Source organism: Salvia miltiorrhiza, chromosome 7, assembly GCF_028751815.1.
Source record: "Salvia miltiorrhiza cultivar Shanhuang (shh) chromosome 7, IMPLAD_Smil_shh, whole genome shotgun sequence".
NCBI lineage: Eukaryota > Viridiplantae > Streptophyta > Magnoliopsida > Lamiales > Lamiaceae > Salvia > Salvia miltiorrhiza.
The window spans coordinates 45,738,849-45,810,937 of record NC_080393.1 but is presented as its reverse complement, the minus strand read 5'-3'; the positions used below and the strand labels follow the sequence as shown (position 1 = coordinate 45,810,937).

Sequence of the window (72,089 nt, the reverse complement as noted above, 5' to 3'; positions counted from 1 at the left end):
GACTTGGCAGCCAGAGTTGACCACTCGGCAGAGCTGACCACGACTGAAAATCACTCAGCAGAGCTGACAATCACTTTGCAGAGCTTACTCGGCAGAGCTGAAAATCACTCTGTAGAGCTGACTCGGCAGAGCTGAAACTCACTCGGTAGAGCTGAAAATCACTTTGCAGAGCTGACTCGGCAGAGCTGACCACTCTGTAGAGCTGACTCGGCAGAGCTGACCACTGCTGGGTGGTTCTGAATAGGTCAAAAGAGGACCTATTTATAGTTTTCAGATTTCCTTCGATCACCATGGTAGTTGCCATACAAAGTAGAATTCTAAAGGTAATAGAATCGTGTAAAATAAGGCAACTCTCCAGCTGGATACGCGCTCTGGAAAAATACTCCTACTCTTGCCGAATTCGCAGCTCTCGCCAGAGGAACGGCTGTCGTCAGGGAAATGGCTATCGCCAGATAAATGGGTGATTTCTCTGCTCTGTCTTATTTCTCTGCTCTGCAGCGCTTCTCTTCTCTGGTGAACTTCTCTGCTCTGGCTGCTGAGTTAGAGCTAACTTTTCTCCTCTGCTATGACTTGGTTCCGCTGCTCTGAAGATTGATTTCTCTGACTTTTCACTTCTCTGACTTTTGAGCACTGGGCTTCGCTTCGCTGCTCTGACTTCTCTCCCCTCTGCTCTGACTATCGACTTCTCTGGCGATTGGTTTCTCTGCTCTGGTGAGTTGACTTCGCTGCTCTGGTCTGGCTTCTTGATTTTGCTGCACTGGAGATGTTGATTCCTCTGCTCTGGAGACCAGAGCACCTAGAAAACGCCAAATTCATCCAAAATTCTCCAAAATTGCATTATTCCATCTTGAAAGCCTAAATCTCCTGCAAAGCATAAAATACACCATAAAACACACCAATTTCCAAAAGATTATCTAAAAATACGCACATACAAACCCTTAAAAATAGAGCAATTTAAACATAAATCAACTCCCCCACACTTAGCCTTTTGCTTGTCCTCAAGGAAAATCCATATGAATCCTAGGAAGAGATTGATTTCAACAATGTTAATTTCCATCCAAACATTCACAAAGTCAATTCTACACTTTACAATCAACATACATCTCTCGGTCATGCAAGTAACTCAAAGTTTAAGAAGCAACAAAAGAGTAATGCAAGTAATTCGATCAGACCCAATTCTCCGCTAGAAGTGAATTCCCTAATGTGATCGCCTTTATAATCAATATCACCATTTTTCACACTTTGTGTGCTTAGAATTTTCGACAGTTGAGCCATAATTCATGAAATAAAACCATTTGGATGTAATCTAAAGTCTTTTCACTTGGTTTCCCATGCTCATAGTTAGACTAGAGGAGCAGAGACTCAGAGCTGCCACTTTTTCAGAACAGGCCAGATGTTTCAGAGCTGGCAATTTCAGAGTTGGCAATTCGTCCAACTTTTTCATTTTTCACAGATAAGATATGATCGTAGGCAATCACAATGACAACACTCCTTCTAGCATCTACAGGACAAATCACGTTTTACTAACTTACAAAAGTGTTGCAACAAAACTCATAATTCTTTGCACAATCAAGAAACATATATTAAAAGTAAAATAAGAATAACCACCAAACAAACACAAACCCGAAATGCACATTGAAAACCATCTTCTCTTCCACAAATTCATAAAAAATAGCAAGATTCGAGACCAAAAACTAAGCGTAGAAAGATTGATCTCACCCAATTTTTGAAAAATATAAGCAACAAAACACCCCCCCCACACTTAAAGCATGCCATGTCCTCAGGGCATAAAAGAAATACGAAGAGTGTAGAAAACGTCCCTGATTATCGGTAATGAAAAGATGAACCATCGTGAGAGGTGGCGAAAATGGAGGTTTGTGGCCTTGGGCAGAGTAGAGAGTGGCTGCGCTGAACAAGGCAGCGAAGAGTAGAAAAGGCTGCGCTGGAAACATGAAAACCTCCAGTAACCTGGCAGAGAAACACATGCCCATGGCGGTGGCATGAACAAAGCGCGAGATCTCGCAACTTCCAAGCTCAATACCGCACTAAAAAAAAACCCAAACAAAACAACAAAACAAAAAGAAACAAAATGAAACTGAAAGAAAGAAAAACAAAACAAAAACGGTTGGGTTACCTCCTAACAAGTGCTTAATTTAACGTCTAGAGCTCGACGATACCTCAAAAATTCATGGAGGTCGGAAACAGCACTCTAACCATTGGAAAGCTTTTCTACTCTTGGGTGCCCTCTCCACCTAAACACTTCTCTTAGCTCGAACATCCTCCACAACCATTGCCCCCTTCTCATTCTTGTTCCGAAAAATTTGGAATTTCACTTTCTTCTTATTGGGGGTATGGGTTTTCAAAGACCCCCCATCATGCTCCAAAAACAAACACATCTCAAAAGTCAGAACTTCTTTTGGTTTTGGAGTTTTTTTCCTGGCTTCATACTTGGGCAGTTCATTCTTCTCAACCTCTTCATCCTCCGAATTTGCTAGAAAACTGTCAGCCAAATTAATCACTTCATTCTGGGGAACTTCCTTTGGTGGAGGTTTCTTGAAAATCACAGTTTCACCATAGGCTCCCAATGTCATCGTCCCCCTTTGCATATCTAGCTTTGCTCCACATGTGGCAAGGAAAGGTCTCCCTAAAAGCAAAGTGTTGGGAACCTTGTGGAATATCCTAACCCTTGTTTTGATGATACCAAAATTCATAGGACTTATATGTAATAGACTAGAATCATTTTGAACTCAAGTGTTAGAGTTCGTTTCTAGTTTAGTTGCGGTGTCGAAGACTGAAGATTGAAGACTGAAGAACGAAGACTGAAGACTGAAGACTGCAGATACCAACTGAAGTATCAGTTGAAGACTGATTATTTAATGCGCGCAAAGGACTGATACTAAAGTCAAGTATCAGTTGAACATTCCTCCTAGGACTGATCTTCCAACGTTCAGAGGAAGCCACATACGCAAAAGTACAGCCGCATTAAATGCAGAGATCTCAGAATATCTTATCTCTGCAGAGGTCATTCCTATCTGGTGGTTACTTTTCAGAGATGTCACATCTCCTGTCCATCAAAGAGTGCCGTTTCCACACAGACAAGGAACCTCGAAGATTGAAGCCTCAGTCCAAATTTGAATTGCTCTCCAACAGAAGAAATCTTGAGGACGATTTACGCCAACAGATCTATTCAAGAGTTCTCCTACAAATAGCGCTCGAGGATCACTGCAACCTTCACCGATTCAACGACATAAGCTGAAGCTCTGCCGAAATTGCTACTCAGCCTAAAGCTTAACCGCCCCAAAGCTTGAATCGAAGAAGAGAATTCCAAAGCCAAAATCAGTCATTGCTGATTACATACATTCTCTTAGACCCTAGGCATATATCTGTTTACCCAGAAGCCAAAGGTCAAACTTGCTTCAAAGAACTTGTTCTTTGTAAGTATAGTTGGCACTCGTTCAAACCTCCCCCCATAAGAGTGTTTGAGTGGTTCGGAGTTCAGGAAGGTACTCTGAACTCTGAGTGAAAAGTCTGAGCACGAGGTGTGCTTAGCAGGGAAATCCTACGCGAGGTGTGTAGGTGCTGAAGAAGGGTTTTCTTCAGTTTACGGTTGTGTGCACCAGGCAAGCACACGGGTACGATTTGCAGTGCACCAGTGAAGCACTTGCGGAGTGGATTGTTGGTCTGATCAACCAGCCGTGGATGTAGGAAAGGGTTTTTCCGAACCACGTAAAAGTCTCTGTGTTGTTTACAGCTTTCAGTTTTACATTCTTACTTGTGCTATTTCTATTAATAAAACTGAACACTGACTAACAGCAAAGAGAAACCTTAATCCAACTATCTGCTCCACCGAGGCTATTACAAAACGAAGTTTAATTTCCGCTGCGTATGATATCTATCTGACTGAACTATCCTCTGATAGTAAGGAATAGTGATATCATCTCTATCTTAGCAAACACGACTGAAGCTCTTACTTGGATCAGTTAAGTTCTAGCAACTTAACTGATAACTTATTACTGAAGAGCTTTCAGTATCAGTCGTCAACCCTGTTGGTCAAAACTGAATTCAGTAAAACAAGAGTCCTTGTTTGCGTGTAAAGTTTCGTTTTGATCTCTGACTGAGATCCCTCTGATTGAGGTCAGTAGATTGTTGTAAAAATAGCCTATAGGTGTATTTCCCCCCCCATACACCTATTCGAGACCCCCCGGACCTAACACAAAGGCATATTTGGATCCTCCGGAATATCCAACACCACAAAGTCGACTGGGAAGAAGAAATCACTCACCTTCACAAGCACATCTTCCGCAACTCCTAGAGGTTTAGAGCAAGACTTATCAATAAGCTGAATTGTCTTGTTGGTTGGCTTCAAATCCCCCAGTTGCAACTTCCTATACACTTTGAGAGGCATGATATTTATGCTTACTCCGGTGTCACACATCACTTTCTCAAACAATGACTTTCCAATCTTCACAGGAATATTGAAGCTGCCCGGATCTTCTCTCTTTGGAGGCAACTGACACTCCTTCACTGCGAGTACCTCCTCAAATTCATTGAATGCATTTTTCTTTTCCATCACAGCCTTCACAATTTGCACCTCATTTGGCTTGTTTCTCAAGATCTCCACAGAAGGAATATTCACAGCCAACTTCTTAAATGTCTCCAAAAATTTGGAGCTTTGCTCATCTAATCTTGGCCTCGGGAATGGAAGAGGGGGAGAAACATAAATACCTTCATCCTCAACTGAATTATCAACCACCCGGATAGAATGACATTGCTGATTTTGCTGAGGCTGTTGATGTTGGCTCTTCGGATTGAACTGAGTGTTGCTAGGAAATTGGCCTGGCTTGTGCTGTGCAGCTGCTTGGTTAGCCATCTGACCAACTTGAGTCTCCAACATCTGCACCTGCTTAGACAATGCTGAAAAATTTTGCTCCATGTTGGAGATTTTGGTCCCCATGTTTGCCGAGTTTGCCTCCATCCCGGTCATCTTCACCAACACTTGCTTAATCATCTCCTCTAGTGAATCCTTCTTCGGCTCATTGATGACTCCTCCATTAGACACAGAAAACCCAGGTGAAGGCTGCACAACATTGTTTGGGTTACCATAAGAAAGATTCGGCTGCGATCGTCCTCCTGGTTGGAACTGCTGCTGGCCCTGCTGATATTGCTGACCTCTGCCATACATTCCTGGCTGACCTCGATTCAACTCACTGATCTTAGTAGTCAGCTCTGCCAGCTGCGTAGCCATCGCTGCCTGTTGAGTAACCATTGCTGCCATAGGATCAGAACTGGACGCAGCTGCAACCTTCTTCAATTGTATTCGCTCAGATGGCCATTGGTAGCTCGTAGAAGCCATACTATCAATAATGCTCCATGCTTCAGAACTGCTTTTCTGGAGTAGAGAGCCACCTGCAGCTGTATCCATGTGCATCCTTGTACGCTCCCCGCAGGCATTGTAGAACATTATCACGAGCGTGCCTTCATGAAATCCATGGCCTGGGCACTTTCTGAGCTTCTCCTGATATCGCTCCCAAGTCTCCGCTAGCTTTTCTCCATCGTACTATTGAAACTGCACGATGTCCATCTTCAGTTTCAACGTAAGGCCAGGCGGATGAAACTTGCGTAGGAATGCATGAGCCAAATCCTCCCACATGATATTCTCTCCCAGCTGCAGCATATGATACCACGACTTCGCCTTATCCCGCAGTGAGAAGGAAAAAAGACGAAAACGGATAATGTCATCAGGGACACCATTCATCTTTACCGTGCTACACAGCTCCAGGAAATGCGCCAGGTGCGCATTAGGGTCTTCAATCGCTTGTCCACCATATTGGCTCTGTTGGACCATCGTGATCAAACCCGTTTTCAGCTCAAAGTTGTTAACGTTCACTCGTGGAGGCTCCTGATACACATACTGCGGAATGAACGCTTCATTGATGGCTGGTTGTTTCTGAGCCTCTTTAGCAGCTTGAGCGTCCAACAGCTGTTGCAGCTGCTCCTGTAGAGCACGAATCTGTTCATTAGTAGCCATCGTATGCAGTGCCTGAAAAAAAAAATGAGAATTAGAAAAATAATAATAAAAAGAAACAGTAAACGCCTGAAGTACTACTAAGTCCTATCGGAAATATTAAAGAAACTTCTAATCAATCCCCGACAACGGCGCCAAATAGTTGATCACTATTTTTATTAGCAACAAAAACTGCAACTAACACAGGCAATTGTAGCAAATAATAAGTAACCGAGTATCGTATCCACAGGGACTGACACAACGAAATAACTCTAGCTATCTCCTAAACAGACTATAACAATAGACATCCAACAGAAAGTAGGAAGGTTTGATTAGCACTAAATTCAAATAACAACAAATAAAATAAGGTAAAAACTCAAATAATAAAATACTCTGACCCTAGGGATGTACTTTTACTAATTAATTACATGCATTTAATCTATTGATTCAATTACCAATTTAATCCAACCCTGATGAGAGATTACAGAACTATTCACAAGCTCCTCTAACGAACACCTATGAAAGTAGATTAATTTATCCCCCTTCACATTCAAGACTCCAAGGAATAAATTAACTCCCAAGCGTACACAAAGAATAGCTCCCTACATTTTCACCTATCCCATTCAAGTGTCAAGGCTACTACTATAACATGCATTCCTGAATCGGCTGAACAACTATCGCATTCAAGACTCAAACTGAACACCTAAATATGTAAATTATTGGCCAAATAATTCACAAGAAATTAAGCACCAGGAATCATGAATCACAAGTTGGAAGGCAAATTGATATCAATAAATCATACACACATAATTAATCAGCTATGTACAAACCCTAGGTTCAGATTAAAGAACTAGCTAGACATCGCAAAAGAAAACATAAACATAATAAATAAGAAAGCAATTGTAAAAACTAAATTATATAAAAACTGAATGAAAACGATTGTAGCGGCTTGAATCTTCAATCTTGATCCAAGCCTTGAAAACTGGAAAGCTAAAATATTCTAAAGCTAAAAAACTGAAATATGAATGCTGGGCGGTTCTGAATAGGTCAAAAGAGGACCTATTTATAGTTTTCAGATTTCCTTCGATCACCATGGAAGTTTCCATGCAAAGTAGAATTCTAAAGGTAATAGAATCGTGTAAAATAAGGCAACTCTCCAGCTGGATACGCGCTCTGAAAAAATACTCCTACTCTTGCCGAATTCGCAGCTCTCGCCAGAGGAACGGCTGTCGTCAGAGAAATGGCTATCGCTAGAGAAATGGGTGATTTCTCTGCTCTGTCTTATTTCTCTGCTCTGCAGCGCTTCTCTTCTCTGGTGAACTTCTCTGCTCTGGCTACTGAGTCAGAGCTAACTTTTCTCCTCTGCTATGACTTGGTTCCGCTGCTCTGAAGATTGATTTCTCTGACTTTTCACTTCTCTCACTTTTGAGCACTGGGCTTCGCTTCGCTGCTCTGAATTCTCTCCCCTCTGCCCTGACTATCGACTTCTCCGGCGATTGGTTTCTCTGCTCTGGTGAGTTGACTTCGCTGCTCTGGTCTGGCTTCTTGATTTCGCTGCACTGGAGATGTCGATTCCTCTGGTCTGGAGACGTCGATTCCTCTGCTCTGGAGACCAGAGCACCTAGAAAACGCCAAGTTCATCCAAAATTCTCCAAAATTGCATTCTTCCATCTCGAAAGCCTAAATCTCCTGCAAAGCATAAAATACACCATAAAATGCACCAATTTCCAGAAGATTATCTTAAAATACGCACATACAAACCCTTAAAAATAGAGCAATTTAAACATAAATCAACCACACGCAGAGCTGACTCGGCAGAGCTGACCACTCGCAGAGCTGAACTCAACAGCCAGAGCTGAACTCAACCCGATAGAGCTGAACTTCAATAGTCAGAGCTGAACTCAACAGCACTTCAACTGCCAGAGCTGAACTCAACAGCACTTCAACTGCCAGAGCTGACAAGCTCGACAGAGCTGAAATCCACACGTCAGAGCTGACCAACCCGGCAGAGCTGAGCTCAACCGCCAGAGCTGACCAACCCGACAGAGCTGGATTCCGCCGCCAGAGCTGACTAGCTCGGCAGAGCTGGAATTCACGCACCAACTCAAAAAGTTCAACACTCACCACTCATGCTCAACAAACAAAGGGTTCTCATGCTTCTCTCTATCTAACATTCCTCAAAACTTCAAACTTAATCTATCATGCTCAACTTCCATCTTAGAACACAAAAACATACTAACAAAGCTCATGAAACATTCAAAACTCAAGACACAAATCAGCCATGCACGATAAAACCTACAACTTATCATGCTTGGAAAAATACAATTTTAACATATAACAATCCTAGCATGCTCCTAAACACATATAACAAGTCACAACGATTAAATAAAAATCGAAGGACGAGCTATGACGAAGAGCACGGACGGACTGCCCTCATGGATTTCATAGCTAGGGTTCGAACAGTCCTTAACTCTTTCATTAAACATGCTCAACAATTACTCAAGAACAACATACTAAAAACTCACGACGATCCGACGTCGTTTCAAAATAAAGTCGAGAATCGATGTTTTTCGACGTCGACTAAAAACGAAAAGAAAACCATCAAAACGTAGGTAGAGATGTTACCTACTTATATTGTGCTCGAAAAGGTGCTCGGGGCTCGTCTCCTTGCTCAAATTGGAGCTCAAAAGCTTCACTTATGCTTTAATGGTGGATGCGTGAATGTAGTGTGTGTTCTAGGTGTTGTGCGTGTGAGAGATGAAAGTGATTGGAGTGCTTTGGCTAATACAGCTGCCTTTTTAAAGGGAATGGGGGCTTTTGGGCTGTTGGAGTGCTTTGGCTGTTATTAATCTCACTTAGTCGTTAAATATCTCGTTTCGTCTCGTCTCGTTTTAACGACTAACTACCCGTACTCTTCGTTACTCGCCCTCTCGACTCTCTCTCACTTTCATTACACTCGTAATTCTATATAAATATAGAAAAAAACAAGCTCGTTCTCGAAATTCTGATAAACGAGCTCGGTTCGTTTATTGAGAAATTCTAGTTTACTATTCACTCATCGTCAAAAAATAAAAAACTTTTGTTATTGGACTCATATCGAAAAACTAAAAATATTTCTCGACGACGTGCACGTAAGATTTTGAAAATCGACAAAAAGACGAAATAGTAATATTTTACTATTCATCGTCAAAAGTTAAAAATTTCAAAAACATCTTAACGGACTCAGATCTCACTTCCGAGTTCATCGCTCTCATTCAAATAATTATCTCAAATTATATGCTTAATATAATTTGATGAACATGGGCGTGTTCGTGTTCTCCATTGAACGCGACCATATATATATATATATATATATATATATATATATATATGTTAGGTCCGGGGGGTCTCGAATAGGTGTATGGGGGGGGAATACACCTATAGGCTATTTTTTTGATTATCTACTGACCTCAATCAGAGGGATCTCAGTCAGAGATTAAAACGAAACTTTACACGCAAACAAAGACTCCTGTTTTACTGAAACCAGTTTTGACCAACAGGGTTGACGACTGATACTGAAAGCTCTTCAGTAATGAGTTATCAGTTAAGTTACTGGAACTTAACTGATTCAAATAAGGGCTTCAGTCGTGTTTGCAAAGATAGAGATGATATCGCTCTTCCTTACTATCAGAGGATAGTTCAGTCAGATTGATATCATACGCAGCGGAAATTAAACTCAGTTTCGCAATAGCCTCGGTGGAGCAAGTTGTTGGATTAAGGTTTCTCTTTACTATTAGTCAGTGTTCAGTTTTATCAAATGAAATAGCACAAGTATGAATTTAAAACTGAAAGCTGTAAATAACACAGAGACTTTTACGTGGTTCGGAAAAACCCTTTCCTACATCCACGGTTGGTTGATCAGACCAACAATCCACTCCGCAAGTGCTTCACGGGTGCACTGCAAACCGTACCCGTGTGCTTGCCTGGTGCACACAACCGTGAACTGAAGAAAACCCTTCTTCAGCACCCACACAACCTCGCGTAGGATTTCCCTGCTAAGCACACCTCGTGCTCAGACTTTTCACTCAGAGTTCAGAGTACCTTCCTGAACTCCGAACCACTCAAACACTCTTATGGGGGGAGGTTTGAACGAGTGCCAACTATACTTACAAAGAACAAGTTCTTTGAAGCAAGTTTGACCTTTGGCTTCTGGGTAAACAGATATATGCCTAGGGTCTAAGAGAATGTATGTAATCAGCAGTGACTGATTTTGGCTTTGAAATTCTCTTCTTCGATTCAAGCTTTGGGGCGGTTAAGCTTTAGGCTGAGTAGCAATTTTGGCAGAGCTTCAGCTTATGTCGTTGAATCGGTGAAGGTTGAAGTGATCCTCGAGCGCTATTTGTAGGAGAACTCTTGAATAGATCCGTTGGCATAAATCGTCCTCAAATTTCTTCCGTTGGAGAGCAATTCGAATTTAAGCTGAGGCTTCAATCTTCGAGGTTCCTTGTCTGTGTGGAAACGGCTCTCTTTGATGGACAGGAGATGTGACATCTCTGAAATGTAACCACCAGATAGGAATGACCTCTGCAGAGATAAGATATTGAGATCTCTGCAATTAATGCGGCTGTACTTGTGCGTACGTGGATTCCTCTGAACGTTGGAAGATCAGTCCTAGGAGGAATGTTCAACTGATACTTGACTTTAGTATCAGTCCATTGCGCGCATTAAATAATCAGTCTTCAACTGATTCTTCAACTGATACTTCAGTTGGTATCTGCAGTCTTCAGTCTTCAGTCTTCGTTCTTCAGTCTTCAGCCTTCAGTCTTCGACACCGCAACTAAACTAGAAACGAACTCTAACACTTGAGTTCAAAACGATTCTAGTCTATTACATATAAGTCCTATGAATTTTGGTATCATCAAAACAAGGGTTAGGATATTCCACAAGGTTCCCAACAATTTCCCCATTTTTTATGATGCCAAAACCACACAGCAGTTTTAGACAACAAAAAGACTGAACTCACAGTACAAGTTCTAAACAAGGGGTGAAAACAGTTCCCCCTTAACAATAGAACCTAAACAACTTGTACTTAGAGCAAGAACGAAAACAGTTCTAAAAACAGAACTAAAAAGAAGACAGAAAAACCATAATCAGAGCCTGGACAAAGTGTCATTGTCTTCAGGTTGAGATCAATAAGAAGTTCATTTTATTAATAAAGACTGATAAGCCATCAGTCGAGGTACAGAGCAAGACTTACATTGGAGTAAAAAGAAAAACAAAAACATCATGGGGAAACCCATGGACTCCAGCAGTCTGCTTGGCTGCGCCTTGAACTTCTTGATCTTCATCTTCTGTCTTCGTGTCTTCATGTTCCTAAGCTTGTTCCACTCCCACTTGTGTTCCGTTGAATTGAGGTCTCTTCTGAAACGTCATCCTTCTGGTGATCCATAGCTATCCCATCTACAGTCAAGAAATAAGGACAGGAGTAACCTTCTCAAAAGGTTGCTCACTGACTCTGACTTTCCCAACTTTCCCCCTTTTTGGCAACATCAAAAAGAGAGATGACCATGGAAGCTGAAATCAAATGAGACTTCAACTCCAATTCTCAAGTTGTGGTGAAGACTTGAGAATGGGAGGAGTCCCGAATATGCAGAAGGAGAAGGACGTCAGGAGTGGGTGAAGAAGAATGAAAAAGAAAGGACGGAGAAGGCGGGGAGACAGAGGAATGATGAGAAGCAGTGTGAAGGAAAGGAAAGTATGCATAGCATCGTTAGAGATAATCATGAGATGCAGCTATACATACTATCCGGAGAGCGAGGAGACAGACGAGGAGAGAAGAATTATAGGAGTGCGAGAGGAGGGGAGGAGAAACGAAGGAAATGCATGGCGAGGCGTTGATGAAAGAAAAGGATCAAAACGCGCCTTGTCATACATGGGAGAGAAGAAGATGTGGAGATGGAGAATCGAATCAGTGGTAGTCGTGAGGACTAGCACTGTCGATTTTGCGTCGGATGGCAATGAGCTTCTGCGCATTGCTGTTGCACCACATGGAGGCTTCACCAAAAGGCGAGAAGCTTCCTGAGGAACAGGTGAAGTCTGTCCATATTTTAGACAGGAACTTCCAATCCATGTGCCGGGCATGAGGATGGAAGACGCTTCGCTGGATACAAGTGAGGGTAGAGCAAACTTTGACGCCGGAGAGACGTTGAGATCCAGTGGAAGGGTCCGGTGAAGACCAGGTATGTGAGCGTCATTCTTCCACTCCATGACTTTGAAGTCATAGATTTCTCCTTTAGTCGGAACAATTTTTCTCTGCAACTTTTGAAACAATTGAAACTTTTTCTCACAGTGAAGGCTGTGGAGAGTTGTTAGTTGATGCAGAAAAATCGTGAAGACAACATGGTATAAATAGACAAGATGTGAACCATGTAGAAGATGAAAGGTTTTTCGAAAACTGTGCCTAAAATGCAATTGAAGAGAAAATTCGCGTCCGCCGTCACTGCGAGGGACTGTGTTTTCTAAAAAGTTGAAAGGCATCATTACGTACTGTCATGTCAATGAGCTTTTCAAGAAATTTTATTGCAGAGGCAAAAAGGTTGGAAGGATTTTTGGCAAAAAGATCAGGACAAGTTCAATCAAAACATATTTTCACTTTATAAAAATCTTGTCCTTCTCGGATATTCCATTTTCCAACAAATCCAATAATCAGTTAAAGTTTTTGAAAGAAACTGATCAGTTAGAGAAAAGATTTTGAACTAAAAACTTAAAACTCATAACTGAAATAACTGATTTTGAAAGGTAAGCATTTAAAATACTTACTGATCAACTGAACATCGTAGTCAGTTGATACCACGTGATCCTGGTTGATCAAACAGGATGACTTCTTCTTCAGATGAGCATTCGGACTCATTGCATTCCACGTCGGCGATCGTAGAAGCAGCAGTTGGTTGACCACCAGTCAGTATGACTGTTTGAAAAGATCTTCAAACACAGCATCACTCTTCAGGGTTGATGAGGCCGATCTTTGCACATAGATCATTGAACCTCTCTTCTGGAAGAGCCTTGGTCAGCAGGTCCGCTCTCTGAATAGTAGTGGAAATCCATTCCACAGAGACATTCTTCTTTTCGACATGATCACGAATGAAGTGATGTCGAATTTCGATATGCTTTACTCTGGTGTGGTGAACTGGATTCTGGGAGATTGCAATAGCACTGGAGCTGTCGCAATAGATAGGAACTTCCTTTTCGTCGATCCCATAGTCCTTTAGTTGATGGACTAACCACAGGATTTGTGAGCAGCAGCTTCCGGCAACAACATATTCAGCTTCAGTTGTAGAGGTAGCGACTGAAGTCTGCTTCTTTGAAAACCAAGAGATGAGCTTGTTGCCTAGGAATTGACATGTTCCGGAGGTTAATTTGCGATCAAGCTTGCATCCACCGAAGTCTGAATCTGAATATCCGGTGAGCTTGATGTCGTCGTCTGCTGGATACCACAATCCTAAATTGGGTGTGCCTTTGAGATATCTCAGAATTCGCTTAGCTGCATCCAAATGAGCTTCCTTAGGATCTGATTGATATCTTGCACATACCCCGACTGTAAATGCGATATCTGGTCTGCTCGCAGTCAAATACAGCAAAGATCCAATGATTTCTCTGTACTTCTTCGAAGAGACAGAGCTTCCTTCTGAACCTGGATCAACTTTCCAGTTTGTGTTCATTGGGATCTTGACTGACTTCATGTGCTGAATACCGAACTTAGCTATCAGCTTCTTGGCATACTTGGACTGGCTGATCAGTATTCCTTCGTTGGTCTGCTTGACTTGCAATCCGAGAAAGAAATTCATTTCTCCCATCATGGACATTTGAAACTTGTTGGTCATGATGTCAGCAAACTTCTTGCACATGCGTTCGGATTTGGATCCAAAAATTATGTCATCGACATAAATTTGAACAAGCAAGAGATCTTCTCCTTCTTTGAGAGTGAACAGAGTTCTGTCCACAGATCCCTTTTTGAAGCCTTGTTCAACCAGATACTCTGAGAGAGTATCATACCACGCTCTTGGTGCTTGCTTCAACCCATAGAGCGCTTTCTTCAGCTTGTACACCTTTTCTGGTCCAGCAACCTCAAACCCTGGAGGCTGTTCTACATAGACTTCATCTGTGAGCACTCCATTGAGAAATGCGCACTTGACATCCATTTGGTGTACCTTGAAACCTTTGTGAGCTGCGAAGGCTAAGAAGAGTCTGACTGCTTCCAATCTGGCAACTGGGGCGAACGTCTCGTCGTAGTCGATTCCTTCTTCTTGACTGTATCCTTTAGCCACTAGCCTTGCTTTGTTTCCCACAACGTTTCCTTTTTCGTCTTCCTTGTTCTTGAAAATCCATTTCAAGCCAATCACCTTTGCATCGTCTGGTCGATCCACAAGCTCCCAAACTGAATTCCGGTTGAATTCATTGAGTTCTTCTAGCATTGCGATGACCCACTCAGTGGACTTCAGAGCTTCTTCAATATCCTTGGGCTCTGTAGTTGATAAGAAACAGCTGAAATTCTTATCTTCATTGATGCAGTTATGATTGATGTCGAGGACGAGGTTGCACATTGATCTCCGAGTCTTGACGCCATCTGATGGTTCTCCAATGATGTTCTCCTTTAAGTGGAGTTCAAACCATTTTCGATACTTCTTGATTTCTTCTGGAGATGGTGGGGCTTCTTCGGTCAGAATGGTTCTGAGGTGTTGGGCACCTTCTGGAGCAGGGGAGAGTTGAGCTGGGGTGGCTTCTGCTCGTTCAACTCGAAGTTCAGCAACTGGAGTTCCCCCTTGACTGATGCCATCTGCATTGGCTCCAGTCTGAACTTCAGACCTTTGGTTGATCTTCTGATACTGAAGCATTTCAGTATCTTCATCTTTGCCAGGTCCCCACACCAAGACAGTAGAGGGCTCGATGTTGTGGATTTCAGCTTTGGAACCTTCAGTGATCTGAACATACTTTTCAGCATCTTGTTCCCTGAAACCATCTGTAGACTCATCAAAGATCACATGAGGTGTTTCTTCAACACAAAGAGTTTGAGTATTAAACACTCAATAGGCTTTGCTTGAACGTTCTGTTCCAGAGTATCCAAGGAAGACTCCTGGATCAGCCTTGCTATCGAAAGTGTTTAACCTCTTCTTATCATTGTTGTGTATGAAACACTTAGAACCCAAAGTATGAAAGTAGGCAATCGATGGCTTTCTGTTCTTCCATAACTCGTATGGAGTTCTTCCATGTCTCTGAGTGAGGAAGGAGCGATTCTGCGTGTAGCATGCGTTGTTGACTGCTTCGGCCCAAAACTTCAAGGGGAGTTTTGACTCGGCTAGCATCGTCCTTGCTGCTTCCTTTAGAGACCGGTTTCTTCTTTCTGCAACTCCGTTCTGCTGTGGAGTTCTTGCTGCAGAAGTTTGATGACTGATTCTTTGTTCATCACAATACTTACGAATAACAGTATTGAGGAACTCAGTCCCACGATCTGATCTGATGCTGATGATGTTGACTTCCTTTTCAACGCTCAGTCTTCTCAGCAGCTTTGGCGGTTCCTCCAGTGTCTCTTTCTTCTTGAAGAGAAATATAACCCAAGTATATCGTGAATAATCATCCACAACTACTAACGTGTACTTCCTACCGTTGTAGCTTCTTGGAATGATCGGGCCAAACAGATCCATGTGAAGTAGATGCAGAATCCTTCCAGATGAGTGTCCTGACTTTGACTTGAATGACGTCCGCGTCTGCTTTCCTCTGAGGCATGCTTCACATTCTTGCTTCTTCTGGAACACAATAGAAGGAAGGCCTTCTACCAGTTGATGTTTAGCAAGTTTGTTGATCGTCTTGAAGTTGAGATGGTTGAGTCTCTTGTGCTATAGCCAATTGAGCTCCGAGCTGCACTTGCTGATGAGGCACGTTTCTGGTGGACTGTCTTCCCAAGAAACGACGTAGAGACTCCCTTGTCTGAATCCTTTCAGAACCACCTTCTTTTGATTGTTTCTAACAGTGAATTCATCCTTCTTGATCTTCACTGTGAAACCACTGTCACAAAATTGACTCACAGACAACAGATTATGTTTAAGACCAGAAACAAAGCTAACATTACTGATACTGGCGTTACCCATGTTGAGCACACCGTAGCCTTTTGTTTCTCAAATTGAGTTATCTCCGAATGCAACTTTGGATCCAGCTTTCTCAACATACTGAGATAGATATTCTTTGTAGCCCGTCATGTGCTTCGAACAGCCACTGTCCAGATACCACATTCTGATTGAAGTTTTGGCCTCTTCCTTCTTTTTATGTTTCCTGACATTGACCTGCAAGAAAGAGTTGCTTCAGGCACCCAATCAAGCTTTGGGTCCTTCGATGTTAGCTCGAGTTCCCTTTGGAACCCATATCTGCTTCAGAATTGGTCTGGTTGATCTCTTGCGCTTTGTTGAATGTCTGATCGATGTCGTTGGCGCTTCAGGTGGCACATGAGCATTCTTCTGTTGAGAAATCATTTTGAAGGCCTCACTCTTGTAACAGTTCTGTCTGATGAGTGGTTGAGGTCTTCTTTGCTCGGCAAAGTATCTTCCCTGAGATACTCGAGTCTTTGCAGACTTTTGGAGACTTGGCTAATGTCCAGTAGCTTGTTGTCGAGGATGGCTCTTGGTTCGTCTGAACTCAGCATTGCTTGGTCTCCACGGATGTTGTTCCTTCTGAAACTGGACTGTGGTTGTCAGTTTCTGACTGATGTGGTTTTTCTTCCCCCTGGATTGGTGAGGAAGATTCTTCTTGACTCCTGATGTTCCTTCCCGGATCTTTGACTGAAATCTGCTTTCCAGCCTTTTCAATAGAATGATCTGGTTGGGGGCCTCCTTAGCTCGTCTGTAGCTTCGTGGAGGTGGAACATTTGATCTAGCCATCAGTCTGCGCTTGCGAACTTCATCCATATCATGATCTCTTGATTATTCTGAGGTTGTGATTTCAGAAGGATCGTCCTTTGAGATGATCATGATATCCTTTCCTTTGGCAGCTGCAACCTTTCCTCCGATGCTGTTGACCAGGCCTTTCGATGGAAAGTTGCTCATTATGGGAGACTGCATCATGCAGTTCTTGACTGTTTCTTCCAGTTTGTGATTGAGCCTCTTCATTTAATGAGATGCTCTTTCACATTCTGAGTTGGAGATTCTGAGCTCTTCTTCCAGTCGACTGTTCTCCATGATTAGCTGATCAAGACAAGTTTCATCCGGAAAGTAGATGATTGTCTGATTCTTAGCTCGTTCATCATTGATCTCCTTGTCCATTTTCTGATTCTACTTGAGGAGATCTTCGAACATTTTCCTCAGCTGACAGTGATCAGTCAAGAACTGATCAAACTCGTCAGTTTCATCGGATGAGCTATCTCCAGATTCTGAGTGGTCTCCTGAAAGCATCAGGAAGTTATCAGTATAAGGAGTTTTTTAGTGAGAGATTACCTCTGAGCCATTCATTCCATTGTCATAGCTGTTGTCAGCCACGCTTTCAGATTCATTGGCCATCAGGGCTCGGCTCTCATCGTCTGAGCTGGAACTATCGAAGTCGGATGATTCTGATGTGTCTTTGGAAGAGTCAGCATCGTCAGCAACCATCGTTTTCTTCTTCGAAAAGCTATGATCTTTCTTAGCTTTCAGTTCCCTGCGCTCAGTTGGAGTCAGATCAGGGCATTCATGTCGAAAGTGCCATTTCTTTCTACATCCAAAGCATTCCAAATCTTTGATGTCGTAAGCGGCTGACTTCCTTTCTCCGCTTCGATCTGTGGAATGTCTGGAGTTCCCTTCTCTTTCTTTTCCTTTGTAGTGCTGCTTGTGGAACCTTCTGTACTTCCGGAACTTGGACTCCATCTTGTTGAATCTTTCAGTCAACAAAGCATATTGACTGAAGAAGTCCTCTCGGTTGAGTTCTGTTGGCTCCTTGATTTGCTTCTTGCCTTCTCTGGTTGAGGCCTTCAGTGCAACTCTTCTTGAGGTTGATGGACCATCTTCGTCTGATCCTCCAGCCTTCTTGTTACCAAGATTTCTCAGAAGGTCGAACTCATTTGCCATGAGATCGGAGAAAAGCTTGTTTGTCGGGAGCTGACTGAATCCTGGCTTATGCTGATGAGCGACTGAGTAGATCTGCCATTCTCCACGTGGCAGTGCTCGAAGAATCTTCAGGTTGATTTCTCGTTGAGTGTATTTGTCTTTGGAAATGGATTGAACTTCATTCAAGATGAGATTGAATCTTTGTTCTATTTCCTCGACAGATTCATTCTTGAGCATGAGGAATGAGTCGAACTTCTGGCAAGCTATGGATAGCTTATTCTCCTTGATTTCCTCAGAACCTACGCACATTCTTTCCAGAATGTCCCACATCTCCTTTGTTATTCCGCACTTGATGATCTTCATGACATGCTTATCAGGAACGGTGCCGGAGATGATGCTTTTGGCGAGGTTGTCTAACTCATCTTGCTTCCTTTCTTCTGTGGTGAAGTCTGCCTTTGACTTGGGCTGGACCTCATCGTAAGGATCCTGTCGGAGATCAGCAAGAACCCTTTTGATGGTTTCGGTGATGGTGATCGGTCCGCTGGTGATAACTTCCCACATTCGGCAATGTTGGGCGGTGAGGAAGCTTTCAAGCCGAAACTTCCATATGTCGTATTTTTCAATACTAAACATAGGTATAGAAGATAATCTGCTGTGGTTAGTCTCCATCAAAAAAGAGAGTACAGATAACAGCAGATAGAGCAGTTAGCAAGCACAAAAAGAAAGAGTAAAACTTTTTCGAGACCTTTAAGGAAAAGGATCTAGTTCAAATAGAAACTAGTCAGATGCAGATAGTTCTTGCGAACAACCTGCTCTGATACCAATTGTTAGGTCCGGGGGGTCTCGAATAGGTGTATGGGGGGGAATACACCTATAGGCTATTTTTTTTATTATCTACTGACCTCAATCAGAGGGATCTCAGTCAGAGATTAAAGCAAAACTTTACACGCAAACAAAGACTCCTGTTTTACTGAAATCAGTTTTGACCAACAGGGTTGACGACTGATACTGAAAGTTCTTCAGTAATGAGTTATCAGTTAAGTTACTGGAACTTAACTGATTCAAATAAGGGCTTCAGTCGTGTTTGCAAAGATAGAGATAATATCGCTCTTCCTTACTATCAGAGGATAGTTCAGTCAGATTGATATCATACGCAGCGGAAATTAAACTCAGTTTCGCAATAGCCTCGGTGGAGCAAGTTGTTGGATTAAGGTTTCTCTTTACTGTTAGTCAGTGTTCAGTTTTATCAAATGAAATAGCACAAGTATGAATATAAAACTGAAAGCTGTAAATAACACAGAGACTTTTACGTGGTTCGGAAAAACTTTTTCCTACATCCACGGCTGGTTGATCAGACCAACAATCCACTCCGCAAGTGCTTGCCTGGTGCACTGCAAACCGTACCCGTGTGCTTGCCTGGTGCACACAACCGTAAACTGAAGATAACCCCTCTTCAGCACCCACCCAACTCGCGTAGGATTTCCCTGCTAAGCACACCTCGTGCTCAAACTTTTCACTCAGAGTTCAGAGTACCTTCCTGAACTCCGAATCACTCAAACACTCTTATGGGGGAGAGGTTTAAACGAGTGCCAACTATACTTACAAAGAACAAGTTCTTTGAAGCAAGTTTGACCTTTGGCTTCTGGGTAAACAGATATATGCCTAGGGTCTAAGAGAATGTATGTAATCAGTAGTGACTGATTTTGGCTTTGGAATTCTCTTCTTCGATTCAAGCTTTGGGCGGTTAAGCTTTAGGCTGAGTAGCAATTTCGGCAGAGCTTCAGCTTATGTTGTTGAATCGGTGAAGATTGAAGTGATCCTCGAGCGCTATTTGTAGGAGAACTCTTGAATAGATCCGTTGGCGTAAATCGTCCTCAAGATTTCTTCCGTTGGAGAGCAATTCGAATTTGGGCTGAGGCTTCAATCTTCGAGGTTCCTTGTCTGTGTGGAAACGACTCTCTTTGATGGACAGGAGATGTGACATCTCTGAAAAGTAACCACCAGATAGGAATGACCTCTGCAGAGATAAGATATTGAGATCTCTGCATTTAATGCGGCTGTACTTGTGCGTACGTGGATTCCTCTGAACGTTGGAAGATCAGTCCTAGGAGGAATGTTCAACTGATACTTGACTTTAGTATCAGTCCATTGCGCGCATTAAATAATCAGTCTTCAACTGATTCTTCAACTGATACTTCAGTCTTCGTTCTTCAGCCTTCAGTCTTCGACACCGCAACTAAACTAGAAACGAACTCTAACACTTGAGTTCAAAACGATTCTAGTCTATTACATATAAGTCCTATGAATTTTGGTATCATGAAAACAAGGGTTAGGATATTCCACAAGGTTCCCAACAATATATATATATATATATATATATATATATATATATATATATATATATATATAGGGGAGGGCTAGAATAAAAACACTCTTAAGTGTATAAAATATAAATGATTTTCAGCCCTTAGATCATCAAGATCTACGGTTGATTCGTAACCCTGTTGGATGAATTCGTGGTCCTGGGTTCGAATCCCAAAGGTAGCAAAAAATTATTTTTCACAATTCGTAACCATGTTTGACGAATTCGTAACCATGTTGGATAAAATTCGTACATTAAAAAACGTTTATATTTATATTTTAAGAAGTGTTTTTACCGTAGCTCTCCCCTATATATATATATATATATATATATAGGGTTAGGTTTTATGGAGAAATTATTTTTTTGCAAAATTTAGAAACGTTGAACAAATCAATAATTTTGATTAACATACCAATATTTTTATTGAACAAGCATTTGAGTTTGGGGGTTTGAACCCTGTATAAGTTCAACACCCTGTTGAACGTTAAACGAACGAACACTGGCCGTTAGATTAGATAATATCAACGACTGAGATTGCTTCTCCTTTCTTTGCAAATATTTACTTCTCCATTGAACCTTCTCCTATATATATATATATATATATATACATATATGGTAAGGATCCCGTGAGAACGGAAAATCATAAACAAATACATAAAATATATGAACAAAAAATACATTAACAGCGATGTTCATATCTTACTGTTGAACAAACCGTTGGATCTGCTCAAATCAACGGTTGTGATTAGTTCTTAGGTGTCACAAAAATATGGCATTCTCACAGGAACCTATCCCTATATATATATATATATATATATATATATATATATATATATATATATATGGATGAGTTAATATAGAAACCATCCTTAAGATTAAAAATAAGAACTAATTTAAACCATTAATTACATCAAAATAGGTGGTCCAGATCAATTCTTAGACTTTTCCCATGTCAAGCCCAAATCACTCCATCTATTGCACAAGGACATAAAAGTAAATCGGCTAATGATTGCAACAATTATTTTCCGCAATCTCCAAAATTATAGTTTTTTCTTGGCTCTATTTTCTTTTACCAAAGTAAGAAAAAGAAATTGGCAGAATTTTTTAAAACGACTGCAAGTCGGAGTGAAGATTCGAGCATCTTTTACCATGGATTGAAGGCGAAAAAGCAAAGGATGAAGACACAGACGAGGTATATTAGATACTGCGTATATTGTAGTTGCACACGACGTATATTGGAGTTGCACACGATATATATTTGAGTTGCACACGATGTATATTAGAGTTTCACATGAGCTATATTAGATACTACGCATATTGAAGTTGCACATGACGTACATTGGAGTTGCACACGATGTATATTAGAGTTACACACCATGTACGACGTATATATTATTAGGTTTTGCACAGAAAATAATATGTGTTGCTCGATAATATTGTGTGTTGTTGATTTCCGTCCGTTTTATATTATAAGAGATTTTAAGTGTGAATTTATGCATTGAAAATTACTACTTGCACAGTCGGAATTTGTTGTTGCACAGATATGTTTGTGGTGGTTCGTATGCAACAAAATACCATATTGTGCAACTATATCCTTGTTTTATGCAACTAAAAAAAATATTATTAAAAAAACATAAAAAATAACTCTGCGAAAACACTACTTAACCATTACATAATATATCAAGATGCAAAGTTGAATAGATGTTAAGAATTGCACATGCAGATTTTGTTGTTGCATAGGTGTTAGAATTGTTGCACAAATTCGTGAATAAGACTATTGAGATGTTCATTTGGTTTAATTGTTTAGTCTAAGTGCATTTTAATAGTGACTTAATGCATAGTAAATAACATGTTACACAAAAGATTGTTTAGTTACATAGCTTAAAAATTATAAATTATGAGTTCTTAAGAATTATTGCATATACGAGAAATTACTTAATTAATTCAATATATTACAAATTACTCAATTAACCTTCAAAAAAAAAGTCACCTCCTAACTGGAATGCCTTGTTGGGAATCTTGTGGAATATCCTAATCCTTGTTTTGATGATACCAAAATTCATAGGTCGTATTTGTAATAGACTAGAATTGTTTTGAACTCAAGTGTTAGAGTTCGGTTCTAGTTTAGCTTGCGGTATCGAAGACTGAAGACTGACGACTGAAGAACGAAGGACTGAAGACTGAAAACTGCAGACACCAACTGAAGTATCAGTTGAAGAATCAGTCAGGAACTGATTACTTAATGCGCGCAATGGACTGATACTAAAGTCAAGTATCAGTTGAACATTCCTCCTCGGACTGATCTTCCAACGTTTAGAGGAAGCCACGTACTCACAAAGTACAGCCGCATTAAATGCAGAGATCTTAGGATCTTATCTCTGCAGAGGTCATTCCTATCTGGTGGTTACTTTTCAGATACGTCACGTCTCCTGTCCATCAAGAGAGCCGTTTCTACCCAAACAAGGAACCTCGAAGATTGAAGCCTCAGCCCAAATTCGAATTGCTCTCCAACGGAAGAAATCTTGATGACGTTCTACGCCAACGGATCTATTCAAGAGTTCTCCTACAAATAGCGCTCGATGATCACTTCAACCTTCACCGATTCAACGACATAAGCTGAAGCTCTGCCGAAATTGCTACTCAGCCTAAAGCTTAACCTCCCCAAAGCTTGAATCGAAGAAGAGAATTCCAAAGCCAAAATCAGTCACTACTGATTAGACATATTCACTTAGACCTTAGGCAAACCTCTGTTTACCCAGAAGCCAAAGGTCAAACTTGCTTCAAAGAACTTGTTCTTTGTAGTATAGTTGGCACTCGTTCAAACCTCCCCCCAAAAGAGTATTTGAGTGATTCGGAGTTCAGGAAGGTACTCTGACCCTGAGTGAGAAGTCTTAGCACGGGTTGTGCTGATCAAGAGAAATCCGACGCGAGTGAAGCGTGGGTACTGAAGAAGGATTTTCTTCAGTGGTACGGTTGTGTGCACCCGGCAAGCACACGGTTTGGTTTGCAGTGCACCTGTTAAGCACTTGCAGAGTGGATTGTTGGTCTGATCAACCGACCGTGGATGTAGGAAAGGGTTTTTCCGAACCACGTAAAAGTCTCTGTGTTGTTTACAGCTTTCAGTTTTACATTCTTACTTGTGTTATTTCAAATTGATAAACTGAACACTGATTAACTGCAAAGAGAAACCTAAAGACCAACAACGTGCTCCACCGAGGCTATTGCGAAACTAAGTTTAATTTCCGCTGCGTATGATATCAGTCTGACTGATCTATCTTGTGATAGTCAGGAAGAGTGTTATCATCTCTGTTTTAGCAAACCCGAATGAAGCCTTTATTTGCATCAGTTAAGTTCCAGCAACTTAACTGATAACTCTTTACTGAAGAACTTTCAGTATCAGTCGTCAACCCTGTTTGGTTAAAACTGTTTTCAGTAAACATGAGTCTCTGTTTGCGTGTAAAGTTTTGTTTTGATCTCTGACTGAGATCCCTCTGATTGAGGAGTTTTTAAAATAGCCCATAGGTGTATTTCCCCCCCCCCCATACACCTATTCGAGCCCTCAGGACCTAACAATTGGTATCAGAGCAGGTTGTTCGCAAGAACACTATGTGTCTGATTAGGTTCTAATTGAACTAGATCCTTTTTCTTAAAGGTCTCGAAAAAGTTCTCTCTTTTTTTTTCTGCTTGCTATCTGTTCTATCTGCTGTTATCTGTTCTCTCTTTTTTGATGGAGACTAACCACAGCAGATTATCTTCTCTACCTATGTTTAGTATTGAAAAATACGACATATGGAAGTTTCGGCTTGAAAGCTTCCTCACCGCCCAACATTGCCAAATGTGGGAAGTCATCACCAGCGGACCAATCATCATCACCGAAATCGTCAAACGGATTTCTGTTGATCCACAACAAGATCCTTACGATGAGGTCCAGCCCAAGCAAAAGGCAGACTTCACCACCGAATAAAGGAAGCAAGATGAGCTTGACAACCTCGCCAAAAGCATCATCTCCGGCACAGTTCCCGACAAGCATGTCATGAAGATCATCAAGTGCGGAATTGCAAAGGAAATGTGGGATATTCTGGAAAGAATGTGCGTAGGTTCCGAGGAAATCAAGGAGAATAAGCTATCCATAGCTTGCCAGAAGTTCGACTCCTTCCTCATGCTCAAGAATGAATCTGTCGAGGAAATGGAACTTAGATTCAATCAAATCTTGAATGAAGTTCAATCCATTTCTAAAGACAAATACACTCAACGAGAAATCAACCTGAAGATTCTTCGAGCACTGCCACGAGGAGAATGGCAGATCTACTCAGTCGCTCATCAGCATAAGCCAGGATTCAGTCAGCTCCCGACAAACAAGCTTTTCTCCGATCTCATGGCAAATGAGTTCGACCTTCTGAGAAATCTTGGAATCAAAAAGACTGGAGGATCAGACGAAGATGGTCCATCAACCTCAAGAGGAGCAGCACTGAAAGCCTCAACAAAAGAAGGCAAGAAGCAGATCAAGGAACCAACGGAACTCAACCCTGAGGACTTCTTCAGTCAATATGCTTTGTTGACTGAAAGATTCAACAAAATGGAGTCCAAGTTCCGGAAGTACAGAAGGTTCCACAAGCAGCACTTCAAAGGAAAAGAAAGAGAAAGCAACTCCAGACATTCCACAGATCGAAGCGGAGAAAGGAAGTCAGCCGCTTACGACATCAAAGACATGGAATGCTTTGGATGTAGAAAGAAATGGCACTTTCGAAATGAATGCCCTGATCTGACTCAAGCTGAGCGCAGAGAGCTGAAAGCTAAGAAAGATCGCAGCTTTTCGAAAAAGAAAGCGATGGTTGCTGACCATGCTAATTCTTCCAAAGACACATCAGAATCATCCAACTTCGACAGTTCCAGCTCAGACGATGAGAGCCGAGCCCTGATGGCCAATGAATCTGAAAGCGTGGCTGACAACAGCTATGACAATGGAATGAATGGCTCAGAGGTAATCTCTCACTCAAAAACTCCTTATACTGATATCTTCTTGATGTTTTCAAGAGACCACTCAGAATCTGGAGAAAGCTCATCCGATGAAACTGACGAGTTTGATCAACTCATGACTGATCACTGTCAGTTGAGGAAAATGTTCGAAGATCTCCTCAAGCAGAATCAGAAAATGGACAAGGAGATCAATGATGAACGAGCTAGGAATCAGACAATCATCTACTTTTCGGATGAAACTTGTCTTGATCAGCTAATCATGGAGAACAGCCGACTGGAAGAAAAGCTCAGAATCTCCAACTCAGAATGTGATAGAGCATCTCATGAGATCAAGAGGCTCAATCGCAAGCTGGAAGAAACAGTCAAGAACTGCATGATGCAGTCTCCCATGATGAGCAACTTTCTATCAAAAGGCCTTGTTAAAAGCATTGGAGGAAAGAAGATCATGATCGCTTCAAAGGACGATACTTCTGAAGTCACAACATCAGAAGAATCAAGAGATCATGATATGGATGAAGTTCGCAAACACAAACTGATGGCTAGATCAAATGTTCCACCTCCACGGAGCTACAGACGAGCAAAGGAGGCCCCCAACCAGTTCATCCTACTGAGAAGACTGAAAAGTAGATTTCAGTCAAAGATCGGAGAAGGAACATCAGGAATCAAGAAGAATCTTCCTCACCAGTCCAGGGGGAAGAAAGGCCATATCAGTCAGAGACTGACATCAGTTCAGTTTCAGAAGGAACAACATCCATGAAGACCAAACAATGATGAGTCCAGTCGAGCCAAGCGACATCCACGACGACAAGCAACTGGACATCAAATGACTCATGTCACATGACATCAGTCAAGTCTCCATCAGTCTACAAAGACTCGAGTATCTCAAGGAAGATACTTCGCCGAGCAAAGAAGACCTCAACTACTCATCAGACAGAATTGCTACAAGAGTGAGGCCTTCAAAGGAAATTCTCAACAGAAGAATGCTCGTGTGCCAACTAAAGCACCAACAACGTCAATCAGAAGATCAACAAAGCGCAAGAGATCAACCAGACCAATTCTGAAATAGATATGGGTTCCAAAGGGAACTCGAGCTAACATCGAAGGACCCAAATCTTGATTGGGTGCCTGAAGCAACTCTTCTTTGCAGGTCAATGTCAGCAAACACAGAAAGAAGGAAGAAGTTAAAGCTTCAATCAGAACATGGTATCTGGATAGTGGCTGCTCGAAGCACATGATAGGCTACAAAGAATATCTATCTCAGTATGTTGAGAAAGCTGGATCCAAAGTTGCATTCGAAGACAACTCAATCGGAGAAACAAAAGGCTACGGTGTGCTTAACATGGGTAACGCCAGTATCAGTAACGTTAGCTTTGTTTCTGGTCTTAAACATAATCTGTTGTCTGTGAGTCAATTTTGTGACAGCGGTTTCACAGTGAAGATCAAGAAGGATGAATTCACTGTTAGAAACAATCAAAAGAAGGTGGTTCTGAAAGGATTCAGACAAGGAAGTCTCTACGTCGTTTCATGGGAAGACAGCCCACCAGAAACATGCCTCATCAGCAAAAGCAGCTCGGAGCTCAATTGGCTGTGGCACAAGAGACTCAACCATCTCAACTTCAAGACGATCAACAAGCTTGCTAAACATCAACTAGTAGAAGGTCTGCCTTCTATTGTGTTCCAGAAGAAGCAAGAATGTGAAGCATGTCAAAGAGGAAAGCAGAAACGGATGTCATTCAAGTCAAAGTCAGGACACTCCTCTGAAAGAATTCTGCATCTACTTCACATGGATCTGTTTGGCCCTATCTCTCCAAGAAGCTACAATGGTAGGAAGTATACCTTAGTTGTTGTGGATGATTATTCACGATACACTTGGGTTATATTTCTCTTCAAGAAGAATGAGACACTGGAGGAACTGCCAAAGCTGTTGAGAAGACTGAGCGTTGAAAAGGAAGTCAACATCATCAGCATCAGATCAGATCGTGGGACTGAGTTCCTCAATACTGTCATTCGTGAGTATTGTGATGAACAAGGAATCAGTCGTCAAACTTCTGCAGCAAGAACTCCACAACAGAATGGAGTTGCAGAAAGAAGAAACCGGTCTTTGAAGGAAACAACAAGGACGATGCTAGCCGAATCAAAACTCCCCTTGAAGTTTTGGGCAGAAGCAGTCAACAACGCATGCTACACGCAGAATCGCTCCTTCCTCACTCAGAGACATGGAAAAACCCCATACGAGTTATGGAAGAACAGAAAGCCATCAATTGCATACTTTCATGCTTTCGGTTCTAAGTGTTTCATCCACAACAATGAAAAGAAGAGGTTAAACGCTTTTGATAGCAAGGCTGATCCAGGAGTATTTCTTGGATACTCTAGAACAGAACGATCAAGCAAAGCCTATCGAGTGTTTAATCCTCAAACTCTTTGTGTTGAAGAAACACCTCATGTGATCTTTGATGAGTCTTCAGATGATTTCAGATAACAGGAAACTGAAAAGTGTGTCCAGAACACTGAAGATTCCAGAGCTGAAATCCACAACACCGAGCCCTCTACTGTCTTGGTGTGGGGACCAGGCAAAGATGAAGATACTGAGAAGCTTCAGTATTAAAAGATCAGCCAAAGGTCTGAAGTTCAGACTGGAGCCAATGCAGATGGCATCAGTCAAGGGGGAACTCCAGCTGCTGAAGATCGAGTTGAACGTGCAGAAGCAGCTCCAGCTCAACTCTCCCCTGCTCCAGAAGGTGCTCAACACTTCAGAACCATTCTGACCGAAGAAGCCCCACCATCTCCAGAAGTATCGAAGATGGTTTGAACTCCACTCAAAGGAGAACATCATTGGAGAACCATCAGATGGTGTCAAGCATTTGAGTTTGGGGGTTTGAACCTTGTATAAGTTCAACACCCCGTTGAACGTTAAACGAACGAACACTGGCCGTTAGATTAGATAATATCAACGACTGAGATTGCTTCTCCTTTCTTTGCAAATATTTACTTCTCCATTGAACCTTCTCCTATATATATATATATATATATATATATATATATACATATATGGTAAGGATCCCGTGAGAACGGAAAATCATAAACAAATACATAAAATATATGAACAAAAAATACATTAACAGCGATGTTCATATCTTACTGTTGAACAAACCGTTGGATCTGCTCAAATCAACGGTTGTGATTAGTTCTTAGGTGTCACAAAAATATGGCATTCTCACAGGAACCTATCCCTATATATATATATATATATATATATATGGATGAGTTAATATAGAAACCATCCTTAAGATTAAAAATAAGAACTAATTTAAACCATTAATTACATCAAAATAGGTGGTCCAGATCAATTCTTAGACTTTTCCCATGTCAAGCCCAAATCACTCCATCTATTGCACAAGGACATAAAAGTAAATCGGCTAATGATTGCAACAATTATTTTCCGCAATCTCCAAAATTATAGTTTTTTCTTGGCTCTGTTTTCTTTTACCAAAGTAAGAAAAAGAAATTGGCAGAATTTTTTAAAACGACTGCAAGTCGGAGTGAAGATTCGAGCATCTTTTACCATGGATTGAAGGCGAAAAAGCAAAGGATGAAGACACAGACGAGGTATATTAGATACTGCGTATATTGTAGTTGCACACGACGTATATTGGAGTTGCACACGATATATATTTGAGTTGCACACGATGTATATTAGAGTTTCACATGAGCTATATTAGATACTACGCATATTGAAGTTGCACATGACGTACATTGGAGTTGCACACGATGTATATTAGAGTTACACACCATGTACGACGTATATATTATTAGGTTTTGCACAGAAAATAATATGTGTTGCTCGATAATATTGTGTGTTGTTGATTTCCGTCCGTTTTATATTATAAGAGATTTTAAGTGTGAATTTATGCATTGAAAATTACTACTTGCACAGTCGGAATTTGTTGTTGCACAGATATGTTTGTGGTGGTTCGTATGCAACAAAATACCATATTGTGCAACTATATCCTTGTTTTATGCAACTAAAAAAAATATTATTAAAAAAACATAAAAAATAACTCTGCGAAAACACTACTTAACCATTACATAATATATCAAGATGCAAAGTTGAATAGATGTTAAGAATTGCACATGCAGATTTTGTTGTTGCATAGGTGTTAGAATTGTTGCACAAATTCGTGAATAAGACTATTGAGATGTTCATTTGGTTTAATTGTTTAGTCTAAGTGCATTTTAATAGTGAGTTAATGCATAGTAAATAACATGTTACACAAAAGATTGTTTAGTTACATAGCTTAAAAATTATAAATTATGAGTTCTTAAGAATTATTGCATATACGAGAAATTACTTAATTAATTCAATATATTACAAATTACTCAATTAACCTTCAAAAAAAAAGTCACCTCCTAACTGGAATGCCTTGTTGGGAATCTTGTGGAATATCCTAATCCTTGTTTTGATGATACCAAAATTCATAGGTCGTATTTGTAATAGACTAGAATTGTTTTGAACTCAAGTGTTAGAGTTCGGTTCTAGTTTAGCTTGCGGTATCGAAGACTGAAGACTGAAGAACGAAGGACTGAAGACTGAAGACTGCAGATACCAACTGAAGTATCAGTTGAAGAATCAGTCAGGAACTGATTACTTAATGCGCGCAATGGACTGATACTACAGTCAAGTATCAGTTGAACATTCCTCCTCGGACTGATCTTCCAACGTTCAGAGGAAGCCACATACTCACAAAGTATAGCCGCATTAAATGCAGAGATCTTAGGATCTTATCTCTGCAGAGGTCATTCCTATCTGGTGGTTACTTTTCAGATACGTCACGTCTCCTGTTAAGGAACCTCGAAGATTGAAGCCTCAGCCCAAATTTGAATTGCTCTCCAACGGAAGAAATCTTGATGACGTTCTACGCCAACGGATCTATTCAAGAGTTCTCCTACAAATAGCGCTAAGGATCACTTCAACCTTCACCGATTCAACGACATAAGCTGAAGCTCTGCCGAAATTGCTACTCAGCCTAAAGCTTAACCTCCCCAAAGCTTGAATCGAAGAAGAGAATTCCAAAGCCAAAATCAGTCACTGCTGATTACACATATTCTCTTAGACCTTAGGCAAACCTCTGTTTACCCAAAAGCCAAAGGTCAAAATTGCTTCAAAGAACTTGTTCTTTGTAGTATAGTTGGCACTCGTTCAAACCTCCCCCCCGAAAGAGTGTTTGAGTGATTCGGAGTTCAGGAAGGTACTCTGACTCTGAGTGAGAAGTCTTAGCACGGGTTGTGCTGAGCAAGAGAAATCCGACGCGAGTGAAGCGTGGGTACTGAAGAAGGATTTTCTTCAGTGGTACGGTTGTGTGCACCCGGCAAGCACACGGTTTGGTTTGCAGTGCACCTGTTAAGCACTTGCGGAGTGGATTGTTGGTCTGATCAACCGACCGTGGATGTAGGAAAGGGTTTTTCCGAACCACGTAAAAGTATCTGTGTTGTTTACAGCTTTCAGTTTTACATTCTTACTTGTGTTATTTCAAATTGATAAACTGAACACTGATTAACTGCAAAGAGAAACCTAAAGACAAACAACGTGCTCCACCGAGGCTATTGCGAAACTAAGTTTAATTTCCGCTGCGTATAATATCAGTCTGACTGATCTATCTTGTGATAGTCAGGAAGAGTGTTATCATCTCTGTTTTAGCAAACCCGACTGAAGCCTTTATTTGCATCAGTTAAGTTCCAGCAACTAAACTGATAAATCTTTACTAAAGAGCTTTCAGTATCAGTCGTCAACCATGTTTGGTCAAAATTGTTTTCAGTAAAACAGGAGTCTGTGTTTGCGTGTAAAGTTTCATTTTGATCTCTGACTGAGATCTCTCTGATTGAGGAGTTTTTAAAATAGCCCATAGGTGTATTCCTCCCCCCCCCCCCATACACCTATTCGAGACCCTTAGGAACTAACATGCCTAATTAGGTGTGATTTATTAAATGAAATAATCATAACCAATACATTTAAAATTTAATAGGTCAAGATTAGTTCTCACTACAAAAAAACCGCTAATAGACAATGGTCAGAAACCGTTCCCTATTTAAAAATTATTTTATCTTTTTTTGTGATGAATTTATGGGTGTTTTCATTATGCTAAGGGTTTATATTTTGGTCTCGTTCACTCAATAGTTGATTGCGTTGAGCTTATATGCCAATTTTGTTGTTTCAAGATTTGATGCTCTAATTGATTAATTAGTGGACAAATATGGAGTTCAAATTTGGGTGATTGGTCTTAAGAAGAATTATAGTTCGTCTCGATACTAGTTCATAAGCGAAAACGAATCCAAAATTCGACTTGTAACTAGGGAGAACAGGCCAAAACAAAAATAGTGCGCGGCCACGCCCAGGGCCCCGCGGCCGCAGGCATGACCGCGGCTCACTGCTCCCCCACGAGCGTGCAAATTTTCCCGCGGGCGTGCCGAAACACCTTGCGACCGCTCAAGATGCCCAGCACCACTGGGTGTTCATGTTTCGCCAAATACTAACCTAGCGGCCAGCGGGCGTGGGAGATTCCAACTCCCGAGTGCCAAACCCAGCGGCCGCGTGCGATTTTCAACGGACGCGCAATCAAACCCAGAGCCCGAGTGCCATTCAAGCGGGTGTGGGAGATCCCAGCACCGCACACATCCCCGCGCCGCGTACTCTCCTCGCGGGCGTAATGCTCGCCGCCACGCTGCTCCTGCCACGCCACGCACTCGGCCTTGCACCCGCGGCGCTCAAATGTTCCGCGCCGCGCACTTCCCTTTTGCTATTTCAGAAAAGCGTGTTTTCACTTTGGGGGAGTATAAAAAGAGTTGTACTTCTCTTTTGCTAGGTTACACTTACACTTTTCCGGAGGCAGTTCTAGCCATCATTCCAGACACCAGAATTCCTAGTTAGGGTTATTTCTTTGATTTTCATCCTTACGCCTAGAGTAATTCAGTAGTTAGAGATTTATTTTCCAGTTATCGTCATTACTGTAAGTTTCCATTTATTGCCTAGATAAAACTCTTAGATATATGATTGATGAGGACTGTAATACGCATCAGCGCTGTGCTTAGCAATACAGGGATATTTTACCTAATTATTGTTATTATTATTATTATTAAATAAACTAACCAGCGCAGGTTTAACTGAAGACTTGGGATAATAAAAAGAACTCGAAGCACTTGCGCAGTCACAAGATAACGAAGCTCCCGGCGCTGAAGGCTCAAGTTAAGAGTTAAAGATAAATTTACTAAGGCATTAAGGGGCTTTAGGCCCAACTATCTTAGTGAATGGGCTTGGGGCATTAGGGCTCACTCTCATGTCTATAAATAGAAGGTCTATCATTAGAGTTAGGGGATTCTATTCATTCTAGCGCTACACTTGTAACATGTAACTCTCTCGAAGTATAGTGAAAATCGAAGAACTCCCGTGGACGTAGGTCTTGATGACCGAACCACGTAAATATTGTGTCATTTTATCATTTTAGATTAGGTGTTGATAAGATGCTTTATCAATGATTTCAATACAACATCTGTTATTGCTTTCCATATGCTCTTTAGATTAATTCTTATTTATGATTTAGATTGCTGCCTAGATAATTGATGTTCTTATTTAAAAACCCGAGCGTAGAATTACATGTGATTTCATTACTGCTTATTTACATTTAAATTTCGCCTAGATAATTTTATATGCTTTATTTCAATTACGTGCTAGTTAATGAGAGAGAGTGTCAGGCCCAAAATATTGATTAGAGTGTTTAGGTTTAATTTCTTGTTAATTGTGTGCAACACGAGTGATCAAACCCTTCCTTATCCATCGCCTAACTGTGCTCTTGCTGCAACTTATTCTGATGAGGAGTAAAATATGTAGAAGTCAGATCAGCCCAGCCCCGAGGATTTCAGCCCTGACACCGAAAGAACAGAAAGGACTCCGGACAATATCCCTTACGAAGAGCCCGCATAATGAAAGCCTATGAACCGGAGTTGAAGAGTTTCACTAAGGAAAAGTTCCAGAGCTGGAATAACGAGATGAATATAGTATGGATCGGGTGGCAGAGCTGGATTGGAGCAGAAGAAATACCCTTGTTTCACCGGATTAAGTTGACATTTCTCTAGAGGAAAATCCAGAGCTGGAGAACCTCTATGCTGGATTAGGGGCGAGAGCGTACGAAACACTAACAACTTTTGCGAGAGAATATTCCTAGCCGACTCGGGGTTCGTGCAAGATGTAGAATGACTTATTTGCCCTCTTTGTAAACTTCTATAAATATGGAGCTCACCTATCATTGTAAGGTTACGCTATCAGAAATACAATACTCTCTTTATTACTTTCACTACTTTACTCAAACCCACCGATATTTTGCGCACTACAGGTGAATGATCCTACTCTAAATTAACAAGTGTAATAAACGAACTCATCATATTTCACTTGCTAGCCTTCGAATGGTTGATCTCTTGCTTAGCTCCAATATTGAAATTAATTCAAGATCAATTTCAACTCTCTTGCGCCTTAGTTTGTTGATTTTACCACTGCTACTATGAATATGCTAACCTTGTGCTTGTTAGTTTTTTGCAGCAGTTCAAAGTCGAGTCACCGTCCAACGGCAAACGGCAAACTTGACGGCGGCAGCCTGCATTCTGCCCCGTTTTGGCTTCCCACCATGGTTGTCTTCCAGCAGAAATTGCACTATGGAGTTTCTCTCTCCTATTGTTGGATCCTTGCGCCGCATTTTTTATTTTTTTCAAGTGATTTTTGTGGCAGTTTGTAGGTTGCCTCTATTCTGTAATTTGGGTAGTGTAGTGTTCGAATGGAGTGTTAGGCAAATTTTATAAAATTTGCAAATGTATTTTGGTGGGAAGTTTTGAAAAATGTTGAATTTTGGTGAAGTAAATGAAATTTTGAGGTTTGGTACCAATTTTCCCTCTCTTTTTTTCCACAGTTGTGTTTAAATGCAATCTAGTGAAGTAAATGCAATCTGCCGCCATTTTGAATGTTGTTACTGAATTAAAATTCAAAATTGAATAAAAAATAAAAAATGGATTAAATTAAAAAGTGAATTAAATTTAAAAACTGAATTAAAAATATAATTGTATTTTTAATTTGTAAAAAAAGTCAGCCAACAATTTAATTGAGTCAAACACAAAGATAATTAAGCTATATACTTTTTCTTAAACATGTGAGGCCTTCAACTTTACAACACTAATTCAACACTCCTTAATCTCCGTGATCAAAAGAAATGAGACATGATTAATGGGACGGAGAAAGTACTAAGTAATTTGGTACTTTTATCATTAATGTTATAATTTGTGCCAAAAGTACCAACTTACTTAGAACAAATGAGAATATTAGTGTCAAAAATACCAACAGAAAAACAAAATCAAGTAATTTGATACTTTTGACACAAATGACAATATTAGTGCCAAAAGTACTAAATTACTTGGTATTTTTTTATTTTAAGTAATTTGGTACTTAGTGCCAAAAGTACCACCCGAACTCACACCCAACCCTCGCGCCCAATCTGATTCGATCCGCTCAAATTAAGGGTAATACAGTTTAAAAGTGCAAAAAATTGCCAAAATTTATATTTTTTAAGATGAAGAACCAAATATTAAGTTTTAATCCCCAATATAACTATATAAGTATATATTCTCAGCTATATAAGTATATATTCTCTATTTATAATACATATATCAATTATTTAATAGAGTTTACGCTAAATTACATAAACTATATATAATGGTGCTGTGGTACGTAGTGGATATGCGTAAGAGTTGACAAGGACAATTCTTGAACGGAAATTAAAATCAAAGAATTTAAGCTGGTGGGAAAAAATCTAGCCACGAGTGAGCGACATAATACTGCAAGAAATTAGGTATTTCATGAATTATTCTCAAGTGCAACAGTTCTATCATATCCCTTGGTGGTTAATACATAGCCTCACTCCCATCTCTAATTTATTCTGAATTCTAGGTCTTATTTCTTGAAAATTTTCATCTCATTTTCTTCTATTTAATTATTATATTGTAATAGAGAGATATTCTTAGATAATCTATACTGCTACAAACAGTGACGGAAATTTTGAAATTAGGGATGCGATGAATAATTACATAATCATAAATTTTAAATATATTTAATGTTAAAAATAATATATCTCCAAATATTGTTTAATTTTAATATTTAGGATTTGTTTTTAAGTTGGGCTTTATATATATTTTTGGGGGAGAAAAAATTAAATCTAAAATCATTTATATACAAATATTAATAGATAATCTATACTACTGTAAGGATGCGTTCACTTTGATGGATGGGAAAAAGGAGGGATAATATAAATTTATGCATTTAAATTTCTTCTTTTTTATCTCATATTTTACACAAAAGAGAAGTTTACCATTTTTCCTTCCTTATTTTCACTTCAAGGAGGGGTAATATTATCCCTTCTCTTTTGTGTAAAATATGAGATAAGAAAAGAGACATTTAAAGGCATAAATTTTTGTTATCCCTTCATTTAGAGGGATAAAAAGCAAACACTAAACGGTATAAATTGTATATAACATTATACCGGTACATACCATTGTTGGTATAACGACATAAACCAAAATTTTAGTATATACTGTTGTACCAATACATATTATGTTCCATATACTAGTGCATATCCAAAATTTCAGTATACAGTACTAAAATTTACTTTTCATAATATATATATATATATATATATATATATATAACATTGATAAATTATTAAAAAATATATAATATATATTTTTTACTTCCATCAAATCCTAATATATATTTTTATGTATGTTACTCCTAATATAATGTAAAAATTAAAATTAAATAAAATTAATTTGATTGAGTATGAGTTAAAGATGATTTTAATTCATAACTAACAAGTACTATATTTTAAAAAGTAAATGGATTTATTAATATAATAGAATGAACTATAATCTGTACTATTATTAGTATGTAAGAAAAAGAGTTCAAATATATTTATAAGTATGACTATAATTATAAAATAAGTTACATCTAACTTATATAATAATTTACAATGAGATAAAAACATATATAAATTCTCAAGTAGATATTTGAAAAATTAAATGAATGAGTTAAATATTATAAAAGGGTTTTGGCAAATAAAATCACGAACTATTTTGAAATTGTAATTTTAACATGACTTTTGAAGTATGATAAATTAAATCACCATTTTCTAATTTTTATAATTCTGTCCTCCCTTTTTTTTTGGTCTTCGGAGTGCTGAATTGAAGCTTACATAGATTAGTAAAGAAGACGTCTTTTTTTTTTTTAAGTCTAAATGATATTGTTTCGTACAATTTCAATTAAAAATTTCCTCAAATTATAAAGAGAATGTATCATCTATATGCACCCTAATTTCCAATATTCAACAATTTTATGTGACGGATATTATGTGAATATTCGTAACATGAATATTATGTGACGAACTAATCCACGTAAACTTCAACTCAACAATCTGGCTATTGGAAAAATTTTGGGGGACGAAATTGTAAAAATTGAAAAGGTAATAATTTACGTTAAATTTTTAATTTGTAAATAGTTCATGATTTCATTTGCCGAAAACCCTATAATAAATAATATTAAATAGAGTATTTAATTTATATCGCATAGTCTATATTATTAGTACATAATGAAAAATGGTTAAGTTTGACTTATATTTTAAACTTTCATATATACTTCTTTCATGTATATTACAATCTATAGTTTATACAATTTAATATAAGCTAATGATAGGGTTAATAGTGTCTATACAAAATTTGGTGACAGAAAGATAACTTATCTTGCGCGGATGAAATATTTTGAAAATCTTCATTGTTGAAAAACCATATCAGGAACCACTGTTGGTGGAAATATGTTGAAAGCTCCGGATTTTTTGTCATCTTTCCATCACTGAGCAGGACATTTTATGAAAAAAGTTGAAAGTTCGAGATTTTTTAGGAGAAAATGAAAGTTTGGAATATTTTATAGAAAATGTTGAAAGTTCAGGACGTAAAACACTATTAACCCGCTAATGATATTGTATATTATTAAATTGAAGTTTTATTAAAAAGATAAAGGAAAAACCAGTGAAAGCACAAGTACGCAAACAAGGGGCCCGAGGCTCGAGAAGGAGCTCGTCAAAAGAAAGAAAAAAAAAAAAACAAAAAAAGGAAACGCAGAAAGCCTAAAACTTCAGCGTACAGAAACTCAATCTCAAGAATGATCCATGTTGTTGCAGAAGTCGTCCATCTCCATTTCATCCGACCAACGTCCTTTGGAGATATTATTCATAACACAGATACTAGCACTTCTGCTTTTATCGATAACAAACTCCCTCGGCTTATAACTCATTTCCTCCGCATGACGGAGTCGATTCTTTATGCTATCTTCCAAAGGTTGTGGGACGCGCGTGCGTTCCATACCCTTTGGAGGACGTCCCCGTCGTTTAGGCGGTGCTTGATCAACAAGTAATTGTATTCCCTGGCTAACCTGCTCCTCTAACCGATTAATACGACTTGCAAAATCTGGAGTAGGAGAGTCTTTAACATTCTTCCCAGACGGGGTCTCCATCTCAAGATCCTCGTCCACCTCCTCGTCACTATTAGCTGGCTGAATAATCTGCTTCAAAACAGCCGTATTCGGCCCGTAAACTGTATGGTCAGCCATTTCGCTTGATTGTTCCGCCGTCACCAAAGGGGCAAAGGAATTCCCAGACTTCTGCTCTACCGTGGTCTGCTCCACTTGAGCAAGCTCCGTCAGAGCAGACTTCACCTCAACAGCTTTAACAGATGTAACTTGTAAATGATCCGAGGAGTCATTATTATCTACCGCTTCCAAAGCCTCAGTGTTATGCAACACCGAAGCTTGTACCACCGCCTTCCCGATAGCGTGCCATTCCGGTCCGTTGTCCCTCTTTTCCACCTCATCTGTTGTCTTTCCCTGTGATTTGTCACCATTGCGACATTTCTCCATCGAATGGCCCGTAATCTTGCATCGATGACAAAAAATAGGTATATATTCATAACTGAACTCCACCGAAAACTCGTGGTCCCCTCCATCAATATTAAGCGTCATCGGCAAAATATGTGCCAAATCAATTTCAACCAACATACGCACAAAGTGTCCTACATCTTCAGTCATAGAATTTCCATCAATTTTCAACGGCTGTCCAAGCCAACTTCTAATACCCGAAATAATTTCAGGATGCCAAAACTCCACAGGCAAATGATAAATCCGAATCCACACCTGAGCGAGAGAAGAAGATTCCTTGTAGGGATTAAAGAAACGTACCCAATCACGTAACCGAAGCGATCCAACAGATAAATTCCATAAAAGATTAGCTTTGGCAGTGGCTTTATCCTCTTGCGACTGAAATCTAAGAGTATAGTAACCCTTTCCCATCGGCATCAAGTGCCAGGGAGAAGAAATTTTCCAAAGCGATTGAAGTTCCGCCTTTAACTCACGAGATTGCCTCGGCTTATCGCCTTTATTTAACAAAAGTCTGCCTATAAGAGCATGCTTAAACTTCTTCAATTGAGAATCCTGAATATCACGTGGTATAACAAGAGTACCTTGATCACCATGCCTAACCGGACGTAGGGCACGAAAATTATGCGCTGGTAAATCCGGCTGTCGAACCGTTTGAGGGGCAGTAATCCGAGCGTATGAAACGTTCTGTTGTTCAGTCGAATTCAAAGAAACAGGTGCAGCAGGGACATCCACCGTGCTCCTGAGATTAACTTGAAAGTTTTGCTTAGAAACCCCATTCGAGGGTTTAAAATGATGTTCAAAATTTGCAGAAACCGAGGGGAGATTGAGGGCCCCTCTGTCTGATGTCGGAGGGGAAGCAATCGGCGCAGCAACGGCGCTTGAGTCTTCAGCCTCACGCAGAGCAGCAGGGTGAGGGAACTTCTGGGGAGAAAGAACAGTCTGGGGACGCTGCTGGGGAGACGAGCCTGATGTTCGTGGAGAAACATTGCCGGAGACCTCTGCCGTCGAAACCATCGGAAACTACTGGGGAGAGGCGCCCGACGTTCGTGGAGAGTTGCCGGAGACCTCCGCCGTCAAAACCATCTGAAGATGGTTGAGCAAGCCGGCGAAGCCGGCGTCACGGAGAGGCCGGAAAGCGGCGCTGCCAAGAGCTCAATCCATCGAGCTGCTGACCGTCAACCTCAGGCAGCAGCTGTGGCGGCAGGTGGCGTTTCAGGGGCAGAGGTCGCAGTTGCCGGACTTCCAGCTGGTGACGGCGGCGGCGGCTCCGAGCGAGACGGACTGCTGGAGGTCAGATCCGTCAACCTCAGGCGAAGCAGCAACAGTTCCAGACGGTGGCGGTTTTACTGGGCAACTGCCGGCGGAGCAGTTGGTGGCGCGACGCCGGCAACGAGACTACGGGTTCCGAGGCTGGATGGAAGAAATCTGAGGAAGGCGGCGGATCAGATCTCTTCTTCAGCGACAGCAGCGGCGGAGCTTCTTCTGCGGCGGCGGCGGGAGCTGACCTTCTCCAGTGGCGTCAGGGAGACGTCGGAGGCGGAGTGGTCGAACGCCGGGTGGCGGTGGGGATGGCCCGGTGGCCGGTTACTGGGAACCGGAGGACGTGAAGGTCAAAGCCCGTGGGCTGCGCCTACTATGAGCTCTCGTCTATGAGAGAGAAACTTTTTTCTGACAAGTATCTATCAAAATACTAATGATATTGTATAATTTATGTTAATATTATTATTATATAAATAATAGTTCATAGACTTTATCTATTAGGACATTGTTATATTTGTTAGAAGTTTGCTTATTAGGTTAACAAGTTTTAAATGAATAAGTTATGTTATGTCATATTGAATTTGGCAATGAGTGGTATACCATAATTCAACACAAATAGGTATTCCATTTATTTTTTCTATTTAAAGATAAATTATATAATAGATTCAATCATTCGTAACCAGGGGGCTTAGCCCACTAGCCACCAGATCCTCACTTAAGTGAAGTGACCCGGGTTCGATCCCTCTTGGGAGCGAATTGGAGATTGGGAGATATAAGGTGGATTTTGGTGAATGGAGAGATAAGGTGGTTCTTGGAGTGAATGGAGAACTAATTACTAACATCTAACATGACTTTGCCCGATCAAAAAAAAAAAAAAAAATTCAATCATTCGTGCAGCGTACGGACTCTACTAAATGCAGTGTTGATAAATTTCACTTCATATGTCACTATATAAGTCCTGTGTGACATATTCGGCCATTTATGAAATTTGATTTTATAGCTTTCAACCATATGAGACGAGCGAATCAACTTTACTAGTGCGAATAGTACTTGCAAAAAGGCATTATCTTACGTTTTTGTTGACTTATAAACAGTGGCATTAATTCCTTGTGGATCAACGGCCTTCTCTTGTCCCTCTCCACCTTACACAATAAAAAAATGATATTACAAGACATTCTAATTTAACCTATATTAATTTACTACTAAAATGCATTTTCAATAAATTTAAATCTTTTAGCCCCTAAAACTGATGGTTGTTATCTTTAGCTCCAAATCCATTCAAACATGTCCTTTCCACACCTACATAATATGTACATTCAGGTTCAATTGGTCAATGAGACAGCCGAGGTCGATCACCCTGTGCCCCATTGAAAATAAAATTGCATTCTAATGCCGAATTATTTATCTTTAGATAGTGATATGAAAATATTTTTATTTATAATAAACACACGATACAAATAGAAGAAAATATAATAATTTCGCATTTTTTCTTATCTAATTTTTTTCAATAAAAATTTTATAATCAAAATAAACGCACCCTTGCGTGTCTATTTATATATTTGTTTATGTTTAGGGATCAATTCATTTCAAAGAAAATTCAAATTTTTTATCCTCTCAAAATATGAGATTTTTTTATCTTTTTTCAAAACATATCATTAAATCACATTTATAATTGCTCCGAAAATTGTTCCAAAAATCAATAAATATTATAATAAATCTCACCAAGATTGCTACATTAAATCTCATCAAACCACGAGTGCTCTATCTCTTAATTTATAATTTATTATTAATTTTTATTTTTAGTTTAGCTGGTATTTATTGTCTTTTATTGTAGGATTTTTTTTAAAAGTTAGACTCTGTCCCCTAATACATCTATTGCTTATAAAGTATTACTGTTCATACTTAACAGTTGTTTCTCTCGAAATAACATTTTCAAAGTTAAAATTAATTAAATTTTATTTAAGATCAATTATGTCACAAGATAAATTGAATGGAATAATATATTATTGATGATTAAAATTTATACGTACATTAACAGTCAAAACATAAAAAAAGATAATTGAATTTTTATAAAAATTATTTTATACTCCCCCCTCTCCGAAAAACATGCAGTACTTTTGGTGGTATAGGTTTTAAAAAGGTTGGGTGAATACATGTGAGTAGAAAAAAATCTTCTACTTTATTGTGAGCTAGATTGCACGGGTGCGAGGGGGCGGGTGCGGGAGCGATACGATTCGGGTGCAGGGATACGGATTTTTAAAAATTATAGGGTGCGATTCGTGAAGGATACGTCTATTATATTATATATTTTTATTATATATAACCAATCAAATATATATATATATATATATATATATATATATATAAATTTGTAATAAGAAGCTGCTTAAATCCTCATTTTCATTTAATCTCATTTATACGATTCTATTTTAAATTTTAAAAAAAAAGAAACAAAAATTTAAATAAAAATACTTTAAAAATCAAAACCAAAAAAAAAAATTTAAACCCTACCTACCCCACCCCCACTCAGCCGACAAACTCTCTCTCTCCCTCCCCCCCTTCTTTCTTTTTCTTCTTTCTTCCTTACCCAACCCCACCGACTCCCCCACCCCCCTCTTTTCTTTCTTTTTTCTTCCTTCTTTCTCTTCCAGGCGCTCCACCGACTCCCTCCCCCCCCCCTTTTCTTTCCCCAATCACGGTGGATGAGCTGGGGCAGGCGCTCCACCGCTCCCTCGACGACTTCCAGGCGCTCCAACTCCGGGCTGAGCTTCGACGACTTCCAGACGCTCCCTCGACGAAGTCCATCTTCAGACGCCGCCGCGCTCCAGACGCCGCCGCGCTCAACCTCCATCTTCAGACGCAGTCGCGCTCCCTCGCCACCGCCGGATTCGTGAGATTGGCGCACCGGATTCGCGCACCCATTTTTTTTTTTTTTTTTTTGAGGGATTCGCCATGTGGCGAATCCCGTGCGTATCCCACGCGAATCGCACGCGAATCGCACCCTTGAGCGAATCGGATACTGCAATGTGGTGATTTCCGGCGAATCCGTGCATTATAGATTGTGAGTGGAGTAATGTCCAAAAATAAAAAGTGAATTTTTGAAAGATATTCCAAAATAACAAACTGCGCATATTTTTTAGACACAGAGTGAGTATATACTAACTTTTTAAGAGATGTCCCAAATGATAAATTGTGTATATTTTTTGGAGAGAGGGAACATATACTATTTTTAAAGAGTCTCATCCCCCAATTTGTTGATTAAATCGTGGTGTACATTGCATGTAATCTAACATTGAATTGCTACAAGAAATGGAAAATCAAGTGAAATGATTAAATACATTTCAAGACAATGAGGAGTAGGCTTTTTAGTTCGTGCTAGGGATGGAAAAATTAGTTCTACACACTCTTTTCTTAGTTCCTTTTTGTGTTCTTAATTTTACCATTTCCTCCAAAGACTACGATTTTTTTTTGGTAGGTATATGAAATAATTCCGGCAACATTTGATTAAATTATCACGGAAGGATTAAAACTCCTTGGAATCATGGTATTTTGCCAAAAGAGTTAAAATATCAAAATATCCATTTTATTATGGTAAAGATAAAAAGTAGTCATAAAGATTAAAAAAAAATACTCACTCCTTCCATGATAAAACTTCCTACTTTTCGCATTCAAAAAAAAAAAAAAACTTCCTACTTTTCCTTCTCCGAATGTCCACAAAAAAACTTCTTATTCTATTTTTGAACTATACCCCATCACTTATAATATCTTATTTACTCTTATTTTTGACATTTTCACCACTCTTAATATACTCAACAACTTTGTCTTAAATCTATGTCACTCCCTTTTATGAAGTTTTATTATAGACGGAGAGAATAGAAAATACTCCCTCCGTCCCCGTTAAAAGCGGCCACGTTCTATTCGGCACGGAGATTAAGAAGGGAATTGTTATGTTTTAATTTAATGTGGTCCACCAAAATTAAAGGGTTTAATTAAGTGTGGTCCACATTCTCACTGCATCTGTTCCGGCCGCTGACGCCGGCGACACCAGCGACGGTCGCCCCATACCCCTCTATCAAACCGCAAATCAGACACCCAAATCAGATTCGTCAAATTGCATAGCCAAAAATTCTTCAAACCCAAACCTATTCTCCGAGAAATTCTTCCGAAAATTCTTCAAACCCATAAATTCTTCAAACACATAAATCGCATAATCAGACACCCAATCTTCTTCAGACCCAGAAATTCTTCAAACCCAGAAATTATTCTTACCGTCAAATCCTCGCTGCCGCTCCTGCTATCGACGGCAGCGGCGTCCTTAGCGGCCCATCTCAGTGTGGCTAGGGTCCGAGCAAAGGTCGACGGCCAGATCTCCCATGGTAATGTGTATGTGCGTGTGCAACGAGAGAGACAGAGGGAGAGAGCAGAGGCGACGGAGAGTGAGAGGAAGGTGAGGGGACGGACAGAGTGGCATAGCCAGAAGCTCCAGCCCTCTGTCTCCGTCACCAGAAGCCAGAAGCCAGAAGGCCCAGCCCTGGCCCCCAAAATCAGACACCCAAATTAGAGATTGCAGGAACGTCGCTGGAGGTTGCAGGGGGCGTCGGTGACGCTGCCGGTTTTGGGGTGACGCCGACAAGTGCCTATCTTAGAAGAGAGAGAACTCAGAGAAAGAGGTGAGAGCGAGAGAGGTGAGTGAAAAGAGGATTTAATTAGAGACCCTAATTTTAATTAAGTGGACTTAATTAAATAATAAATATTTCTACTTTTTTAGAAAGTGACCATTTTTAATGGGACAAACCAAGAAGGAAATGTGATTAGTTTTAATGGGACGGATGGAGTAACTATTTTTAGTTTTAAAGTATTTTACGTAAATTAAGAATCATTATGGTTGTGAATAGTAAACAAAATATAATCAATTCACAGCTAAGAAACTTTAAGTTATAAAACATTTTAGGCAATAAATGATCAACTTACAACAAAGAACTTCGTAGTTATAAATTAATTATTGGCAAACTAGAGTCAATTTTACGACTAAAAGCATCTTGGTAGTGAATTATAGGTAATATATCATTAATACACGACTAAAATGTTTCATGGTAGTGAATTGTAGGTAAAATATTCTCAACGATTAAGAAGTTTCGCGATTGTAAATTTGTATAATTATTAAGTGAAATTGTAAGAATGATCATATTTTATCTTTTTTATTTTAACGACTAATTGTAGTCTTTAGAATAATAAAATAGATATATATTTTACTAAAGTCCCAAATATTGTCTTCTTCTCACTTAAAACATAAAATTAGAATAAAGCACTGAAATTCAGTTTAAGAAAAAAATGAGAACAAAGCACAAAATTGAATTACACGAATTTGAAACGAATTGTGTGCGTGTCAACTAAAAAATTTATCCCTAACAGCATCCATATCCTTAATTTGAGTCATTTAGTGACTTGTTTAAGCACGGACCATTTATAAGTCAGTAGTCTGTATTAAAAAGATTCATCCAATTGATTCATATTTATTAATTTTAATTTTTGTATTTTTCATTTAATTTAAATTACATCAATTTAAATAATACAATTACTTGAACTTAAAATTACATTAATTTAAATTACCTAAAATTAAAAAAAAAAAAAACATAGCTTAAAATAAACATCTAAATAACTATTCCGACCCTAGAGGTCTAAAACATGCCCAAACATGCTCGATCAAATCCACTTGGAGCTTGGCATGCATTGTCCTATCTCTGATAATTATATTTCTTTGCATGTATTCCTCGAAGCTAGGCGGGGTCGATCAAGCTGCTTCCGACGAGTCACTACTAGACGCCATGTGTCCCAAGTCGTCATCTCTCCAGTGGATAGCTCATTCCCCTTCGTTCTCCACAATCATGTTGTGAAGAATAATACAAGCCAACATGATGTCTTTGAGATGATCAATGTACCAAGGTCAGGCCGGACTTCTAATGATTCCCCATTGAGCTGAAGCACTCCAAAGGCATGTTCGACATCTTTTCGTGCCGATTCTTGCATCTTTTTGAACCTCGCCTCTTTCGGTTTGGCTGCCAACGGTGGGATCTTGACGAACGTTGGCCACTCAGGATAGATGTCATCGCACAAGTAGTAGCCATCTGGTAGAAGTGTCGGTTGACTTCAAAGATCACTGGCGATGACGTTCCTCCTAAGACGTCGGCGAACAAAGGCGACTGGTTCAGAACGTTGATGTCGTTGTTCGAGCCAGCGACACAGAAGAAGACATGCCAAATTCACAAATTGTGGGATGCAACGGCCTCCAAAATCAAGGTGGACTTCCCTTGATCATTGCGTGTGAATGCACCATGCCACGCCTTTGGACAATTCTTCCATGCCCAATGTATACAATCAAGACTCCCGAGCATCCTGGAAAATCCGTGCCGCACCTCGTGCATCTGAAGCAGTCGTTGGACGTTCTCCGGTGTAGGACGCCGAAGATACTCGGCACTGTATGCCCAGGCAGCCCAGATGACAACTTTGCAAAACTTCTTCAAGCATAGCCGCCGGGTCGTGTCAGCAACCTATAGTTACTCGTCAAAAGTATCTGCAGAAACATTGGTGGCTAGTTGTCAAATAGCCACTGTGCACTTTTTGCAACGGCATGAGGGAGCCCCGACCACAAGCATCCACCCCCATCCGGAGGTAACCATCTACACCTTGCATACCATCGGCAATGCGCAAGAATAGCTCATTCTGCATCCGAAAATGACGTCGAAAGAATGTTGGTCGTACGTCGGATTGTCATTAAAGTAATCTTGAAGAAGCCGTTGATGGGCAGCCTCACGATCACGATAAACGAATCCTCTATTGGAAATAACACGTCGTTGGGGTTGGGGTTGTGGTTGAGGAGTGAAAATTTGAGCAACCGTGTTTTGCGATTGGACGATGATGTCCATGATTTCCTTTGTTTTCCCCTCAGACGAAGACGAAGTATCATTGAACCACGAAGCCATTTTGTGATAAAGAAACAAAAATTAAGAAGAGATGAAAGGGAAATAGTGAAATGGATGAATAAATGAAAGGAAAAGAGGGGTTTATATAGGAGTGAAAAAAAAAATCAAATTTGATCATTTATGGCCGTTGCCAAATTTTTTTTTTTAAAAATCGGCTGAAATAGTCGTTAGATTAAAAAAATACCATTTTTTTTTTAAATACGGTGCATACATTGCACGCGCCTTTCATAATGGACGGATGAGTCGAGCTCCTCCGGATGAGTCAGTCTCAAATCAAAGAAAACTTACATCAGTCGACTCATTTAAAAATCGACTCGAGCTCTCCACAGATGAGTGGATCGATGTGGATGCTCTAACTAGAAGTAAAATTCCGATTTGAAATAGTGGACTATCTGAGTGCATTTAATCCAATGATATTGGATAAAACAAGTTATTGAGTGGAATTGATATGTGAGAGGGTGACAACAGCAGTGTTGCAAAATGCTGAGCCATTTGGATTTTGTCCTTCCCATTATGTTTTCCATCATTAAATCTCAGCCTTCCATTCCTCTATATATACCCCTCCTTATTTCTTGCTTCCATATATTCCCGACTCCTCCTCCCAACATTCATATATACATACAACTATTCACATCAAATTCACTCACCACAATTCCTCTCATCTTCTTCTTCAAATGGGATCCTTACAATTATCCAAGGTGCATGCTTAATTCCACTCATCACATTCAACCTCTCTCTCTCTCTCCTTCATTCTTCCATTTTTCTTGTATTATTAATTTCATATAAGAAAAAGTATAGTTGTGGAGGATGTCTCTCGATCTCTAGCTCTCATGCAAATGAAACAAGAAGACTGGAAATAGATATTCATCACATTCTAATGTTATATATGAATTTATTTGTAGGATCAAAAGTTGAAGGAAGAAGAGTACACCGGTGATGGAAGTGTAGGTTTTGATGGAGAAGCAGCTTCCAGAAACCGAACTGGAAAATGGGCTGCTGGGAGCATCATATTATGTAAGCTTCTTCTAACATTATATATATATATATATATAACGTCAATCTTAATCAACTTTAACATCAAATAACTATAAGAGTCTAGTCAATTTACATTTGCACTAGAGATGTCTACGAGAGTTTGAATAGATGGCATTCAAATTGTCACTCTTGAAAATGACAAATATTTTGGTTGTGGATGAAATTAAATCCATAAAAGTGCGAAAGAGAGATAGCAACTGTCCAAGTGTTGTTGCATACAACCACATCAGAAAATTAAGTTCATAGTTATGCTCTAAATAACTCATTTGTTTTGGTCCACTTAAATTTTACTCATCGTTTACATTCTTGTTGCAATTATATATATATATAAAGATGATGAATAGGCATATATATGTTGCGTGTATTAATAATTTTAATTTATATAAGAGATGAACTAAATGCAATAAAGTTTGACACGTAATCCAAGGCTAAGTGTTTGCATGAAGAGGGAGGGCGCCACTTGTTCTTCTCTCTTCGATAAGGTAAATTTTGGATTTATAAAGGAGTTCACATATATAGATAGCTAGAGAGAATAATCTCTCTTTTTTTTTTTTTTTGCGAGGCAAGCTAGAGACAATATTTAATTTGGCTCATTCATTAATCCCTATATATGCATTGTATATGACCCCCTCTCTCTCTATATATATATATGTATATATGGGGTTATATCTTTTTATGCTTTTTCTTGGTGTTTTTCATAACCACTAGAAATGGAAAATGATCGAGAACTAAACAAAACATACATCGTCTAAGAATTGATGGGTAGGAAATGATCGGCCAAGTAGTATGTTCATTTTTATTATGATTGGAGCTTTTTTGCACAACATGAGTGCATTGGTGACAGCACTAACCATTATTTTGCGAATCACATGAGTTTTCTATTTTCTCTAAATTAATTAGTCTCTTTCAAAAGATTTCTATAGAGCTATCTTAAATAAATACCCTCATCACTAACGGACCTCTACAATTGATCACTATTCCAAACTTTCATTAATTTTTAACCAATAATAGTCTTGAGTGCAATAATTGGGTTACTTGATGAGTTTATTTCGAGAGAAGTTGTATTTTTATAACGTCTCCATTAAAGATAAAAATTTCCCATAAATGCTTATTCAACTAATTTGTTAGTTTTTCGCATTTAATTATGCTCGTGATGGACTGAGGTGTTCCTTTATTAAAACAAAAGTTGGATTTTTGTCAATTTCATGAGAGTTAGTTATACCACACTTCCAAATGCCCATCCATGTTTAATTATCCTAATACTTATATGTCAATTGGGAAAGCCTCTATATCATAGTCGTTTCATGTTAGGTTCTTTTTCCCTCCATCCTATATTGCTCTTTCTCTCTCCTATACATCATGTTCACTTCTACCATCCTTAATTTCTTGAAAAACACAAAAACCCAAAAAAGAAACTAAAGTGACACACAAATTAAGGAGAATGTGTAAATTGGTTAAAAGTGATAAGAGTTTACACTTTTTTAAGAGTTAAATTTTGTTATTTATAAAACAGATCACTTATTGTGGGACAACCTAAAATGAAATACATGTCACTTTTAGTGGGACGAAGGGAGTTTTTCCTTGTACGGGTGATGATGCCTAAATCCCAGCTTCCCCCTCTTGCAATCCTAAAATACAAAATACATAAACAATTACAACTATATGGATGGTAATCAGTAATTGAAATAAAGTTGCAAGTAGTAAAAACTAAAACAATTATTTAGTGAGAGAGGAAATGGTTTAGACAAGAAATTTCCATGGATAGCAAAGGAATGGGACCTTTCAAGAGTCACTTGTAATGCCTGTATTTTTGAGGAAAGACTAAAGCAAAGGGTTCACGTCTAATATTATTTGCAGCAAGTGGAAATTAAATCAAGCATATCATAGGAAACTCATTTCTCTAGACGAATCTAGGCAAAATATGTTCCATGAGGAATATTTCTCCCTCATCAGATATAATTGCACGTGAACATTAAATGTCAAACAACAATAATCCCACGTTTCTTTTCATGTAGCCATGCGCCTAAATCTTTCCCAGCAAAGAACATGTTTAGTTTCCAAATTATTTGCCTTTGAGAATCTCCAAACTAACATAATCTGCTTCACACGAATAATAATGAGAAAGAAGGAAAAAGGGAATAACAAATTAAGCAACAATGTTTTTATGTGGACTCATTTATATATATGCAGTGAATCAAGGTCTAGCAACGCTAGCATTTTTCGGCGTGGGCGTGAATCTGGTGCTGTTTCTAACGAGAGTGCTGCAGCAAGACAACGCGGAAGCCGCCAACAGCGTGAGCAAATGGACTGGGACTGTCTACATATTCTCTCTAGTTGGTGCTTTCCTTAGTGACTCTTATTGGGGAAGATACAAAACTTGTGCCATCTTTCAGACCATCTTTGTCATAGTAAGTCTCTCTCTCTCTCTCTCTCTCTCGAGACGTCACATGACAACCTTAACTAACTTACCATTTTGTGCACAGGGTCTAGTACTCTTGTCACTATCAACACAGCTCTTCTTGCTGAAACCGGGAGGGTGTGGAGACGAGACGAAGAAATGCAGCACGCATTCGAGTTGGGAGTTGGGGCTCTTCTACATCTCTATATACATGATTGCTCTTGGCAACGGCGGCTACCAACCTAATATAGCTACATTTGGTGCTGATCAATTCGACGTAGAGGATCCCAAGGAGGGCTATTCCAAAGTGGCTTTCTTCAGCTACTTTTACCTTGCACTAAACCTTGGCTCACTCTTCTCCAACACTATATTGGGATACTTTGAAGACGAAGGGCTGTGGGCGCTCGGATTCTGGGCCTCCACCACCTCTGCTACACTCGCCCTGCTCCTCTTCCTCGGGGGCACCAAGCGCTACCGCCATTTCAAGCCCAGCGGCAATCCCCTCTCCCGCATTTCCCAAGTCTTGGTCGCTGCCTCCAAGAAGTGCAGCATCAGGATCCCACCGGGTGACGAGGCCAACCTTTACGAGGCCGAGGACTCCAAGAACGCTGCCAGGAAGATGCTGCACACGCAGGGGATCAAGTGAGTGTCATACATTACACCTTGACCTTAACTCAACTCCACTGAAATATATTGCAAACTAACTCTCTATTCTATTTGTATTGCAGATTCTTGGACAGAGCAGCATTCGTGACACCGCAAGATCTGGACGAGTTGAAGCAGAACGAGTACTACAACCCGTGGCGCCTCTGCCCCGTCTCCCAAGTGGAGGAGGTGAAGTGCATATTGAGACTGCTCCCTATCTGGCTCTGCACCATCATCTACTCTGTCGTCTTCACCCAGATGGCATCCCTCTTCGTGGAGCAGGGCGATGCCATGAACACGCGGATCTCCAACTTCCGGATCCCTGCAGCAAGTATGTCGAGCTTCGACATCCTCAGCGTCGCCCTCTTCATATTCTTGTACAGGAGAGTGGTCGACCCCATCGTGCGCGGGGTGAGGAGGGACTCCAATGGGCTCACCGAGCTCCAGAGGATGGGGATCGGCCTCGTGATCGCAGTGATGGCGATGGTCTCGGCCGGGATCGTCGAGTGCTACAGGCTGAAATACGCGAGGAAGGACTGCAAGCACTGCCAAGGGTCAAGCTCGCTCAGCATATTCTGGCAGGTCCCGCAATACGCGCTGATCGGGGCATCCGAGGTGTTCATGTACGTCGGGCAGCTCGAGTTCTTCAACGCTCAGGCGCCTGACGGGCTCAAGAGCTTTGGGAGCGCGCTCTGCATGACGTCCATCTCGCTGGGGAACTACGTCAGTAGCTTGCTGGTGTCGATAGTGATGAAGATATCGACGGTGGACAACATGCCGGGCTGGATACCGGGGAACCTCAACAAGGGCCATCTTGATAGGTTCTACTTCCTCCTCGCAGGCCTCACCGCCGTCGATCTCGTCATATACATGGCCTGCGCATCGTGGTACAAGAGCATGAAGTTCAGAGGGAAGGCTGCGGAAGAGGATGATGAGGATTATGAGGTCTAAATTATTTTATCCTTTGTACAGAGTTGGAGAGAAAGGGAGGAGGACATTCTTCAAGGCTCTTTGGTTCCACAACTCATGTGTTTTCATGAAATAATTACTTTCACAAATGTCTTGTGTTTTTCAATGCTAATTCACAAGTTTCTTACATCTTCATCTTCACAAACTCATATCTCATCAAGGCTATAACTCAAACTAACTTAGCGTCTATCTCTTAGTTCAACAGCCATCTACTAACTAGAAAATAGAATCAAGGAATTAAAATCGAGTTCCCTGAAGATATAATAGTCTAGATAAATAAAAAGAAAGTAGTATATGTTAATCTATTGTTTCTTTAGATGTATTACAACTTTAGTATGGTATAATACTAAAGGTTTTGATCATTTATATAATATGAGCTAACTTGCTTGATTCATATCCTTAGAAAGAGATAAGGTTGAAGAAATCCTAGTAGTAAACATATAAACGCTTAATCATGTATATTGTCAATTTTGAATATAAAAGCCCTTAAAGATGCAAAAGTTTGGATAAACTACAGTTGGATTGGAAGTTAAATGAAATGAGAAAGCATGATACATAAAAACATATAACCATTCATTATTGAATTTCACTAGTAGCACCTTTAATTTGAGGGACCTCTTATGATATATAAAAAAAAAGAAAGGTAATCCACATTTGGCATAGGAAAAAAAAATCATCTTGGCTCACTAAGAACCATTGTGACTTGCCATAAGATAATCTTTCCATTCTATCATATTTTGTCAGAGAATAAATGATGAATACTGAAACTCTAATTTCTCAACTTGCATTCTCCACTGTTGAAAAAACATAAGAAGCAAGCAACGACATTAACATTACAGAATACTAGATTTAAATGCAAACTCCATCCCTTTAAGTTTCAATGCTTTATATATACCCCAGGCGTAAACGTTCATCTATAATTGACAGGGTCCTTGTCGAACAAGGTGCAGATATGGTTTTATTACGACAACAAAGTATAAAATGCAAACAAGTTTACCCCGATTTTTGCATGACTGAAGATTGATTATCTAGCGATATCTCTACACAGCAGAAGCTACCAACTTATATCAATGCATCAGTTCTGCACTTTGCGGACTTGAATGTGATGTGTGGATTCTCGTCGCCAAATGGGTTGTGCTCCACTTTGGACCAGAGTTACATACTGCCCTTCAGACACAAGCCCCTTTAACTGTAGATAAAATACGAAAACAAGTAACTTTCAGTATACATCAGTAAACAAATCAAGTAGTATGCCAAAAAGAAAGACCATATAATGATCGTTTTGTCACCAATAAAAGCTTCAGAGCTTGGGAGAAGGTCTCCTCAACATCGTCAGTAAACTCCATATATATGGGCATTGCACCATGATAAAGGGCCAGACGCTGCTTCACCCTTTCACTGCGAGAAAACCAGGTTCAGGTATCGACAAATAAATATCTACACACATGTCAGCAGAAATGCAAATGCGTATGTTAAGGCCCAGTTGAGTCATTCTGAATGCATTTGTCATCTTTGACATAAACATAAATTGAAAATAGTCCACCCCTACCTAAACTCTACAAAATAATGAATACACCCTGCATAATCTTGTCAGATACACATCAGCTCTTCAGTTATAACTTATAAGAACTGTGTAGCTATTCATAACACATTAAGCAAATTGTGTGATCTGAACTTTAAATGGAACAAAAGAACATTGATTCGCTTGGTTCAATTCGAATAAGGTGCAACTGTTCTTGTTTTCTAATCCATGTGTCTCTCTCTCCTCACAGTTTCTGTACTCAAGGCTGCTCGTACCACAACCACTACTATTGCCCCTATAGCTAGTAGTTATGGCATGCAGTTTATTGTATCATTACTCTGAAATATGTATGCTATGGTGATAGTACTGATAGTATGAAAACTTACACGTTTGTAAAAGCAAATATTGTTGAGGATGGTCGATAATGACTCAACGCAATAGCCATGGAACCTGTTCTTGTGAAAACTATGACGGGAGTCGCCAGAGTGTTGGCTATTTCGGTGGCATGAAGGGCAAATCTATCACTCATATGGTTCTGCTAAATCAAACAGCAATAACTCCAAACTCAAACAGTAATTGGAAGTAACACAAGAAAAATCCAAGTTAAATCAGAACTCCTTTACAAATATTTACTGTTAATTCTGATTGGAAATGCTGACAGCAAAAACTATACGCACCTTGTGAGCAGCAGATTGACCTAGTGAGCTGCTAATAAGCGGCAGGCTTGATTCAGTCCTCAGTGCCACAGTATGCATCACTTTAACTGCCTTCAATGGAAATCTAATATGGACGTACAAAATAATGTAATGAAGAATACATCTTATTTAAAGCATTAATAAACCATTTCCTCAACCAGTTTAAACAGATGAAAATAACATATTCATGTATTAATTCACCTTGCTATGGTAGTTCAAGGTCAATCATTAACTGAACTGAGAATTTTCAAGTTGTGCTTAAGATAATGGTTCGGTTGTAAGGAAAGTAAGATATAAGAAAAAAGAAGTTAAATCATAGTATTTAAATATCCAGCTAAGAAGTATCAGCATCCAGTATACACGACCATTTAGAATAAAGTAATAATTAAACTAGCCAAAACTAGCAGTTTCAGCTGGCAGTTTAGTAAATGGTGACAAAATAACAAAAGGAAATTTGAAGTAAGAACTTGGGCAATGATTTTCAAGCATGTGTACTAAAGATCAAGATAACTCACTTTCCATGAGCTGTTTCTCCTGAAAGCATTACCGCATCAGCACCTTCCCGTACTGCAATTGCAATGTCAGAAACCTCAGCTCTTGTCGGAGTCGGGTGATCAATCATACTCTCTAGCATATTTGTAGCTACTATAACTGGTTTTTGCATGCTTCTACACCTTCTTATGATTTCTTCCTGTATGCAAATATAACAACTTTCTTTGAACCCTTTATTTTGATTTTGGCTAGCATATTGTATATACATTAGCACCAATAATAGTTTCTCAAACAAATTTAACAAAAACTTGGGGCAAGAAGGCAGGTGCCCCAATTAAACACCAGGCCCAATCATAAAACTGTAGTGTATTCACAATACAACAAGCAAACTGTACAAGGAACTATACTAATAACATCCATCTTTTAGCATTAAGTACCTGTAACAAGGGAACTTCCTCGATAGGGAGTTCAGCTCCAAGATCACCACGAGCTACCATTGCCTATCACCATCAATTATTGAAGAATTATAAACACGCTGTTCAAGACAATACATAAACATGTTATGCTGAGGTCACATACAAACTAAGAGAAGAAAAACATTAAGAATTTAACTTCACAACGACTCCAAGTGATCACAAAGAATTGTTGGGCTGGTGGGCTAGGGTTTGAGGATATGGGAGTCTGCATGAAATTAGGTGTGTTGATACTATTAGTGATTGGGTTAGACTTCAGCGTTGTTATGATCTTACAGAGTACTGACTGACACAGCCTGAAGGCTTAAGATCAGGATCTATTAGTTTCTGGGTTGACTCAACTATTTCAAAAAGTATAAGCTGAGTTTAAGACCTTATTCTGGCTTTCCAAATTTCTTCTGCCAAACTTACATACCCTCGAACATTTAACAAATATCTGCCAAACTTACATACCCTCGAACATTTAACAAATATCTTACAGATGTACTTTTTGGCATTAATTAATCTACAAAATACTTTTAGAAATTGCTCCTACATCATGTAATTATGACACATCACACATAGATGCTTAATCTAGTCAATCAACCCAGTAATCGGCAAGTAAATAGACATGAGCTGAATTACTTTCAGGTTGTGACAATTCGAATGTTTACTTTCCAAGATATAAATAATAATGAAAAATCTACATAATTTCGTGAACTGTACAAAGTCCATGCCAGTCTTTTAGCACTTCTTTTTCCTCTTCCTGTTGATCTCTCTACTTTCCTTTATAGGATCTACTAATTACCAGCAGTGTCCATTGAGGTTAGTACATTGTCTTTTTTTATTATGTATATTTGTTATCAAATAGAGGTTCTATTTCACAAACAGTAACAACGACCGCATTCAGAATCAGAAGTAAGTAACTGGCTCATCTAGCTCTTGAGAGTCTCCAATTATTATGAAGATCCAGTATAATTCTTGTAAAGTAGAATGAGACTCTTATTAGTCTCCAATTCTTGTAAAGTAACAGGCTCATCTAGCACATGGATTACACTAACCCCATCAGATGCAGAAATGATAGAGTGAAGATTTGGTATAGAATCAGCACTTTCAATCTTTACTATTGCACTAATATCTGCACTGCAACCTGCAGACAAGGTCTTCAAAGTCCAGTTAAGAAATCCAATCAAAACACCAAAAGAATGCCTACGTTGAAGGATAGATGGTGACAGGACTTACGTTTGAGATAATCTTTTAGTTCAAGGACAACCTTGGCATCTTTGACAAAAGAAACAGCATAGAAATCAACTTGGTTATCCACACCGAACTTAATGTCTTCCCAGTCTTTGTCTGTGATAATTGCACATGCCACACAATTGAAGAGTTAAAGCATTCTGATCAGTATAACTAGAAGAATAGAAAATGATAAAATCAGAGTATTGGAAAAACTCAACCAACCTGTTATTGAAGGCAATGTCGCACTTTTCCCACGCACATTCAGATGCCGCCTTGACTTCAGTTCTCCACCATCAACTACTTCACATTTTACTGAATCCTCTGTCTTTGATTTCACAGCAAACGACATCATTCCACCTATAAGTGATGGTCACCCATAATACGTTGACTCAGTAACATAGGTAGCCAAAACATATTGCAATGGAACTGTTTGCATAAAAAATTACTCTTGAAATATATAATTACTAAAAGTTCAACAGCAGAATATTCAAATTATAAAAGGTATCCTCATTTATCCTATTGTTGGCATGTATAGAGGACGACTTACAAGGTTCTAGTGTGATTGATCACAAGGAACTTTCAAGGGTAGATAGAAATCAATATAAAAAACAGAAAAACTTGTGTCTAACCCGTCTGATGGGTCAAGATCCCTCAGACAGTGCCCATATTTGGATACAAACTCATATTTAAAGACATATTTGTAGCATAGTATTTTTTTTCTTCTTTTTTTTTTTTTCCTTTTTTTTTTCTTTTTGGTGTTTTGGTAGTGACTGGATCAAGATCTTGGCCCATCAAACAATATCATATGATACAAGCCCCCTCCTGTAAAACACCATCTGTGCTAGGCGAAGAAAAAAATATGGGCAAATGACTGGAAAACACACCAGTTGAGTTTACTATATAACGGATATTACTCACCATCAACCAGTATAATATCTCCAACAGCAACATCATTTATGAAGTCATCATAATTAACACTAACAGTATCAGCTGTACTAACACCTCTTTTGATGGTAAAATTGAACTCTTGTCCCTCCTTGAGAAGGATCGGCTTTGGAACATCCCCACTTCTAACCTCGGGACCCTAAATGAAGATCATTGAGGTCATAGTTCATCAGGATGTTTTGTATCAGAACTGATTTGCATTTAGCGTCAAAACGAACAGTTTTATGTTTGCAGTATTATAGGTGTACAGGAAAGTACAAAGGCAAAGAAAAAGAGGAAAAGATTAAGTAGACAACTCAAGACGAGCTTATGGTGATTCACAAGTGTAAAAGAATCAAATTATCATGCACAATCAAAACAAAAATTGGGTCATAGTAAATTTCTCTTGTAAAAAACAAAATAATTCATGCAGTGACATTGGCACAGCAGAACAATATTTATAGGGTTATCTCTTATTATGTGCAAGTAACTATGCTGAACCTTTGTATATGTGGATAGTTTCAGATGTATCATGTTAACTGTTAAGCCATTCGGCGGTTACCTTGGTATCTAACATTATGGCAACAACTTTTTCCTCAAATTGTGCATTGTATTCTTTGACCAGATCAATAGTCTTTTGGTGTGACGCGTGATCACCATGAGACATATTTAAACGAGCCACATTCATTCCAGCTTCAGCCATTTTCCAGATCATATCGCGCGAGCTAGTTGAAGGGCCAATAGTGCAGACAATCTTCGTTTTCCTTTGTGAATTTAAAGTAACCTGAGTCAGCTGTAGATAGCTATCAATAGACTGAAACATGAAACAACTTCAATTTTACCTTTCAAAATACACAATTACAAGCACATATTTCTGTACAAAATTCAGGATAAAATACATATGGTTGGTAGACAAATTAAAGAGATGCCAGTAATACAATGACAGTGTGACATCACTTGGATATTTGCCATAGTAAGAAGGCGAATTTCTATGATAAATGATAATTGAAACATAAAAGTAAATTAAGGAGCATGCAATTTGGGTAATCCTAATTTGCAGTCGAAACTTCTAAACCAATACGCCCATTAATCAGTAATTGTCTTAAACATTCAGCTATGCATTTAAGAAACAAGATGGAATGTACTTTACAGGTCCAATCTGCATGATCACAAATGGATATCGACTTTCTTCAGAAGATCATGAATCAAAAGAGCTAGAGATTAAAATTGATTCACTGCATCAACTGAACATTTTTTCTTATTCCTTAATGGAGACACATCAGCAACAAATATTCAAACCCACATGCGTCATTCCTCCAATTTCGAAAATAAACCGATTTATTTCCTTCAAATCACGCAAGCGAAACAATCCTGCCATAGCCGGCATTCGTTTGTTTCCATTGGTAGCTAACTAAATTAGCCACAGAGAGCGAGAGAGACAAAGAGAGACCAAATTCGAAATGTAATCACACGCCCAAATACAGAGATGAAACCGAATACTTACGGAGAGTGCAGAACCGTTGGGTGGGAAGGCAGTAGCGATGGCATCAGAATCCGTAGCGTTGTTGCGATAACTGCAGCGGGTAGGGGTGGAAGAGCGAAGAATGCGGAGTGGTGTAGAGAATTGGCGGTGGAAGAAAAACTCGGCGATCTTGTTGCCGGCAGAGGGCAAGCAATCGGTGGTTGAGGGCATGAAAGCAGAAGGAGGCACCACGCTGGCCGTTGCCGCCATCGGAAAATTGAAAACGGTTATGAGTAAGCTTTAAAACAGTATAAGAGCAATAAATAACGGCGGCAGCAATGAGAGAGAGAGAGAGGAAGAAAATAGTGCGTCGACTCGACACCACTTCGGTCTACATTTGGGTTGGGACTATCTACAAACTACCCACATACATCATACATCATCTCTCTCTATTTCTTTTTCTCTTGTTTAAAATATATAACACACAAATATAATCAATTTTGTTTATACTGCTATTTAGAAATGAGGTTTATTCTTTATTCTTATTCCAAAGGAGATCCAAAAAGCTCGTTTAGTTGCTTTTTCTTATGGGCGTTTTTTTGTTTAATTGATAAATTTATTATAAAAAATAAAAAATAAAAAAAATTCTCTCATTAAATATATATTTTTTTAATTTATAAAAAGAATTTCACTATTTCTCATTCATTTTTTCCACTCTGAAAATAAATAATATTATTTTTTTTATTTTTAGGGTAATAAGGGCATCCACTATAGGGAGTGCGCAAGGTGGTGCGCGCCAGGTCCGAGCGCACCACTAACGCATCCTCTCATCCCGTACCAACCTCTTCCCCGCATACCTGGTGCAAACGAATTTTTGGTTGGGCGCGTGTATAACACGGCTCAATCAAAATTTCCAGGCAATTAAAAACAATAATATATATATATATATATATATATATGTGTGTGTGTGTGTGTGTTAAATTCAAAAACTTATCGTTTCGGCCAGCAGCAGTGCACAGTTTTTTTTTTTTTTTTTTGAGAAATAGTCGTTCAACGGTTATTTCTAACTTTTACCCTTTTTCCCTCTATAAATACTACATTTTCTCCCATTTTCATTCACTCCTATTCTATTCTCTCATTTCTATTCACAAGTTTAAAAAATATGTCATCTTCCAAAAATTCTTCTAGCAATTATTCGTCGAATTCGTCATCCGACGAAGAAGTTCCCAATCAAGATCATTGTCGAATTCGTCATCCAACGAAGAAGTTTCCAACCAAGATCATCTTCTATTCCACCACACTAGATGCTACTACTTAATTGATGGCATCTACCCGGAGTGGCCCGTATTCGTCAAAAGCTTTGCTTTTTCAAGCGACGCAAAGAATCGGAGGTTTAAAGTGATGCAAGAAGTTGCGAGAAAGGATGTGGAACGAGCTTTTGGTGTTCATCAAGCTCGTTGGGCAATTATCAAAGGTTCGACTCGATTATGGAACCAGGAGCATATGAGCAGTATCTTGTTTACGTGCGTCATATTGCACAACATGATAATTGAGGATGAAGGGGCGGGCGCAGCCGATTGGGAACTCGAGGCCGGCGGTGAGGGATCAAGCAGCGGTCCTCAAACATAGTTCAATACCGGACCACCACTGAAATTGTCTGAAGCTCAAACCTCAAGGAGAGCCGTTTGCACGCTCGCATCCGCGACGATTTAGTTGAACATATATGGTCATGCTTTGGTCCCGTCGAACCATAGGTCGTAGATTTAATTTTTTCAAAATTATTGTAATGTTTATTTTTATTTTTTTAATTAATGTTGGTGGGAAAATTATAGAAATATTCTATCCTCATTTTAATGATCCCAAAACACTTAGTTTATTCTTCTCTAGACTAGAGTATTTCTGAACTCAAGTGTTATAGTTCATTTTATTAACTAGACTAAAGACTGAAGAGGCAAAGACTGAATACTGAAGTTGTTAAAGACTGAAGACTAAACACTAAAGAGTGAAGTACTGAAGACTAAGAATCACAAGACTGCTGACTCATACTGAAGGGCGTATTGTCACGCCCCAATTCCCGAAGGAAGGCACGAATGCCGAAACGTGACTAGGGGTTTGATTTAAGAAGCGGGAAAGAAAGGGGATAATAATAATCATAATGATCATAATAATAATAATAATAATACTAATAATAATAATAATCATAATAATAATTGTAAATATTTAATAATAATATAATATCCTATATGTCATCTCTTTTTGTTAATATTATTAAAGAATAATAATGTATAGTAATCATTGTTAGATATTAAAACTAAGTATTATAACATATTTAATATTCAAGTCGGAAGCTTGGCTCAGCACGGTGGTTTAGAACCAGTCTACAAATACGTGCGACTAAGCAGTCGGACATTTAATTACAATTTTAATAAAGCGGTAAATGATGGGGTAACCGAGTCTAGCTCGCCAAAAGGAGTTGACCGACCAGCTCACTCGTGAAATTGGCATAGCACAACATGATCATGAGGGCTTTGGTCAAGCGTTCAAGAGGGGCCGACTACATGCACTCTCCATCGAGCGATAAATAAATTATTGGATATAATAATATCATATATATAATCTTTAACTAGCATTTTACATACTCAAAATATGACATATTTTTTTAATATAATAGCTAGCTATTTCAACATATTGCAGCCAACCCGCCACAGCTGCTTCCGTCTCCACCATCTTACTAACCTGAAAAGATTGAAAAGGTTTGTGGGCTGAGTACTAGTGTACCCAGTGGGTCATGCATTTTTGAAATAACCATTTTCATATGATAGTCCATGCATATACGTGAATTATAGAAGATTTTAAAATAAAACATTTAACTTCTATAATCACAAAACATTTTCATTCATTTGCACGCGCTATACCGTAGCACCACTGTTACCCTTATCATTTTCATTCGTAGTCCCTGGGCGACCCCTGGGAAGTAATCATTCATTCATTCATCATTAACTAGATGGGACCCCGGGACGAACCCATGTCAGCTACACCATCTAGTCGGATTAAGGGTGAACCCAAAATCCTCATTTCGTCTATAAGGCTCGTGGGGATCAATCCACTACCTTAAAATAGTGCGCATAACTTTAATAAGTATGTTAAACCCATTAAAAGCCACAATTGTTAACATAAGAGCATTAAACAGTGGGAGAACGTGAAATATTTCATGAACATACCACATTGAATCTAACAACATCAGAACTTAATAACTCAAATATACTTGAAAAATATAACCCACCTTTCAATTGTTGCAAGCTCAACTTCACTGTATTTCTATAGTATAATAGTTGGTCGTCCACCCTTATGCCTTTAATAAGTTTACCCTTTTTTCTATGTCTTTAACTTAATTATGCTGAGCCCTATTTATACTAATGTTTTCGTAGGAATGATGAGTCAATACTAGCTTCCTTAATAGGTTTATAGGTTTGAATAGTCAGCTCCTAGAATTACTACACATATACCAAACTTTATACTTATTATATCTATGTGCATGGTTTAGGTAATAGTTACGTAAGTAACTTATCCTCCATGCACTATATATGTTATATAAATATACTACTCCCTCCGTCCACGAAATGAGTATCCATATTTCCTTTTTCGTCCGTCCACGAAATGAGTACCCATTTCCCTTTTTGGCAAGTGTGCCCCACACATCTCTTTAATTAATACACTCAAAAAGTGGGACCCTTAAACTATTCACACTACACTCCATACATTTCTTAAAACTCGTGCCGTCCACAAATGGGTACTCATTTCGTGGACGGAGGGAGTAATAAATTCTTGAGTTTATATATATATTATATATATATATATATATATATTATATAATATATATAGGGTAGTGCTATTCAATGGTCTTCCCTTAGTCTATATATATAAGACTAAATCATGACCATTGATCATTCATTATCGACGGCTGGATTGTATTTTTAAGGGATTGTAAAGTTCATTTAATAAGTTAAATTATGCAGATGCGTGGCTGACGTAAGGGTATAATTGCCCATATGAATTTGACTTTCTAAATCATCTATTTTTTCGTTTTCGAATTTCAAGCATCAATTAAATAGGAAACTGAAGATTTGCAATGATTACTTCTGGGTATATTTAAGGGAGAGAAGAAATTATAGTAATAAATGATTCCCTACCTAAATTTTCACCGAATTTTTCTGATGATATCAATAAAACTTTGATTTTTTTTTCATTGTGTACATATAAATGGTATTTTGTTATGAATAATACATGGGAATGTATGAATTATTTCATAATAGTTAATGAATTATTAGTTGTGTACTATTTACATGAATAAATAGGCGTGTGGTGTAATTTTTTCCTGAAGACTAATTATGTATATACATGTGTTTGTATTAATTTTTTTATAATTAATATTGATGTTGGCAGAATGAATATTTTAGTTCAGATGAATGAACCATCTTAAACATCTTTATTATATATTATTATTTTGAGGTAAATTTGTTGTATAATTGTGTTTTAGGCTCTTCTGTTTTTTTTGGTTTTTTTTTGATTGTGACTACGCAGTGCAAGAGTATAATTTGTTCATACATTTATAATAAAAATATTCATACAGAAAATATGCAAAACTCACTGACTCAAAGGGTCATATAGAACAAAAATTCGTACATAAAAATTCATATAGGTATAATTTAAAATAGAGTGGATTTTTAAAATGGCCACTTTCATATTGTAAAGATAAAAAATGTCCACTAAAATAAAAAACTTAAAAATGTCCACTGTTACCAAAATACCCTTCACATTAAAAATTAAAAAAATGTCCACTTTACATCACCCCTTTAAAAAATCCCGCAATTCACAACCAGTGTGATTCAACACAACCAAAATTTTTTGGTAGTGAATTCACACTGGTTGTGAATTGAGAATTCACAACCAGTCGAATTCACAACCAGAATTTTTTGTTTGTGAATTCACAACTAGTCGAATTCACAGCCAAAATTTAATTCACAATCAGTCGAATTCACGACCAAAATTTAATTCACAACTAGAATTTTTTGGTTGTGAATTCACAACAAACGAATTCACAACCAAAATTTAATTCACAACCAGATTTATGTTGGTTGTGAATTTACACCCAGTGTGAATTCACAACCTGAATTTAATTCACAACTAGAATTTATTTTGGTTGTGAATTCAAGTAGTTGTGAATTTGAGTTTTTAAAGTTTGATCTCACAACTAAAAACTAGAATTTATTTTGATTGTGAATTCGATTTTTAGTTGGTGAATTAATAGATCTGATTGTGAATTCAAAAATATTAAGTTGTGAATTCATAAATGTGATCGTGAATTCAAAAACATTAAGGTGCTGTGAATTCATAAATTTAGTTGTGAATTTAAGAACATTAAAAACAATAATTATTCAGCTCAATCAAATTGTTTGTACAACACCCAAAATACAACAACTCAATCTACCATCAAAAATACATCAATTCCTCTAAATTAACAATCAAAATACAACAAAATATTATCCGAATCAATTCACCTACAATCAAAATACAACAATTCCTTCGAATCAACAATCTTCAACATTCAATCTCCAAATCAACAATCTCAACAGAACTTAAAACGAAAATCATTCACATGTAAGATGGAAGGAATAAGACCCATTATATTACTTATTCCATAAAATTTGATATCATGGCCAAAAACCCATTTCGATCTTCACAAAAAAAAGGGAAGTCCTAAATTTAAATGAATTCTGGACATGCTCATGTCCTTACAATCAATTCATTCAATGTTTCTATTTACTCCAAATGAAGATGAAGCAATGCCTGAAAACGTTAGAAAACCATCGCTGAAGGAAATAACAGAGCAACTACAACACCCTTGTCGTAGTTGCCACACCATCGCCGGCGTCGCGCCATCACCATTGCCGCTGCCTCTCTGCCGCCCTATTTCTCCCCTCTCTCGTTTCTCTCGTTCATCAGCTTAGCGCGTTCGATTGCACTTCGTTCCGCCGCCTATAGCAGCGCCGTTCGTCACAACATCGCCGTCGAGACTCGAACCACCACCGCCTGATGAAATCTGCTTCAAACGTGCCGTCGATTCCAATCTGCTACTCTCAGGATTTCCCTCGGCGACCAGAGCCTCCTCGCCGCCAACACCACCGTCGCCGCTTCGATTCAGCGGATCTGCATCCGGTAATTTTCCTCCGCGCTCCGACATCGTCGCGGATGTTTCCACGATCTCCTGCGATTTAGATTGGTTGGCAGAGAGCCGCGCCGTCATCATCGATTCCAATCTGCTACTTCAGCGATGCCCTCGGCGACAGAGCCTCCTCGCCGCCGCTCGATTTCAGCGGATCTGCATCCGTAATTTTCCTCGGCGCTCCGACATCGTCGCGGATGTTTCACCGATCTCCTGCGATTTAGATTGGCTGGCAGAGAGCCGCGCCGTCGTCGTCGATTCCAATCTGACCGCGGCGATCTGAGCTCGAATGGAGGAGGGAGAGAGAGAGAGAGGGGGAAGGGAGTACCGTGGAAGAGAGAGAAAGAGAGTGGAGAGAAGAGAGAAGAGAACGAGAGAGGCGAAAGACGATCGAGAGAAAGAGAGAGTAGATATATTTATAGAAGGGTATTTCTGTCTTTTCAATCAAAGTGGACAGTTTTTATTATTTTTATCTTAGTGGACAATTTTTATCTTTACAATATGAAAGTGGATAGTTTTATATATTAACTCTTTAAAATATTCATACATATATACTTAAAATATTGATATATGTATGTTAAAATATTCGCGCATAAAATGTGAAAAATTCATGGACTTAAAGTATCAATAGAAATAAAATTGTTACAGAAACTATGTAAAGAATCAAAACATTCATATAGGTATACTTAAATATTCATATAAAAAGGCATAAATAAATGCATAAATAAATTTTCATACAGCGCAAATGACTTGGTTAATTAAGATATGGAATATGTGTTCCCATAAATAGTGGGATACATATTAATTAATGGAAATGTAATTACATTATTAACCCCTTTAACAATTCGGATAACCCATTTAAAACAACATTTGTCCGTTGATCTAATTGAGATGAAGAGTTGATATTGAGTCTTATTTTATAGTATAAGATTGAGTCTTATTTTAGCGCAACCCTATATATATATATATTATATTATATATATATTTTACGTTAACATATATACATATGTAATAGTTTAACTTTTTAGCTGTCTATCCAAGTTATATATTTACGTGTGTGTATATATCTATATATATTACTATTATTATATTATATATAATGTAAATATCTATGTATACAATTTTATGTATATTTTAAAATAGCAATTAAATAAATATAATTTTAAGTCTAAGGACCATATTATAGTACAATGTAGTTGAGCTCGTTTTTATGAAATGCTTAATGAAATGTCAATGCAAATTTTAAGTATAATGGAAAATGAATAATAACATATTTATTCTAAAATTTAATTTATTCTATGCTCAAATAAATCCTAATTTTTTTTTTAGATTTCATCAAATATTCTAGAAAATAATTTAATATTTTTCTATGAAAAAAAAATTGGGGTGTTACACGTATATACTGAAGTATCAGTGTAAGGAAAACATTGATACATTCCACGTCGGATAAAGCAAGACTGACACTGAAGTAAAAGTATCAGATCGAAACCTCAGACTAATTCTATGTCCCAAACTGATTCTCACAGGTTGTCTCATTCATTTCAAATGATGCCACGTGGAAAGTCAACAAGGACAACTGCATTTAATGCGCAGATCTACAGAATCGCCCTTCAGAATACGAAGTTTAATTCCTTTTACGTGTTGTTTTAACCCTACGGCACCCTCTCCCATGAAAGAAAGAACGGTACCATATTCCTGTTGGAGAAAACGAAGACTGAGGACCTTAGCCCAAATTTAAATATGAGTCACAACGACAGAAAATTGAAGACTGATCTCTTCCAACAGATTTTCTCAAGACGCTGCCTATAAATATAGCTCAAGGATCAACCTCATTCTTCACCGATTCAACGCACAAGCTGAAATTTGTCGAACTAAAGAGCCAGTATTTTTCAAACCGCACACAGTTTGAATCGAAAAGAGAATATCTATCGTTGTAAACTATCAGTCTACACTGATAACATAAGTTCTCTTAGTTGTTCTAGGCATATGCTTCTCATCCTAAGCCTAGAAACTGATTACTGAGATCTTGTTCTCAGTAATCCTAGTTGGAATTCGAACCTTTTTCAAAAGAACGAAAAGAGAGTTTGAGAGAGTGTTCGACACAGTTGTCTGAACACTAGGTTGTTTAGTATCCGCAAACTAAACATGTGGTTTACTTAGCACCAGTAAGCTAAGGAAGAGAAGTCCAACAGGTGTTGGGCACTGAAACGAGTGTTTCAGTTTAAGGTTTGGTGTGCACCCGTAAGCACGACCCTAATCGATTGTCAGCGTGATTTACTGACCGTGGATGTAGGAATTAGTATTCTGAACCACGTAAAAATCCTTATGTGCTTTGCTGCTTTCATATTTCAATTTTTATCTGTGCACTTTATCTAACATACACTGAATACTGATAACCTAAAGGATAAACCCTAAAACTGATAATCGTTTCACTAAAGGCTATATCTTAAATCGCTTTCCGCCTAATTGTTACAGTCCAACTGACAAGTCTAAGGACAGTCAGTAGGATTTCTAACACTACTTTGATTTAAATTGAAAAGGCTGCACCCCTAACTGAACTTCAGTTTGATGACCAGTTCCTCACACTGAAGTTAAAACAGACTTACTCCTTATCAGTCTCAGCCTTGAACCCCCTTTCATAAACTGATTCTAATCACTCACTGACCATCAGTTTTGGTTTCTGTTTTCACTAAATCACTTCAGTTTCAGTTTTCGAAAATAGCTTACTGGTGTATTTTCCTCCCCCCCCCCCTCCATACACCAGTTCAGTACGCCACCGAGACCCAAAACAATGTATCAGAAGCAGGTTGTTCTGTGCCCGTTCACTTGAACTAGATCCTTTGAAAATTCTTTAAGTTTCCTCTGTGCTAATTGCGTTTTTAAGTTTATATAAACTGCTATTATGGAAACTAACTTCAGCAGGTCATCACTCGTTGCCGACGTTCTCCGTCGACAACTATGAGATCTAGAAGTTCAGGATTACAAGCTTCCTCGTCACCCAGCACTGCAGGTGTCACAGTTTGCTTGTAAAGTTTCATTTTGATCTCTATCTTGAGGTCCCTCTGTTTAGAGGAGAAAAATAGCCCATAGGTGTATTCCCCCCCCCATACACCTATTCGAGACCCTCCAGACCTAACAAGAATGACTAGGGATAAGGATTTTACATTGAACTTTTTAGTTGAACTTGTTAAGTCTTAGTTTATCGTTTTATTTTTATTTCATTTATGTTACTACTTTAGTTTTGGCAAATTGATTTTTAAATTAGTTTAAATTTTGATAGTCAAGAAGTTTTATTTTATCTATTAGTTCTTAGGATTTTAGATTGTAAAGTTTATGAAAATTGGGGGGCGTTACAGCAATGGCGCGCGATTGATGATAACAAGACTTGGTCATCATGTTTTGGAAGCGCAATTCTACAGGAGATAATACAGGTAAAAAAAAATTGATTCCAAGAATATCACTGACTCCAATTGATCCGAAATTGCCTTTTAAGTTTGAGCGACCCTCTAATCGTCTCTTATGTTATGACAATCAACAAAAGTCAAGGTCAATCGCTTTATCATGTTGGTTTATTCTTGCCAAAACCAGGTTTCACACATGACCAATTGTATGTTGTAGTATCAAGAGTACGAAGTCGAGAAGGATTTAAAATTTGACTTTCTGAAGATGGTAGAATGATGATACTACTACTACAAACGTTGTATATAGGGAAGTTTTTTATTTCTTGTATATAAGGGAAGTTTTTCAAAATATGTAGTATTATGTGTATTTATTTGGGCATTTAATTATAATTGGGTTAAAGTACCAAATACCCCCCCCCAACGTGGGGCCCCCATCGCGTATAGGACCCTATAGTCAGGGTAAGCGCTGTTTACTACTACCTCAAACGTGGCTAAACCTAAGCAAATCCCCCCCTGCGTTTTAACGGTGCTTAACACCGTTAGTTTTTTAATGTTTTATTTTATTTTTAAACGGTGCAAATCCCCCCCCCCCCCCCCCGCCTCCATCGTCGCCTCCACCGCCACCTTCACCTTCGCGATAGGGGCCCCAACGTTGGGGGGGTATTTGGTACTTAACCCATTATAATTTGATTTGATTTGCATGCATACATACAATATCTTATATTTATTTCATTTAAAAATAACGCTCGTCGTGCAAGGCACGGGCGTACTAGTTACATAAATTAAAACTACTCCCTCCGTCCCTGAAATGGCTTCCTCTTTGGGGGACGGCACGAGTTTTAATAAAAAGTTGTAAAGTGTATTGATAATGGAGAAAAAGTGATACAATTATTATTGGAAGTTGTGAAAAGTGTTATAATTAGTATTGGGAGTGGTGAAAAGTGAAAAGTAAGAATAAATAAGTATTATTAATGGTGGGGTAGGTTTCCAAAAATGGAAAGAAAGAAAGAGGAAGTTATTTGGAGGACGTCCCAAAATGGAAAAAGATGAAGTTATTTTAGGGACGGAGGGAGTATTATTTTCTATTATTAAAAGTGTCATTAGTAATGTATCATTTATCGTTTCATTCGAAAGTATCATTAGCATATGTCATTGGTCGAAAAGGGCTTGGAATTTGTTTTTATATATATAAATCAATAATTATTAAAAAAAATAGTGTTGGACTGAGTGAATCGCATGCATCATTTTCATGTATTAAAAGTATCGTTGGCCGAAATAGCCTGAATTATTTTTTTCCCCTAAAAATCGATAATTTTATATATATATAATATATATATATATATATATATATATAAAATTATCAATTTTTAGGGGAAAAAAAATAATTCAGGCTATACTTTTAATACATGATAATACATCTATATTCAATTTTTTGTGTTATATGTTATAATTCTCATGTTTCATGAGATTGAGTAGTTTTTCTCTCATCTCATATAACGATTGGTAAAGAAAACTATTTTTCTTGAAAGATTCATGGATGTGTAAATTATTCCTCTTCGTTATTTTATATTTTTTTTTGATTTAATGCTTCATAATGTACAATACATTTAAATTGCGTTGTGAATTTCATGAACTTTTGTGTTGGTATGAATTATTATGACATATGCGAATGAAACATATAATTCGGCATGAGCACACCTATAATTCAATCTTCATTGATTTACATTTTATGAATGAACCATCATGAACCAGTACGCATTAAATCATATTCTGTACATGTGTACGAATTATTCAGTACATGTGTACAAATTATATTCATTAAAGTAATTGGTGGATAATCTATTTTTTTTTCCATGTAATGCTTCATAGAATTATAACCCTTCATGAATTCATGAATTCGTAGGTATTATGAATTTACGTGGATGTACGCATTAAATCACTTTTTAGATGAACTATTACGAATTATTTATTTCATTTGTGAAATAGTATGAACAAGCACGAATTAAATATTCATTAATTATGAATTATATGCGCCAGTGAATTATATGTGTATGAATTATTAGGCAAGTATATTTGAATGTACTGTATGAATTATTAACTGTACGAATTATATGTGTATAAATTATCTGTACGAATTATATGTATATGAATTATTAGCCAAGTATATCATTTACTTTTCCAAAAGATTTGGCATTAATTTTGGAATCGGGTTATTAATGTAGAGAGAGATTAAATTGCACTTACCAACCATACCCTTCTGCGATAATTAGCTATGAATTATATGTATATCAATTTCGAATGTAACGTCCCAAAATTATTTAATCTCATCCGTCCAAGATTGGATATAAATGGTCAAGATTTGTTCTTATATTATAGTCTAAGAGGAGTTTTCTGTATAGTCCTCCCCTATATATATATATATATATATATATATATATATATATATATATATAATAGTGTTGGATCAAGCAAACTGCAGGCACTGAAGAAAATTGTATGCGCATGAGGTGGGATTCAAACTCCCGACCTCCGCCTCATTGAGGCACCACTTAACCAACTGAGTAGCTCAATTTTATTTTTTTTGTCTATTTCATTGATAATGAGTTGTTCTAAAAAAAACTATTTTGTATATTCATTGATAATAGACTAATCAGAAAAAGGAAATTATCTTATCTCATAAAAAATTGTGATCTCCATTACATTCTAACATTTACATCCTTTAATCACTTATTTATCTATACTATATTAAAACGGGAGTTTTCAATTTCAAATTGATTTCAAATCAATTTCAAAATTGAGTGGCAATTTTGTAGTTAGAATAAAATTAAAGGTTTATTTATAAGCTATACATCTTTTTTTTTCTTTTTCTTTAACTTCTTCTTTTCTATTTTATTTCTTTTTTAAAATTGTGAAATTCGACTAATTATAACATATTTGATATACATATCAAATTAAAGGTCATGACAAGAGCTTTAATTTGATATATGTTATGTAAATATTGTATTTAAAATATAAAAATTATATTTATTTAAAGATTAAAGCTTTGAAAAATTCTCTCTCCTCTCTCCTCTTTTTTGAATAAATCTATTTTTTTTCAATTATCTTTTAACTTATATTGTTTTCTTTTTTTACAATATCAATTTTTATTAATATGAATGATTCTTTATTATTTTTATATTAAACTAAAATATATTTATCTTAAATTATAGTATTTTTAATTATATTTAGAATTTTTTATATAATAATCAAATTAATATCAATTTTATATATAATAAAATATAAATTTTTCATGCGTTGCACGAGTGCAAATGCTAGTTTTTATAATAATTATGTAGAATAATAATAAGTCATTATTAATAAAATGGAAAAAATATAAATTAATTAATCTATATATTATATAAAGAATCAGTTTAACGACATTCAATTTACCGTTATTTTTCTAACAGAATATTCCTTATACTTAACGGCAGTGATTGCATCTTCACCCACTAACCCACATTCACCCATTAATGTATAAAAACACAGCGAGTCGTCTTTTGACGGAGATTCGGCATCATTTGTTAATCAAACTGTGATGAAGACGCAACAATATTGCCTTTGCCGCGGCGCCGCCTTGAACAAACGTTGCCCAAAATTCGGGCTGGCCTATGGCCTCACGCCGCCCTCCAAACACAAGAGCGAACCCAACAAGTTTCCTTTTCCCTGTATTCCTATATTCCTATATTTTTTTTCTATTTCTTATTAAGCATACTTGAATTTTACTTATATTTTCTTTTCTATTTTATTGATTACCAGGCTCGAGCAATTCTATGATCTTTTTTTTCCGAAAAGGTCTTGAGCTATTACACATAATCATCGATCATATAATTGGGATGGAGGTAATATGCATCTGGATGTTTATCTATTCTTTTGCACTTTTTGTGATATTTTTATTTTGATGAATAAAAATAATAATACTTACCTTTTCTCTTGCTTAAAGTCTATAACAGGCTGGTTGAG

The 72,089-nt window shown here is 38.4% G+C and overlaps 2 protein-coding genes across 10 annotated transcripts; one reads left to right on the top strand and one right to left on the bottom strand.

Moving 5' to 3' along the window:
- Positions 1 to 47,174: 47,174 nt before the first annotated feature.
- On the top strand, positions 47,175 to 51,807 carry LOC130992771 (protein NRT1/ PTR FAMILY 7.3). Its single transcript, XM_057917513.1, has 5 exons — positions 47,175 to 47,331; positions 47,536 to 47,647; positions 49,859 to 50,076; positions 50,152 to 50,708; positions 50,795 to 51,807. Exons 1-5 carry the CDS (start codon positions 47,308 to 47,310, stop codon positions 51,660 to 51,662), a joined length of 1,779 nt encoding a protein of 592 aa, XP_057773496.1. The 5' UTR covers positions 47,175 to 47,307; the 3' UTR covers positions 51,663 to 51,807.
- Positions 51,808 to 52,549: 742 nt separating this feature from the next.
- On the bottom strand, positions 52,550 to 58,962 carry LOC130992772 (pyruvate kinase isozyme G, chloroplastic). 9 transcript variants are annotated; one of them, XM_057917516.1, is made up of 12 exons: positions 58,509 to 58,962; positions 57,567 to 57,797; positions 56,999 to 57,164; positions 56,303 to 56,437; positions 56,084 to 56,194; positions 55,903 to 55,991; positions 54,827 to 54,889; positions 54,413 to 54,588; positions 53,880 to 53,982; positions 53,589 to 53,737; positions 52,970 to 53,078; positions 52,550 to 52,869 (listed from the first exon to the last, which is right to left on the bottom strand). In XM_057917516.1, exons 1-12 carry the CDS (start codon positions 58,734 to 58,736, stop codon positions 52,756 to 52,758), a joined length of 1,674 nt encoding a protein of 557 aa, XP_057773499.1. In that variant the 5' UTR covers positions 58,737 to 58,962; the 3' UTR covers positions 52,550 to 52,755. The 9 variants fall into 9 exon arrangements, with proteins under 9 accessions (XP_057773499.1, XP_057773500.1, XP_057773505.1 ...); XM_057917517.1 differs by having other exon boundaries at positions 57,567 to 57,788; XM_057917522.1 differs by having other exon boundaries at positions 57,567 to 57,768; positions 58,509 to 58,942.
- Positions 58,963 to 72,089: the final 13,127 nt, after the last annotated feature.

Excerpts from the sequence above, each read along its gene's own strand:
- LOC130992772 (XM_057917515.1), bottom strand. The coding sequence starts at position 58,736 with ATGGCGGCAACGGCCAGCGTGGTGCCTCCTTCTGCTTTCATGCCCTCA. Across the intron at positions 57,165-57,566 it reads CCATAATGTTAGATACCAAG|GGTCCCGAGGTTAGAAGTGG; the intron begins GTAACCGCCGAA and ends ATCTTCATTTAG. Across the intron at positions 56,438-56,998 it reads AGATATTATACTGGTTGATG|GTGGAATGATGTCGTTTGCT; the intron begins GTGAGTAATATC and ends CATCACTTATAG.
- LOC130992771 (XM_057917513.1), top strand. The coding sequence starts at position 47,308 with ATGGGATCCTTACAATTATCCAAG. Across the intron at positions 47,332-47,535 it reads GATCCTTACAATTATCCAAG|GATCAAAAGTTGAAGGAAGA; the intron begins GTGCATGCTTAA and ends ATTTATTTGTAG. Across the intron at positions 47,648-49,858 it reads TGCTGGGAGCATCATATTAT|TGAATCAAGGTCTAGCAACG; the intron begins GTAAGCTTCTTC and ends ATATATATGCAG.